At 43.8% G+C, this 50884-nt stretch overlaps 2 protein-coding genes across 2 annotated transcripts in view; one reads left to right on the plus strand and one right to left on the minus strand.

Moving 5' to 3' along the window:
- The first annotated feature begins 6984 nt into the window (after nt 1-6984).
- Nucleotides 6985-36043, plus strand: RAB4A (RAB4A, member RAS oncogene family). The gene is made up of 8 exons (XM_024765605.1): nt 6985-7283; nt 9779-9859; nt 11967-12081; nt 17677-17739; nt 18908-19024; nt 21156-21251; nt 24926-25060; nt 29675-36043. Exons 4-7 carry the CDS (start codon nt 17727-17729, stop codon nt 25039-25041), a joined length of 342 nt encoding a protein of 113 aa, XP_024621373.1. The 5' UTR covers nt 6985-7283; nt 9779-9859; nt 11967-12081; nt 17677-17726; the 3' UTR covers nt 25042-25060; nt 29675-36043.
- Nucleotides 36044-44535: 8492 nt separating this feature from the next.
- The window catches only part of CCSAP (centriole, cilia and spindle associated protein), a gene marked incomplete at its 5' end in the record, with an annotated part of 17012 nt that continues 10663 nt past the window's right edge, over nt 44536-50884 (minus strand). Inside the window, 2 exons of the mRNA XM_024765617.1 lie at nt 44536-48464; nt 50067-50335. Of these exons, the coding sequence (XP_024621385.1) occupies nt 48288-48464; nt 50067-50335 (446 nt within the window). The remainder of the gene's footprint in view (nt 48465-50066; nt 50336-50884) is intronic.

Below are 50884 nucleotides of genomic sequence, written 5' to 3' on the forward strand. Positions count from 1 at the left end.
TTTTTGCGGTATGTGGGCCTCTTACTGTTGTGGCCTCTCCCGTTACGGAGCACAGGCTCCAGACGCACAGGCTCAGCGGCCACGGCTCACAGGCCCAGCCACTCCGCAGCATGCGGGATCTTCCTGGGGGGCATGAACCCGTGTCCCCTGCATCAGCAGGCGGACTCTCAACCACTGCGCCACCAGGGAAGCCCCCTAGATATTTTTTTGATGAAATTTTAAATGGGATTTTTTTTTTTTTACTTTCTCTTTCGGATATTTCATCGTTAGTGTAAAGAAATGCAACAGATTTATGTATTTAATCTTGTATCCTGCTACCTTACTGAATTCATTTATTAATTCTAATGGTGAGTTGTTTGAATTTTTTTACTGTGGAGTTTTGAGAGGGTTTTTTTTTAATTGATGAATATATTCTAGATGCTAGTCCTTTGTTGGATATTTTGCAGATCTTTTCATCCAGTCTGTAGCTTGTCTTTTTTTTCTCTTAGCAAGGTTTTCTACAAAGCAAAATTTTTCAATTTTGGTGAAGTCAGGTTTATCAGTTTTTCCTTTTCTGGATTTTATTTTATTTTTATTATTATTTATTTTATTTTATTTATTTATTTATTTTTGGTGTCCAGTCTAAGAGCTCTTTGCTTAGCCATAGATCCTGAAGCTCTTCTCCTATTTTTTCCTAAAAGTTTCATAGTAATGTTTTACCTTTTAAGTCCGTGATCTATTTTCAGTTAATTTTGCATAAGATATGAAGCTTAGGTCAGAGTTCTTTTTTCTCCCCCGTGGATGTCCAGTTGCTTCAGCACCATTTGTTGAAAAGTCTCACTTTCTTCTGTGAAATGATTTTTGCACTTTCAAAAGCAGTTGGACGTATTAATGTAGGTCTACTTCTTGGTTCTGGTCTGTTCCATTGATCTATGTGTCTCCCCCATCGGTCCCTCACAGTGTGATTGCTGTAGTTACATAATAACTCAGGTAAGGTGATTGCTTCCACTTTGTTTTTCTTTTTCAAAATTGTTTTTGCTATGCTAGCTCCTTTGTCTTTCCATATAAATTTTAGAATAATCTTGTCTCTATGTACCAAAAAGTCTTGCTAGAAATAGGAATGAATTGGCATATTTACTTTGTCTAGTCTTTAATCCGTGAACACAGTATGTCTGTTTATTTAGATTTCCTTTTTTTTCTTTCATCAGCATCGTGCAGTATTTTTTATCATAGAAACCCTTTACATGTTTTTGTTAGACTTATGCCAGAGTTTTTTTTTCCAGTGATTGCAAGTGGTGTTATATTTTAAATTTTGACACTCATGTGTTTGTCATTAGTATGGAGAGATACGATTGATTTTTGTATCCTACAATCTGGACCTTGCTGAACTCACTTATCAGTTATAGGAGGGTTTTGGGGTTTTTGGGGTTTTTTTTGATTCCTTGGATTTTCTATGTAGACAATCATATTGTCTGCCAATAGGAACAATTTTATTTTTTCCTTTTTGATCTGTGTGCCTTTGTTTCCTTATGCCTCGCTGCACTGGCTAGAACTTACTGTATGATATTGAATAGAGTGGTGAGAGCGGACATTATTACTTTGTTCCTGATCTTAGCGGGAAAGCAGTCTTTCACCGCTCAGTGTAAGGTTAGCGGTAGAATTTTTAAAATGCTCTTTATCCGTTGAGGGAGTTCCTCTCTGGGTTGCTGTCTTTTTTTGTTTTTTTGAGTGTTTTTATCATGAATGAGTGTTGACTTTGACGAAATGCTTCTGCTGCATCAATTGATATAATCGTGTGATTTTTCCTTTTAGCCTGTTAGTAGAGAAATTACACTGATTGATTTTCAAATATTGAACAGCCTGTCGTCCCTGAAACAAAGCCCACTTGTTCTTAGTGTATACTTTTTATATATGTAAAACTGAATTCTTTTTGCTGATATTTTGTTAATGTGCATAAGAGATACTGCTCTGTCATCTGTGTTGTGTTAAGGCTGTCTTTTTCTGGCTTTGGTATCGGGAAATACTAGCTTCATAAAATAATTAGCGAAGGGTTCCCTCCTCTTCAGTTTTCTCAAAGATGTTATATAGAGTTGGTGTTGATTCTTTTTTTAAATGTTCATAGAATTCTCTAGTAAAACCATCCAGCCTAAATGTTTCTTTTTTGTTAGTTTTAAAATTACAGATTCAGTTTCCTTAAGTTATGTGGCTATTTAAGTTATCTATTTTATTGGCTGAGTTGTACTTCTTTGTGTTTTTGAAGAATGGGTCCATCTCATCTAAGAAGTCAAATTAAAGTATGTGGAGCTGCTCTGTTACTCCTTCGTTGCCCTGCTGGGTCTGTAGTGCTGCGACCTGAGATTGGCTCTGCGCGTCCTCCCTTTGTTGTTCTTGTTGTGAGTCTTTGTTACATAAATGAGTTAAAGATGGTCCTTCATGTTGGCATCTCTGTGGCGTTCTTCACAGCAAGCTGAGACGTTAGTTCAAAGCCTTGCCAGCACCAAACTCCATTCTTACACACTCAGGTGCTTTAAATATAGCCCCAATACGCATATTTTTAGCCATTCAGAGGCTGCCTGCTTTGAATACCCTGTGAAGCCGCGCTGTCATCTGCAAACTCTTGCTTAGACACACTGGGGCTGTGACAGGCCTCTAGCAGGTGCTGTCTGGCTTCCCTCCCATGCAGCCGGTCAAAGTGCTACCCAAATGAAGGCGGTGAGTGCTGTGACCATCTCAAGGTCCTGTCTTTTCCCTTGATCTGCCCCAGACCTTGAACTCACCAGTTTTGCTAGAGGTTTATCAATTTTAATGATCTTTTCAAGGAACCAGTTCTTTGTTTTATGGATTTTCTTTGTCTTTCTGTTTTCAGTTTCACTGATGTCTGCTCTTTATTTTCTTCCTTCTACTTGCTTTATTTACTTTGCTCTTCTTTTTCTGTGTTCTTGAGGGTAGGAGCTTAGATAACTGATTTAGACTTTTCCTCTTTTCTAATATATGCATTTAGTGCTCTGAATTTTCCTTTCAGCATTGCTTTAGTTGTAACCCACAAGTCTTGATAAGCTATATTTTCATTTCAGTTCAGCTCAGTGTATTTTTCTATTTCCCAGGAGACTTCTTCTTTAAATCATGGGTTATTTAGACGTGGATTGGTTAGTATCCAAGTATTTGGAGATTTTCTTATTGTCTTTATATTATGAATTTCTAGTTTGATTCCCTTGTGGTCGGAAAACACATTTTATATGATTTCAATTCCTTTAAATTTGTTGAGGTTTGTTTTATGGCCAAGGGTATATAGTCCATCTTGATTTACGTTCCATCGTCCCTTGGAAAGAATATGTGTCCCACTCTTGTTGGGCAGAGTGTTCTGTAAATGTTGACTCCATCCTCTTGGTTGACTAAGCTGAGTTCTTCTGTGTCTTTGCTGATTTTCTGTCTAGTTGTTCTGTCAGTGTTGAGAGAGGGGTGTTGAAGTCTCAGCCATAATCGTGGGTTTGTTTCTCCTTTCAGTTCTATCAAGCTTTAGTTTGATGTATTTTGTAGCTCTGTTTTTTGGTGCACACATTGAGGCTTCCTATGTCTTATTGGTGGAATACCCTTTTTTCATTATATAGCGACACTTTCTTTCTCTGGTCATTTCCTTTGCCCTGAAGACTGTTGTAGCTGATAATGATAATGATTTACTTTGATTAATATTTGTGTGATATACCTTTTTCCATCCTTTCACTTTCACCCTGCCTGAACATCATAATTGAAGGGAGTTTCTTGTAGGCAGCTTATAGTTGGGTCATGTTTTTTCAACTAGTCTGCCAATCTTTGTCTTTTACTTGATATATTTATATAGTTTACATTTAATATAATTGATCTGTTAGAATTTATTTTTGCCATTTTATATTTTTGCTTTCTGTTCTGTTTTTCATTTTCTCTTTTCTTTTTCTAGTCTTTCTGTGGTTTATGTGAACGTTTTTTAGAATTCCATTTGATTTACCTATAATGTTTTTGAGTATATCTCTTTGCATTGCTTTTTTAGTGGTTGCTCTAGGTATCACATTATATATACATATCACAGTCTACTGGTGTCATCATTTTACGTTCGAGTGAAACATAAAAACCTTGCCTTCTCTTATAGGCATACCTTGTTTTATTGTGCTTCACAGAGACTGTGTTTTTTACAAATTGAAGTTTGTGGCAACTCTACATTGAGAAAGTCTGTTGGCATCATTTTTCCAACAGCATTTGCTCACTTTGTGTCTCTGGGTCACGTTTTGGTAATACTCAAAATATTTTAGACTTTTTATTATTATTATATTTGTCATGGTGATCAGTGATCTTTGATGTTCCTGTGGCAAAAAGATTATGACTTGCTGAAGGTTCAGATGATGGTTAGCATTTTTTACCAATAAAGTATTTTTTTAATTAAAGTATGTACATTGTGTTTTTAGACAGAATGCTACTGCACACTTAATAGACTACAAGATAGTGTAAACATAACTTTATATGCACTGGGAAAGCAAAACATTTGTGTCACTCACTTTATTGTGATTTTTGCTTTATTGCAGTGGTCTGGAACTGAACCCGCAGTATCTCTGGGGTAGACCTGTGCATCCGTTCACCCTCCCCCACTTGTAATATAGTCATCTTAAATATTTCCTCCTCTTATATTTAGTCACATCAAACAGTGTTACCATTTTTGCTTAAACACCCAAACATACTTTAGAATACTCAAGAAGAGAAGAAGAAAAGCCTATTGTAATTACCCATATTTTTATTTACCATGTCTTCCTTCCTTCAGTGATGTTCCATGATTCCTTTTATCACTTCCTTTCAGGTTTGTTTGTTTGTTTTTTGCCATGCTGCGCAGCTTGCGGGATCTTAGTTCCCCGACTAGGGGTTGAACCCGGGCACCAGCTGTGAAAGGCCGGAATCCTAACCACTGGACCACCAGGGAACTCCTTTCCTTTTGGTTTAGAGAGCTTCCTTTTTAGCCATCTTTTAGGGTAGATCTGTTGGTGACAAATTCTGTTAGTTCTTTTTTTCCTCTAAGAATGTCTGGATCGCTCCTTCATTCTGGGATATTTTTAGGATATAAGGATATAAGATTCTGGATTGAGAGTTCTTTTCTTTCAGCCCTTGAAAAATATTGGTGCTGCTTCTGGCCTCAGTGGTTTCTGATGAGAAATCTGTTGTCATTTGGATTGTTTTTTTCCTGTAGGTAAGGTATCATTTCTCTCTGGCTGCTTTCAAGATTTTTTTCTATCATTTTGAAGCCCAGTTCACTGGTTGTTTCCTGTGTCCCATTTTGTTTTGAGCCCATCCACTGAGGTACATATATCAGTTATTGTATTTTTCAATTCCAGAACGTCCATTTTGTTCTTCTTTATATCTTCTTTTTCTTTATTAAGCCTTTCTTTTTGCTGAAGATTTCTCCTTTTCATTTGTTTCAGTCATGTTGTTATTGCTTGTTGAAGCATTCATGATGGCTGCTTTACAATCTTTGTCAGATTTTTCAGACGTCTCTATCATCTTGGCACTGGAATCTGTTGATAATATTTTTTCTTTCTGTTTGAGATCTTCCTGGTTCTTGATATAATGAAGGATTTCCGTTTGAATTCTGGGCATTGTTTCATTGTGTTATGAGACCTTAGATTTTTATTTAAATCTCTTGTTTAACTCGTCTCTGCTTTTGGGCGCTGCTCCGTGACTGCTGGGTGAGATGGAAGCCCAGGCTGCCCGCCGAGCTCCCATGGACACCCAGGGCCAGGGCTAGGGCTGTTCCTTGTACTGCTGGGCCGGGATGAGAGTCCCGGTGTCCGGCCTCCCATACCCCATGACCACATGTCCGCACGGGCACTGTGGCTCCGTACCTGGCCTTGGGACACCACCCTGCTGGGGGCGTCAGGGAACCTCACTGCAGCCTCGGAAGGGTGGTGGTCCGGCTCCCCACTCAGCCTTTGCTGGCATTGGTGGCGTGAGGCCACAGTTTTTCCTGTAGCGTTTGTCTGGAGTAGAGCAGTTTTGTGTAAAACGTTTCTCTCTTGCTGGGTTGCCCTTTCCTGGTTCGATGACTTGAGAGAGCAGGCTCTTGTTGGGGCTTCTTAAAATCTGCCTCCATTGGCATTTCCAGGCTGCCAGCTTGTTCAGCTCCAAGTCTGGGAAATACGAGGGAAAAGGAAAAACCCAAGGGACTCATCACTGTGTCATTCCTCAGGCCCCAAGATCCCTGGGCAGTTTGCCACCTTCTCTACACTTTTCCAAGTCTTCTTATGTTTCTTTTCTATGTGGTGTCTAGGGTTCTAAGTTGTCCTGAGCAGGCGGAATGGGGAAAAGCACTTCTACTCCATCTTCTTGGAAGCAGAGGTCCACCTTGGTGTTAAGCATCATTTTTTGCACATCGAATTCTACATTAGACAGTTCCTTGTTTTTGTGCTCCTGCCCCAACACTGTGAAGATGGTGACCTTTGGGGTTAAGGAACCTCGTTTCTTAATAGGGAGTTTTTCCTTTCTTGCTGATTGCTTTTACAGTTTAATATTGACTCTACCTCATTCTCTGGTTTTTGTTTTTTTTTTCCATTCCAGAATATGTACTAGACCTATATGTTGGACCTTTCCCTTCAATTCTGCATTTTTCTTAAACTCTCATATTTTCTCTCTCTTCATTTCTTTGTTCTGCCTCCTAGTAATTTTCTCCAGTCTGGATTGCAGTTCACTAATTTTCTCCTTAGTTTTGTTGATCCTACTCTTTAACTCACCCACTGACTATTTATTTTTAATGACTGCAGTTTTTATTTCTAGACAGACACATTCTAGAAATCTACCTTTTCTTTTATACCATTTTTTATGGATTCATCTTTTCGTATGGATTCAGTTCCTTTTTTATGGTATTAGTCATCCTGAGTATACTTTGTCAGGTTCTTTTTTTTATCAGATTCTTGAAATTGTAATGTCTTTGGGTTGCTGACTCACTCATGATGGATTGTTTGAATGTTTTGTAATTTTAGATCGTGAGGATTGCTCGTCTTCAGAGGAGCTGTAAGCATGGGTCTCCTATGTATCCCGTTTGAGGATGTGTCCTTCCAGAGTGACCTGCATTTGCATCTTCCAGGCATCCTGTTGATACCACTTTCTAAGGCCATTTTTATTGTTTTAACTTTCTTGACTCGGAGGTTCCTTGTCGACATGTTTTTTAAGTTTGAATTTCACACTCACCTGTGGAGCCAGCCCATGATAAATCTTCAGAACGTAATGTTTTTCTGCTGATCCTGCTGAGAGGTCGGGCAGAGTCAGAGAAGGTTCCTTGTCCTCCTGAGCTGGTGAGAGGATTTTTCCAGCCTGTCCTTCACTTGTTCAGATTCAGCTCTCTACTCCTTCCTTCACATGGGCACAAGCACTTGAATCCTGTCCCACAGATGTTAAAACTCAATACTGACAACCCTCCATCTGGGGCCCCTACTGCTTTTTCCAGTTCCAAGCATCTAGAGATTTCCTTTTCTTTCCTAAAAGGTCAGCTGTGTGTCTTTTTTAAATATGATATATTTTTTCCAGCATTTCTAGTTGTTTAACCCAAGAGGGTTTTCAAAAATAGGGTTTTCTATTTAAGTATGAAAACTTACCTCTTGGAGCTACAAGATTCAGAGTGTGAAGAGTTTTTTGGAGGAATTAAATATTTTTACATATGGAAATTACACATCTTACTTGTCTTTTGTCCAGCAAGGTGCAAGTCAGTTGATATGTTACCCTTTTACCTGTTGAGGTTGTGGTATAATCTGGAAAGCGATTACCATAATAGAGTCCATTTAAGCAAAACTTCCAAAGCAGAAAATAATAATGGAACAAGCATTAAGCCAAAGACTGTGCTTAGATCTATGAGTTTTTGTTTCAGGATTAGATGGATTTGTGAAACTCCTTTTACTACGTGCATATAAAACATGAGAAACATTCGCATTTGTATATATAAATTATTTTTGCTCTCAAGACTTACTTTTGCCTATATTATTGGCAGCATCTTTACCTGGTTCTCATCTTCCAGTGTTTACAACCTATGTAATGTATTAGGCTTTATTTCTTAAATAGAAGAGGATATTGAACAAGATTGAGAAATTTCAGTATTTTCATTTTAACCTGGCAATCTTAATTTCTTGGGCTGTAAAAGCTGTTCAGTGACAATGATGAGACTTGTGTATTTTATTTTGTATGTGTGGTAAAATATACATAGCATGAGATTTGTCATTTTAAAATGAACAGTTCAGTGGCTTTAAGTACCTTCACATTGTTGTACAACTATCGCCGCCATCCATCTCCAGAACTTTTTCATCTTCTCAAACCGATACGCATATCCATTGAACCCTGACTCCCCATTTCCCCTCTCCCAGCCTCCTCGCAGCCAGCCTTCTACGTTCTGTCTCTGTGAGTTCAACCACCCTGGGTACCTCATATAAATGGACTCTTCTGGTATTTCTCCTTTAGTGACTGGCTTAGTTCACTTAGCACAATCAAAGGTCATCCATGTTGTAGCCTGTATCAGAATTTCCTTCCTTTTTAAGGCTGAATAATATTCCAATGCATGTATGTACCACATTTTGTTTATCGTTGGGTGGCTTCCATCTTCTGGCGACTGTGACTAGTGCTGTTATGAACACTGGTGTGGCATGCTTTCAAAACAGGCAGTGAGATGCATAAAACTGTAGGTATTTTTAAATGCTAACAATTGTGAATAGCACTGTCCTGCAAGTTTAATTGCCTGTAACTATTTGAAAAGCACGAGAGGTTGAGTAGGCTTGACCTTTGGGTGATAAGTACTGTAGTTCTTAGGAACAGGGCTGGACCAAGCACCAGCAAACAAATTGACCGTTTGTGCTCCGCTGGGTGGGTGGTGGGGGGGAAGGAACCAGGGCTGGGAGCGCGTGGTCGGGTCTGAAACAGGAGTGTGGAGGTGACACCTTCAGAGGTGCCCCCGACAGAACCAGGAATGTGGAGCAGGCCCTTCAGGGCCACGGGCTGAGCCTGGCAGCCGGGGCTCAGCAGATGTGGGTCGGGGTCTAAGTGTGAGGGTGGAGAGGGGCTTGGTGCCTGCAGCGCTAGGCTGAACAGAACTAGAGCTCTTCGCCAACAGAAAAAGCAAAAGGAATCACCAAGCCAGGGTCAGGCTACCGATGCCCCATCATTCCGATTCACAGATTCCATTCTAGAAGCCTCTATTTCCAGTTTATGGAAAGTAGGATCCCAAATTAAATCTATTCCCCTGTGTAAAGAAGAAGTGAAGAGCTCTCTCTATATTGCATGGGACGAATATCACACGCGGAGTGCTGACCCAAACCCCTGGGCTTAGGCCGGCCTTCCCAAAGGTCACAGACACAGGAATGAAGGCAAGGCCACAGAAGTCTGCAAGTGCAGGGAGAACTTATACCTGTTTGTGAAAGAAGAAAGGAGTGGACTTCTCGAAGCCTATAAGTCTACCAGGTTTTTTCTTTTGTACAGAAGAATTGCAATTTCTAGGCGATTTTTGCTTGTCACTGTGTGTGTATTTATTTGAATAGCAAAGAGATTTCAGTCATTACAAGAGGAGTTTTCAAACTTCCAGTATCAAAAGAAATTGTCCCCAGAGCGGTTTGAAAAGGCACTCGGTTAGCACATAAGCCATGTATCGAAAAGTTGGAAAGGTAAGTCAGTGTGTTTATTGCCATTTTCACAAAATATTCAGTTACCTCTCTTTTATATTAACTGAGATTTCATTAAATTTTATGATTGTAGTCTAAGTTCGCGGCACCTGCTCTAAAGTTCTGTTTCACGGTCTCTTTCTGTTTTTCAGATTTTTTGTTTAAATTCTTGGTTATTGGGAACGCGGGGACCGGCAAGTCTTGCTTGCTTCATCAGTTTATTGAAAACAAATGTAAGTGACGTCACATGGTCAGCGTTTCTTGCGTGTCTTCTCCCGAGAGCGCACTCTTGTGCAGATTTGTTTAGGACAGAACTTCCGAATACGTTTCCAGGGAAAATGTCATAGTTTAAAAGTATTTTTAAATGACATAAAAAGTTTATGTTATTAAACGTTTAGTAATCTGATTTTTCATTTAGCATTTCAGTTGCGTAGTGGGTCATTGTTCGTTATGTAGTGCATTGTCCTGTACATTTTCCAGACACTAAAATACAGTATGATGCTGTGGAATTCTGTTTCGTGGCAGGAGTGGCCTGAGAACCCTAGTTGTACATTTTGGATAAGATAGCATTTGCTCCCCAGCGGCCTTGTATTGTCCTTAAGGCAGCTATCGTCATCAGTCCTGTTTTACAGGTAAATAAACAGAGGTTTACAGGACTTGGTGTGTGCACTTGGGATGGTCACCTAGGAACGGTGCATGTTAGACTCAAACCCAGGCCTTTCGACCACAGAAAATATCTTGTACCGTTGACTTGCCCTGTGTTGGTGAGAGAGGTTGAATTTTGTATTCTAAGCTACTGTAAAAGACGGTAGGTTTAAAAGGCCCTTAAAATAAGCCGTGCTTATATAGTAATGGAAAGAATTGTGGAGAATGACCTGTCTGTCTAGAGGCAGTCAGGTGAAGGCCCGAGCACAGAAAATTAATCTCACTTAATGAAGCACCTCTTAAGTAAGAATGTGTGAGATGCATTAGGTGGCGGGCGGTGGAGACAGAGGCAGCAAAGGGTGTCCTGGGAAAGAGCTCTGAAGAATAAGATTCTAGAAGTGTTTTCTGCTGCTTCCATTTCCATCGACCAGGAGCTTGTTGGAACCTTCATGTAGTGGCACGGACCCAGCGTGGCTCAGCCCCTCTTGAATTTGACGGGCGTTCACCCGCTGGGCGGCCTGGGGTTCTGTACGAGTTACCCAGACTTTGCATTGCTCCATCCCAGAAGAGGGGACGCTGGGCCAGGTGCCCGGCCTCGGCGGACACTCTCCCTTCACATCCTCCCCTCACCCCTCACGCCCACAGTAATGACATAAGGAGGCTTCACCGTATTGCTCTCGTAGCTGTGTCTTAATCAGGATGCCCTTGGCCTTTCGTTACTGCCTTCGAAGGCTTCTCCCGCCAGGCTGGCCCAGTAGCTGGACACCAGCGGATGTCCACGCCGGTCTGCACTGTCTGGGCCTGAGACAAGCTGCTGGAATCAGACCCTTTCCCCCCCCAGGCCCCCAGGGAGCAATGAACAAACACAGCTGTCAGATGGCGCCCTGGTTTCTGGTACAATTAAATTTTATCCTATAGTTATAAAATATAAACCAGTCCATGGACTGTGTAGCCAGGATATTTGTTTTTTCTTTTCCTTTCACATCACAGAAATTTTCTTTTATAAGACAGCTTATTCCAGTTGGGTTTAGCAAACTACTTATTTTGCCAACCTCCCTGCCCATTCAGACAGTATTGATTTCTCCAGCAAATTCATTCCAAATGATTGCCACACACAATACTCGAGTCCATGAAACTCAGCAGCTGTAACGTGCATAGAGGTCTTGGTTTGGGGTGTGTTTGTTCTGAGTTTTTTGCTCTATCTTTTCTTCTTTTTCCCTTAATCTTGGGTGAGCATCAAGTTTCTTTCTTGGGCCACGGTGCCTTTCCTTCCCTTTACTTCTATTTCTTTAGAATGTTCGTCCGAATAGTTGAAACGATCATTGGCCAAGGTGCAGTCTGTCACCGGGCAGTAAGCCCTCCAAGATGGTACCCAGTATTTTGTGCAGTTGCCATTCACGAGAACCTCAGCGGCGGTCAGGTAGATGTGGTCTTACATGGCGTGGCCACCAAGCCTCAGCTACATGGCTTGTTTAGGTGTTTTGAGAAGAAGCTTTATTGTCTCTCTGAGAACAGGAACTGTGTGTATTCTGTTTAAAACAGTGAGTGCTTATTAGCATCTGACTGTTGGAGAAATGAATGGCGACAGTAAATTACATTTTCCATTGACAGCACTCTTGATTTCACTGTTACTTGTGTAAATCTATAAGCCTGTTTCCCTAATGTCCTAAAATAAAATTTCTTTTTCTTTTTCAGTCAAAGATGACTCAAATCACACAATAGGAGTGGAATTTGGCTCAAAGATAATAAATGTTGGTGGTAAATATGTAAAGTTACAGATATGGGACACAGCAGGCCAAGAGCGATTCAGGTAGCTTTTTCTCTAACTTAATAAAAATAGTTGAAAAGTGGGTTTGAAATAATCAATTATATTCTCATAATGTATGTGGTCCCCTCCTCCCTCCCCGCACCCTCACAGATTTTAGAAAGTTCACCTCTGGAAGCTTTAAGACAAGCTAAAAGTCAGTTTTTCTCCACACAGCATTGATTTACGAAAGAATACGTTAGAATCTCTTCCGAGTGCATGCGTCCTAATTTGGAGGCGAATTTATTCTTTGGGACCTAGTGGTACATTAGGAGGTCGTGGCATTGCATATTCCACACATTACTTTTGGATTAAAATCAAGGCAAAGTAATAGCACAAACAATTTTTCTCTGTATTTCACTTTAAAAGGAGAATTTTTTAAAACCTCTTTGGGGGTTGGTTTTGCTTTACATTAAAACATTCCACAGAATATTCTCTCCTCAGCACTTGTATTATGCTGAAGTCATGATTGACGTTTGGAATGATGACCACAGTCCACAGCAGATAGGTTCCATGTTTGATATTCTGTAACTACTAAAGCAGGAAAGTAGATTAATATTTTAGTTGTGTTTTTTTGAATAGATACAGAAAGTCAAACAGAACAGATATTCACAGTTACAAAATGCAGTTAAATAAAACTCAATCCCAGTGCAAGCATTTCACTTAAAGTCAGGTATAATATTTTAAATGCTCAATAATTATTTGCTTCAAAAGTATCGTAACTAGAGCTTCCCTGGTGGCGCAGTGGTTGAGAGGGCCGCCTGCCGATGCAGGAGACCTGGGTTCGTGCCCCGGTCCGGGAGGTCTCACATGCCGTGGAGCAGCTGGGCCCGTGAGCCGTGGCCGCTGAGCCTGCGCGTCCGGAGCCTGTGCTCCGCAACGGGAGAGGCCACAACAGTGAGAGGCCCGCGTACCGCAAAAAAAAAAAAAAAAAAGTATCATAACTAGACTTCAGACAGTATTACTATAAAGCTATTGTAATCAGAACAGCGTGGTAGGACTTCCCTGGTGGCGCAGTGGTTAAGAATCTGCCTGCCAATGCAGAGGACTATGGGTTCGAGCCCTGGTCTGGGAAGGTCCCACATGCCGCGGAGCATCTGGGCCCATGAGCCACAACTGCTGAGCCTGCACATCTGGAGCCTGTGCTCTGCAACAAGAGAGGCCACGATAGTGAGAGGCCTGCGCACCGCGATGAAGAGTGCCCCCTGCTCGTCACAACTAGAGAAAGCCCTTGCACAGAAACGAAGACCCAACACAGCCAAAAAAATAAACAAATAAATAAATAAAAATAAAATTTTAAAAAAAGAATCTGCCTGCCAATGCGGAGGACATGGGTTCGAGCCCTAGTCTGGGAAGATCCCACAAGCCATGGAGCCAGTAAGCCCGTGTGCCACCAACTACCGAGCCTGCGCTCTAGAGCCTGCAAGCCACAACTACTGAGCCCACGTGCCACAACTACTGAAGCCTGCACACCTAGAGCCTGTGTTCTGCCACAAGAGAAACCACCGAAATGAGAAGCCCACACACCACACCGAAGAGTAGCCCCCGCTCGCTGCAACTAGAGAAGGCCCACGCTCAGCAATGAAGACCCAACGCAGCCATAAATAAATAAATATATAAATTTATTTTTTTAAAAAGAGAAAGTACCTTGGACAGACTTAGAAGGACTTTCTTATTTAAAAAAAAAAAAAAACAGTGTGGTACTGGCAGAAAAATGGTCATATGGGTGAGTGGAACAGAATAGAGAGCCCAGAAATAAACCCACACACCGATGATCAATTAATCTTCCACAGAGGAGGCAAGAATATACAATGGAGAAAAGACAGTCTCTTCGATAAGTGGTGCTGGGAAAACTGGACACCTACATGTAAAAGAATGAAATTAGAACACTCCCTAACACCATATGCAAAAATAAACTCAAAATGGATTGAAGACCTAAATGTAAGACCAGGTACTGTAAAACTCCTGCAGGAAAAGCAGAGGCAGGACGCTCATTGGCATGAATCGCAGCAGTATCTATTTTGATCCGTCTCCTTAAATAATGAAAATAAAAGCAAAAATACACAAATGGGACCTAGTTAAACTTAAAAGCTTTTGCACAGCAAAGGAAACCATAAACAAGGCAAAAAGACCACCCTCAGAATGGGAGAAGATATTTGCAAACGAACCAGCTGACAAAGGATTAATCTCCAAAATATACAAACAGCATGCAGCTCAATATCAAAAAAACCCAAACAACCCAATCAAATAATGGGCAGGAGACCTAAATAGACATTTCTCCAAAGAAGACATACAGATGGCCAACAGGCACATGAAAAGATTCTCAGTGTCACTAATTATTAGAGAAATGCAAATCAGAACTACAGTGAGGTATCACCTCACACTGGTCAGAATGGCCAACATCAAAAAGTCTACAAACAATAAATGCCGTAGAGGGTGTGGAGAAAAAGCGAACCCCTCCTGTGCTGTTGGTGAGAATGTAAGTTGATGCAGCCACTATAGAGAACAGCATGGAGGTTCCTCTAAAAACTAAAAGTAGAGGCCCAGCCGAGGGCAGGGATGAGTGAGGCAAGGACTGGAAAGACAGAAATTAAGTGACAGTCTGCTGACCCTCACCTTCTTCCCCCACCTCTTCCTTAGCTGCTGGCAGCCAAGTGTGTATGTCTCAGGCAGGAGAAACGATTCTTATCTGCAGAAAAATAGCCCCAAAGAAAAGGCTTAAAGATACTAACATTTTGTTTCCCCAATGAAATAGCCCAATTTCGGTCCAGCCATCTCACAGTGAATAGCCCACACATAAAGAGCGTCTTTTAGAGTTTGGCATCCTTGTTCTTGAATATAAATGATCAACCAAGGATCAGCAGACACTTGACGGAAGTTTTTAGGATAAGAGAAAGAGCCCAAAATAAAGAAAATAGAAACTTTCAGGGAATAGACAGAAACTAAAACTACAGTATCCTCACCAATAAGAGTAGATATTGTGTTCAGGGAATGAGAACAAACTTATAATTTAAAAAGAGCAAAATTAAAATAATATATTAAATAAAGTAGTGCCCTTCCAGAAAGTGAAACGGTAAACTTGAGATGAGAAAGGGAAGAGACAACATAAGGGCTTCCCTGGTGGCTCAGTGGTTGAGAGTCCACCTGCCGATGCAGGGGACACGGGTTCATGCCCCGGTCCGGGAAGATCCCACATGCCGCGGAGCAGCTGGGCCCCTGAGCCATGGCTGCTGAGCCTGTGCGTCCGGAGCCTGTGCTCCGCAACGGGAGAGGCCACAACAGTGAGAGGCCCACGTACTGCAAAAAAAAAAAAAAAAAAAAAAAAAAGAGACAACATAAGAAATCATACAGAGTCAGTCCAGGAAGCTCAAGGCCTTACCAGTTAAGCCTTCCCGAAGACAGAAGAGCAGAAGAAACAGTAAAAGAAACAATTGAAGAACATTTTCCACTAGAGGAATGAGACTCTGTAAGATTCCACCTTACACGAAACACAGATGAGGGGGGAAAAATCCAGACCAGGTCTGCCACGTAAAATTTCACAACACCAGGGATGAAGTGAAGATGCCAAAAGATTCCAAGAGGGAAGAGCAAATCACATATCAAGAATCGAAAATGAGAATTGCACCGGACTCTTCAGCAGCAACGCTTGGAAGCTAGAAGATAACTAAAGCCTTGCCTTCAAAACTCAACGTGAAAAATTTTTTTTCCAACCTAAAATTCTGAACTCAGCCAAACTCTCCATTAAGTGTGAGAATAAAATCAGAAATACCTTCAGTTATACAAGAATGGAGGGAAACAAAGGTGGTCTTTCATATGTTCTCCCTTAGAAACTTCGGGAGGATATGCTTCACCAACACAAGGGAGGAACCAAGAGAGGAAGATGGAGCCACCGGGACCCCAGCCTGGGGAACAGGGAGGTGGCGGGAGCTGTCTGAGCCTCATTTCTTAGGGGTCCTTAGGGAGGTTCCAGTCCGTAGGCACGATCGATTCGATCACTGACCATTGGGGGTTGAACTTGAGCCCCAGTCCCTGAGCACCAGGGCCTTGCAGGCCTCGAGGAAGACCTGGAAGAGGGGCTGAGGGCCACAGGTGACTGAGGGGACGCACGTGGCAGGGCTCCAGGCAGAGCTGGTGGTTCGGATCAGGACGGTGCTGGTGAAGGTGTAGAGACGTGCACGGTGTAGGAGCTGACCAGTTGGTGAGACGGGTCCTGACGGATGTGTCCACTGTGGGACACATCACTTTGTGATGGGCACAGAGTGGGTGGAGAGATTCCTGGCTGTGTAAGCAGAGTGGGTGGCGGGGCCGCCTCCTGGAGGGGCCTGTAGGCCGGGAGCCAGAGTTCTGCCTGAGATGTTGACTGTGACGCGTGCATTGTGGTCACAGAGTTGCCGGGCTGGCGGATGGCTCTTACGGAAGTAGGCTGAGCTGAGGATTAAACCGGAGTTGAGAGCGTTGGGAGAAAAGAGAGCGGTATGGACATATATCCACTACCAAACGCAAAACAGATAGCTAGGTGGGACGCAGCCTCATAGCACAGGGAGATCAGCTCCGCGCTTTGTGACCACCTAGAGGGGTGGGATAGGGAGGGTGGGAGGGAGGCTCAAGAGGGAGGGGATATGGGGATACGTGTATGCATATGGCTGATTCACTTTGTTGTACAGCAGAAACTAACACACCGTTGTAAAGCAATTATACTCCAATAAAGATGTTAAAAAAAGGGAGAGCCCAGGACCCAGCCTGGGGGAAGGAGCTCCAGGACCAGCGGGGCAGATTCAGAGGAATGGTCCAGAGTAGCTGGTGTGAGAGGAGACCGGGAGGGAGTGGGGCTGCGGCCTGGGGGCGGGGGGAGGGTCCAGGCAGCGGGGGAGGGCAGGTGCCACGGGGTCGGTGGAGCTGCTGTGTCCACGGGGCAGGAGGAGGCGGTGCTGGCGAAGCAGCTCCTGAGACGTGTGGGTGCGCGAGGGGCCCACGATGGGACGGCAGCGCCGCCTGCCTGGCTCTCGTCCAAGATGGGAGGTGCCGGAGCCCACTGTATTCTGCGAGTGGGGAAGTCTTCACACGCAGGGAGAGCGTCGAGATACAGGGTAGAAGGTGTGTTACTGCAGGAGAAATCCTGGAGCTTGTGGGAACAGGCGAGATGCGCTCGGGTGGGGGCTTGCTGAAGACAGGTGAGGCCACGCGGCCGGGCGTCAGGGGCACAGCCATGCACGGCCCCTCGTCCGCAGGAAGGCACGGACCCCGGGCAAGCAGAGGGGCTGCCAAGGGCTTCGTGCCCTGGGACTCTGTGATGCCCCCTTTCTGCCCCTCCTCCGACGTTCTCAAAGGCACCCTCAGTTGTGCGGGTCAGCCTCACGCCCTCCAGGGAGGATGACACTCATCCCAGCCTCACGTCCCCACCTCCCTGTCACTCCTGTGACACGATTTCAGGCAGGACAGCCCTTCATGCCCATGTTCAGATAACTGAATCATTTCTCTTTAAAGCCACCTCCGTCCCTATGTTGTGGTTTCCAAGGCAAAAATGGGTGTTTCATGTGGGAAGATGGTGCTCAGGGGTACGGGCTCTGCGTGGTGGAAAGTGAAAGCCTGTAACTCTTCCAGGTCTGTGACGAGAAGCTACTACAGGGGTGCGGCAGGGGCGCTGCTCGTCTATGACATCACCAGGTAATGACACCGCTCGCCGGCCTGTGCTCCCCGAGGTCCGAGTCTCCCCGCGGGTGTGCTGGGCACGTCGGTGGCAGGGCTGTGGGGCGGGAAGCCCCTCAGCCCTTTTCCTGGGGGTCTTGGGCGTTTTCGAAGCAGCCCCTTCCACCACTTTACCATGTAAAGCAGCATGTTCCCAAGCTTCAGATAGATAAGCACCCCCAGTGTCATTATGTTTCTTTTAACATGATGTTTTGATACTTTCCTTAAGGTTTGCAAAGTGAAGCTTTGCGTGTGGTAAATCATTAGAAGTAACGGACCTCCATCAAGCACAGGCTCTAGGCTGGGACGGCCTGGGTTCAAAGCCCACTTGCTGTCACCAGCGGTGTGAGTCCTCCGGCGAGGTGCTCCGCTGTCTGGACTTTAGTTTCCTTGTCTGTTCCATGGAGTAATGAGCACGTAATACTCGTGAGGTTGCTGGGCGGTTGATTTGGTTCACATAGAGCTCTTGGCCCATCGTAAGGATCTGAATGCACTGTCCTGCGTGTAGCTATCACAATTAAATGTAAAGTTCAGTTCCTCCTCGGTCAGTCCTTAGAATATACGAGAGTTTTATCCTTAGATAGATGAGGGCTGAAAACAGTCCTGAAGGTGGATGCACCTGATCCAGTCCTGGCTCTGCCACTGGCTGCTTGTGTGACTTTGGGCAACTTAGTCTCTCTGGGCCTCAGGTTTCTTGTGGAAACAGGAGATAATAAGAGTCTGTGTCACAGAGTCCTTACAGAGAATCAGCGTGTTAAATTCGTGTGAAGCGAAGTACCAGCGCGTCACACGGATCCGTTGAGTGGCAGCAGTTAGCCTTAGGTCCTGCTCGCATGTTGCATGAACCGAGAGCCCAGTAAATACTGACCCTGCTTGGGCAGACGACAGACAGCAAGCTTCTGGCTTGTTGCCTCATGTTCATGGAAACAAGATGAAATGCACCCTGTGGGTGTGGTGTACGCCAGGGGCTTCCAGATCGTCTGAGTCACCTGAAAGGCTGTGGGCATTGCCCTGCGTGTGTAGAAGCGCTGGGAGTGGCGTGAGTGACTGGAAAGAGTTGCTAGCTTTATAAAATACATGTGCTGTTTTCACAATCTTATATTACGCAGCCGAGAAACCTACAATGCGCTTACTAATTGGTTAACAGATGCCCGAATGCTCGCCAGCCAGAGCATCGTCATCATCCTCTGTGGGAACAAGAAGGACCTGGACCCCGATCGGGAAGTCACGTTCCTAGAAGCCTCCCGATTCGCTCAGGAAAATGGCAAGTGGCTTGCACCTGTCACACCTGCTGGAGGTTTAAGATGCAGCTGTAGTTAGGAAGTGTGGGACCTCCTATTGTTTTTACTGTACAGTAGACTCACTTAACATAGTCTCACCCTATTGCATTCTGCCCACGAAGGTTACTATGATGAGGGACTTCCCTGGTGGTCCAGCGGTTCAGACTCTGTGCTTCCACTGTAGGCAGCGCAGGTTCCATCCCCGGTCAGGGAACTAAGATCCCGCATGCCGCGTGGTGTGGCAAAAAAAAAAAAAAAAAAGAGGTTACTATGATGATAAAAGCTAATCTCTTAGCATTCTGTGGTGACTTTTCAGTCTAGGATCTTTGATATCACAGGTCTTGGTTTAAAGTGAAATTTATAACAATCTTTAAAGGCCCTAATCAGATGATGTCATCTTTTATAAAATGTAATTTGAAGCTAAGTTAGTGAAATATTAGATGTAAATAGAAAGGGAAGCAGTAGAAGACATACTGGACTAATTGGCTGTATTTTACTTACATTAAATTTAAGTCATTTGGCTAAAGATGCCTTTTAAACTTCTCTGAATTTCCATATAGAATACATAAGGATGACACGTAAAATTAATGGTTGCTTATAGACAGCTGAATGAGAAGAATTCACTACTGGGCATATACCCTGAGAAAACCATAATTCAAAAAGAGTCATGTACCAAAATGTTCATTGCAGCTCTATTTACAATAGCCAGGAGATGGAAACAACCTAAGTGTCCATCATCAGATGAATGGATAAAGAAGATGTGGCACATATATACAATGGAATATTACTCAGCCATAAAAAGAAACGAAATTGAGCTATTTGTAATGAGGTGGATGGACCTAGAGTCTGTCATACAGAGTGAAGTAAGTCAGAAAGAGAAAGACAAATACCGTATGCTAACATATATATATGGAATTTAAGGAAAAAAATGTCAGGAAGAACCTAGGGGTAAGACGGGAATAAAGATGCAGACCTACTAGAGAATGGACTTGCGGATATGGAGAGGGGGAAGGGTAAGCTGGGACAAAGTGAGAGAGTGGCATGGACATATATACACTACCAAACGTAAAATAGATCGCTAGTGGGAAGCAGCCGCATAGCACAGGGAGATCAGCTCAGTGCTTTGTGACCTAGAGGGGTGGGATAGGGAGGGTGGGAGGGAGGGAGACGCAAGAGGGAGGGGATATGGGAACATATGTATATGTATAACTGATTCACTTTGTTATAAAGCAGAAACTAACACACCATTGTAAAGCAATTATACTCCAATAAAGATGTAAAAAAAAAACAAAAAAAAAACACTTATCTCACAAAAAAAGATACTTAGAAAAACATAGCTTAGGTTTAAAAAAAAAGAATTCAGACATTTTAAAATAACTTTAATTTTTGGAAGCAATCAACAACTAAAATATCCTACTATCACCTTTCAGTTGGACTCCAGGACCACCCACTTACACTCTCACAAACGAGCAGGGTTTCTGCTAGGAAAATAAACAGAAGCCTTCATGAGTTTGTAAAGAAGCTGTTTAGAAACATGCACGCTTAGAATGTTAAAGGTCGAAAGGAATTTATCTGTCATTTAAATGAAACTCATTTTTACAAGGAAGGAGAGAAGGATCTGGAGAGGTTGTGGTTTGCTCCCAAAAGCAAGAGAGCAGCCTTCTGCTGCGTGAGTCACCAGCTGGTGCATAAGAAGAGGGCTCATTCGTGTAAGGTCCCCTCACTGTCGGGGCGGCACACCAGATGTCAGCACTTGTAGGTTGTATCTGTGGTGACGTGGAGACTATTGGAAAGGCAATTGCTACTTTGTCTTATATCAACAGCCGGGTGCCTTCAGCCAGCCTGCTTCCTTACCAGCGTCCTGCTTGCTTAGTTTCTTCAACACATTTAAGTGCTAGCACAAAATACTAGTTACTTTTCGGAAAAAGTTAGATTTCTTCTAATATTTAAAAAAATATTTTGACATTGATTTCATATTTGCAGAAATACCTGGTTTTAAGTACTAAATTTATTTTGTCTATTATTCTGAGCGTGTACTAAGCTGGCAGTTATGAATCGAATAATTGTGATTGTCTTCTTAATATGGCTTCGTGTTTCGTTTGATGTCAATTTCAGAGCTGATGTTTCTGGAAACGAGTGCACTAACCGGGGAGAACGTGGAAGAGGCCTTTGTACAGTGTGCGAGAAAAATACTTAACAAAATTGAATCAGGTAAAAGGCTTTCCATTAATAAACTTTACTTTAGCGTCGTTTCCTCTCTAGCTCAGTAGTGTCACTTTTCAGTACTTCCAGGAGTGCTCTGGTCAGAGTGGCCTCTCCCCCTGCCGACCTGCAGTCACCACTCACGGGCTTCAAGGTCTTGTCCGCGGCTGAGGTGGGAGCCCACGCCTCCTTCACGGCGGCCTCCTTGGCCCCAGTGACGGAAGGGGCAGAGTCAGGGTGTCAGGGCGTGTTTGCTTTTAGAACCACAGCCTTTGTTGGAGCCATCACTTCAGGAAGAACGGACCTTTGTCCGTGCTCTGTCGGCACCTCGGACTGTGCTGGGCCAGCAGTCGTGTGTGGTGGATTGGCGTGATCTATGGGCACCTCTCGGGGTGCCGCTGGTTTAGATCAGGCATTGGGGAGAATTTACTCCCGAAGCTCACTGAGTGTGCCTCAGTAGTAACCTGTCTCATCATTGTTCTGTTTGTTGCTTCAGTAAAAATAAATTTACAATACCCCTAATTTAGGCAGCTGACAAAATAATATGTAGTTGTCATTTATTAGAGTTACTTTTTATTTAAGTATCACCGCAATTATATGTGGACATTCAGTTTTTAATTGATTCATTAAAATATCTGAATGCCTGTTCTTTGTCAGGTGCTGGGATACAGAAATAAATTAATCACAACCCTTGCCCTCAAGAAACTGTCTTTCATGGGAAGCAGTCAAAAGATACTTACAATACGGTGTGGTCGATACAGTAACTGAGAAGCGCACAGGATCTTGGGGCACACGAAGAAGGAGAACCTACCTGCTTAGGAGGTGATATCAGGAAGGGCTTCCAGGAGGAGGTGGTGACCAAGCTCAGGCTGTCAAGTGTGGGGAGGGGAGGCCAGCAGGGACAGCGCTAGTGGACACTGGGGGAGAAGTTGAAGTTTCTAGAACAGAAGGACCACAGCGGGGAATGGCAGGAGAGAAGGCTGAGGAGAGGCAGCAGCCAGGCGAGGGATCGTGATCCGGGACCTAGAACTTTACCCTGTAAAGCGTGACCGAGTCTCCGCCCTGCCTGTATGCTAGAGCCTCCTGGGATGCATAAAAGTTTGAATTCCAAGACCCGCCCCTAGAGATGCTGAATTAGGCCTTCAGCATCAGATTTTAAAACGCTCTCTCGTGTGATTAATTCTGATGTTCGTCCACGACTGAGCACTGCGGTAGGGGTGAGTGGCCATTCAGGGGCGGGGGCCGTGAATGACGTGGTCAGATTGTGGCTGGAGGCAGATCGTGTGTGTGGGTGGTCACATCAGGGACATACTGGAGGGAGCCCAGGGCCGATGGCCAGGATAGCAACAAAGGCATGTTTGAGTAATCCGAAAAAAGATGCCTGATTAAAGCTTTATCGAGGATGTGGAAGCGGAGACGAAGAGGCATAGATGAATCCAAGAAACGTTTTGGCAGTGGCGTCGTGACTCAGATGCTAACTAGCGGGGCGGGGCCGTTGCCTCTGGGGAGGGGCCTGAGAGGTGGGGTCAGGGAGGGAGGAGGGGCCGAGGGCAACTAGGTGTCACACCTGGGTAACTCGGGGACCCAGAGGGTCATGGCAGAGCCAGAGGGCAAGCCGGTTCAAGGGAATCAAGATGCTTCTGTTTTGGAGTGTTCCCTGGGCAGCGTCGCTGGGACAAACGCGAGGAGGCATGCAGGAGGCTGTGGGGAGAATTCCTGGCTGGGGTGTCTGCTTGGGAGCCATCAGCCTGTAGGAGTAGTGGCAACTCTGGAAGGAGCGAGACCACGCAGCGATCAGTAGAGAGTGGGGAGGGCAGTGGCCCAGAGCGAAGCCCTGGAGATCGGAGGATGAGAGAGAGGAGGGGGAAGTCAGAGGTATATGAAGAGACCCGGGAACGTGGGTATCACTTTAGCCGAGCTTCAGCCAAAGGGTTGTTCGTTATCAAATGCATCAGAGGAAAGTCTCATGAGCCAAGACGTGAGCTGAAAAGTGTCCGGTGGGGCGGGCAGTAGGAAGCCACCAGTCATCTTTACCAGCGGAATGACAAGGAGAAGACAGGGGGTGGCGGAGCATCAAGAGGGGGTGAGGGAGCGGAGCCTGGCCCCTCCCCGGAGGACGGTTAATTCAACGAGAGGTTTCAGTAAATGACGCGAGAGGAGAGAGAGGGACGGAAAGGAGAGAAGGCGGGAGGGGAGCGGACGGAGAAGGTAGGGGCCGGCGAGGTAGTGGGAGAGCGCCAGGGTCCCAGACGGCGGGCTGGGCTCAGCAGGAACAGGGCCGCTTCATCCTCCTGTGGTCTTTTGACCTGAAAACAGCAAAAATTTCCTCAAGCTGGTACAGAACTGTTATTTTTAAAGACTAGAGCCTCAGTAGTTGTCATGAAAATCGGTGTGATGTTGAGTGTTAGCAAGCTCAACACGGGCTTTTCTTTAGCTTACCTCCCCCTTTGGTGTCCACCCTTGAACACAGCGTGTGTGAGCTCATTCATATAAAGCTTTCAGGATCTTTTTCTTCTGAGGTCATCCAAATCATAGTTACATCAGATAAAAAACTATAAGGACACGTTAGAACTCTTCAGCAGTACTTTTTTTTTTTTTTAGATTTTATTGACGTATAGTTGATTTACAGTGTTGTGTTCATTTCTGTTGTACGGCAAAGTGATTCAGTTAGTTATACATATATATTCTTTTTCCTATTCTTTTCCATTATGATTTGTCACAGGATATTGAATATAGTTCCCTGTGCTCTACAGTAGGACCTTGTTGTTTATCCATTTCAGCAGTACTTTTTAATTTTAGTTTTCTAAAGAGGCAGTACATTCATCTGGTTCAAAAACCATTATTTTCTCCCCTCCTTTTTATACAAAAGTTAGCACACTATGAACTCTGCACTTACTCTACCTACCAGTGATGACACATCAGTATTTAGAGACTTCCATATACATATATATATGCTAATGTACATGTGTGTGTGTATGTAGTGTTCAGTTTTGTGTATTGCCATAATTTATTTAACCAGTCTACTTTGGACATTTGAGTTGTTGCCAGTATTTTGCTGTAACAAAAAATGTTGCAGTAAATAACCTTTTGTATATCATTTCACATGTGTGTGAGTGTATGTATAGGATAAGTTCCCAGAAGTGGGTTTGCTGCGTTAAAGAACACAAGCATTTGGAAGTTAGGTAGAAGCTGTCGAATTCCTCCATCGGGGTTGTAGCAGTTTATCATCCCACTAGTAGCGAATGAAGGTGTTTATTTCACTAAAGCCACACCCACAGGGTGTATTATCATACGTGGGTTTTTACCAGTCTCATAAGTGAAAAATGGTATCTTTTTTAATTTGTGGTTTAATTTTAAATTAAATCTTTGTATACATAATATATTCACATAATTCCAAATCCAGAAAGTGCAGGAGAGGATAGAGTGAGCTACCCTCTGTTACCCCGTCTCCTGTCCCCTTGCTATCTAGAGCTCTTTTTTGAAGTCAGCCATTATTACCAGTTCTTTATGTATCCGTCCAAAGAGGTTTTTATGCCCATACAAGCAAACGTGTGTATTTTTTCCTCTGTATTCAAAATTGTGTTGTATATACACAGTGTTCTACGCTTTGCTTTTTTCACTTAATATATTGTGGGGATCACAGAAACATGAAAACGTTTTCTAAAGACTTGCTTGGTCCTCAGGTGAGCTGGACCCAGAAAGAATGGGCTCAGGTATTCAGTATGGAGATGCTGCCTTGAGACAGCTGCGGTCTCCACGCCGCGCACAGGCCCCGAGCGCACAGGAGTGCGGCTGCTGAAGCAGCGCAGGGAGCACAGGTAGGTGCCTGCGTCACGGCGCCCTGCCGCCTTCGGCCTCGCCCTCTGTTCGCCACCCATAGCCCCGCACAGGCTTAGAGGTGGAGGCTGTCACTGCTTTTTGCAGCCGCGTTACGAAAAGGAGAGGTGATTGCATAATTAAAAGTTAGAGATTCTCAGCAGTGAGAATCTCTGCTCACACGTTCTTCTCAAGCTCACACGGAACACTCACCAAAACAGACCACATCCTGGGCCATAAAACACACCTGAACACATTTAAAAGAATAGAAATCATCCAGTGTCTGCTCTCAGACCACAGTGGAATTAAACTAGAAATCAGTAACAGAAAGCTAACTGGAAAATCCAAAATGCGTGGGGATTAAACAACATACTTCTAAATAACACATGAGTGAAAGAAGCAATCTCAAGGGAAATGTAAGAATATTTTGAACTAAATGAAAAAACACAACTTATCAAAATTTGGGAAGATTCAACACAAACAGTACTTAGAGTGAAACTTACAGCATTGAGTGCATGTACTAGAAAAGAAGAAAGGTCTAAGTACCATCATATAAGTGTCCACCATAGAAAACGAGAAAAAGAAGAGCAAATTAAAGCCAGAGTAGGCAGAAGAAAAGGAATAATAAAATTAGAGCAGGAGATCAATAGAGAAAAATCAACGAAGCCAAAGCCGGCTCCTTGAAAAAGACCAGTAAAATCAGTGACTCTAGCCGGGCTAAGGGAAATTATATATATATATAATTACTAATATCAGAAATGAAAGAGGGGGCATCACTGCAGATTCTATGGACATTAAAAGGATAATAAGGGAATGCTATGAACAACTCTGTGCCCACAAATTTGCTGACCTGCATGAAATAAACCAATTCTATCAAAGACACAATTTGCCAAAACTTATACAAGAACAAATACACAATCTGAATAGGCCTGTATCTATTAAAGAAATTGAACCAATAATTAATAATCTTCCAAAACAGAAAGCACCAGGCCCACACGGGTTCACGGGTGAATTCCACCAAACATTTAAGGAAGAAACTGTACCAGTTCTCTTCAGTCTCTTTCACAGAACAAAAGCAGACAGAACACTTCCTAACTCATTCTATGAGGCCGGCATTACCCTAATTCCAAAACCGGACAAAGACATTACAAGAAAAGAAAACTACACACTAGTATCTCCTGTGAACACAGATGCAAAAATTCTCAACAAAATGTTAGATTGAATCCAACAATGTATACAAAGAATTACATCCTTCCAAGTGGGATTTATCCCAGGTATGCAGGGCTGGTTCAACATTCCAAAATCAATTAATGTAATCGTCACATCAACAGGGAACAAAAATCACATGATTTCATCAAGAGATGCAGAGAAATCATTTGACAAAATCCAATATCCATTCACAATGAAAGCTCTCAGTAAAGTAGGAATAGAGGGGAATCTCCTCAACTTAATAAAGAAAATCTACCCAAAACCTACTGCTAACATCCTGCTTAATGGTGAGAAAGTTGAAGCTTTCCTATTAATATCAAGGCAAGGAGGTCCCCTCTCACCATCATACTGGAGGTCCTAGCTAATGCAATAAGAAAAGGAAATAAAAGGTACACAGACTGGGAAGAGAGAAATTAACTAACTTTGTTGGCTGATGATAATCTGTGTAGAAAATCCAAAAAATCCACAAACTATATAAATGATTATGTAGCACAGTTGCAAGATACAAGGTTAATATACAAAAGTCCATCACTTTTCTCTATGCCAGCAATGAACAAGTGCAATTCGAAATGAAAAACACAATACCCCTCACATTAGCATCCCCCCAAAAAGGAAATAGGTAGAACTCTAACAACATCTATATGAGGAAAACCAAACTGATTCCGAAGTCTATGTGGAGAGGAGACAAAAGACCCATAATAGCCAACACAGTATTGAGGGAGAAGAACAAAGTTGAAGGACTGTTACTACCCAACTCCAAAACACTATAAAGCCACAGTAGTCAAGACAGTATGGTATTGGTGAAATAATAGACAAGTAGATCAATGGAACAGAATAGAGAGCCCAGAAATACACCCACATACTGATGTTTGATAAAGGAGCAAAGGCAATACAATGGAGCAGAAATAGTCTTTTCAACAAATGGTGCTAGAACAACTGGACATCCATGCAAAAAAATGAATCTACATACCAGACCTTGTACCCTTCACAAAAATTAACTCCAAATGGATCGTAGACCTAAATGTAAAATGCAAAACTATAAAACTCCTAGAAGATAAAAGAAAATGTAGATGACCTAGGGTGTGGTGATGACTTTTTAGACACAGCACTAAAGACACAATCCATGAAAGAAATAATTGGTAAGCTGGACTTCATGAAAAATAAAAACTTCTGCTCTGCAAAAGACAACGTCAAGAGAATTAGTAGCCAAGCTATAGACCAGGAGAAAATATTTGTGAAACACATACCTGATAAAGGACTGTTAAACGTAAATACACAAAGACCTCTTAAAACACAACAGTAAGAAAACAACCCAATTTAAAAACGGGCCAAAGACCTTAACAGACACCTCACCAAAGAAGATATCCAGATGGCAATAAGTATACAAAAACATACTCCGTATCATATGCCATCAAGGAGAAAGCAAAGTAAAACAATGAGATCTCACTACAAGCCTACTAGAATGGCCACAGTCCAAGACCCTGACAGCGCCAAATGCTGGTGAGGATGTAGAACAATAGGAATTCTTGTTCATTGTTGGTGGGAATGCAAAATGGTGCAGCCACTTTAGAAGACAGCTTGGCATTTTCTTATAAAACTAACCTTAGGACTTCCCTGGTGGTGTAGTGCTTAAGAATCCACCTGCCAATGCAGGGGACACGGGTTCGATCCCTGGTCTAGGAAGATCCCACATGCCGCGGAGCAGCTAAGCCCATGTGCCACAACTACTGAGCCCGAATGCTACACTACTGAAGCCCGTTCTCCTAGAGCCCGTGCTCCGCAACAAGAGAAGCCACCACCGCAATGAGAAGCCCGCATACTGCAACAAAGACCCAGCGCAGCCAAAAATAAAAATTAAATTAAAAAAAAAAGAGTAATGCTTAAAAATAAATAAATAAATTAGCAAGACATGTTTATAATCAATGTTTAAACTGTCAATCGTATAACATGGGTAAAACCATTAGGTAGGTAGGTAGATAGATAGGTAGGTAGATAGATGAATGAAACTAAACATACTCTTACTGTATGATCCAGGAGTCTCACTCCTTGCTATTAACCCAAAGGAGTTGAAAACTTATGTCCACACAAAAACCTGCACATGGATGTTTATAGCAGCGTTATTCATAATTGCCAAAGCTTGCAAGCAAACAGGATGTCCTTCGGAAGGCAAATGGGTAAACTGCGGTCTATCCAGACAATGGAATATTATTCAGCACTAAAAAGAAATGAGCTGTCAAGCCTTCGAGGCATATAACTAAGTGGAAGAAGCCAATCTGGGGATTTTCCCGGAGGTGCAGTGGTTAAGACTCTGCGCTTCCAATGCAGGAGGCACAGGTTCAAGCCTTGGTCGGGGAACTAAGATCCCACATGCCATGCGGTGCGGCCAAAAAAAAAAAAGAAGCCAATCTGAAAAGGCTACATACTGCATGATTCCAACTATGTGACATCCTGGAAAAGGCACAACTCTGGAGACAGGGGAAAGATCAGGGGCTGGGGATGGGAGGGATGAATAGGCAGAGCACAGAGGATTTGGGGAGAGTGAAAAGACTCTGTATGATACCATGTGATGGATCCGCGTCATCATGTATCTGTCCAAACCCCTAGAACGTAGAACACCAAGAGTGAGCTGTAATTTAACTATGGATTTGGGGTGGTTATGAATTGTCAGTGTAGGCTCATCAGCTGTAACAAAGGTACCGTCTGGTGGGGACGTTGATAACGGGGGAGGCTGTGTATGTGTGAAGGCAGGGGGTTTTTGGGAACTCTACATACTTCTCCCGCCTCAATTTTGCTTCGAAGCTAAAACTGCTCTAAAAAAATAAAATCTTAAGAAAAAAATCCTAAAGCACTGAAACAACACAATGAAGAGTTTTGGCTAATAAGCCAACATGGGAATTAAAATGGAATAAATACATAATTAAATAAATCCAAAAGAAGGCAGGAAAAGAGGAAAAAAGGAAGTAAAGAACAGATGGGGAAAATATAAAACAAATAGCAAAATGCTAGATTAAACCCAGCCTTACCAATTTAAAAAAAAAATTAGATTCTCTGCTTGAAAGAATTTATAGGAAATCCTTAATGCACTTGCTCAGAAAGGAAAGTTGATGGGAGTGATTGAGTTAGAGGTTCTTCTCCCTATATGTCAGTGACGAGTCTTTTCCTGGGTTCACTGAAGTCTAAATGAATGTGCCTGTAGCTAAGGCTCATTTATAAAATTTGCAAGTAGAGATTTTAACTTTCTAAAGCTTCCTCTTTTTTATGTGTAGTCAACATTATCTAATATGCCTAGGTAAGTTTAAATAAAAATTGGAGGTATTCATTCACTAGTTCCCTTTGTGACTTTAATCGATGTTTGTTTGTACATTTTTAGTCATGCATATTTCTAAATTGTTCTTAATATTTTTTAGGTGTTCATACAGTGGTATTTGGGACACAATTGTTGGCGCTTGAAGAAGTTTTTTTTTTTTTAGCCACCATCTTTTTCTACTTTAAATGGAAGTAGATCTTTGTGCAAAAAAAATAATTTGGATTGTTATGCAAGCTAGTAGATGTGGCACAGCAAACGTACAATAAATCCAGTTCAGTGGACAAGACCATTAAATGTACACATGTATGTAAAAATGTTCCATTCCGAATCCTGGCCGCGTACTGCATATATGCTACTCCAGTACGTCTCCACAGCATGGTATCTGATGTATGGTATGATGGATAGAGCGTTGCACCAAATGCAGTCTAATACTTTATTTTTTTTTAATCGTCTGAACTAAAACCTGTTCATTGTGAGGTGTGCTTTGATCATCGTGTCGGTTATATGGCACAGTTGGTTATGTTTATGACCTGATATTCAGAGACTCTGGCATTGATCGCCAGTGCAGCGCTTAGTTAATTCCATTTACCACAGTCCACAAGGTGTTATGTGAGCCACACTCGAAATACTAGATCAGTAGTTACTCACGTACCAAAGCAAAATGAAAAATGGAGTTTTTCCATGAACTTTACACTGTCCAGCACCCTGTTGATTTTAAAGTATCTTCATCAGACCAGTTCAGGAAGTAGAGCTGAGCACCGGCTCTACAGGCACTGTGATTAGTACTAAAGATGCTGGTACCTTTAACCAAACTTCCTAGGCAAGCGATCTACTCTCAGCATCTGGTCAGTGCAATAGATGAACCATGTACCAGGGGCTGCTCAACCTGGTCCCAGTTTGCTGAACCACCTGGTCTCCCTGTTAGAAAACACATCGTTTGCTACTGTGCTTTTTCTGGGATTCAGTATTAGAGCATCACTGCCTCTTTTTTAGTCTTTTGTTGTTTTGTGTTCATTTTAAGGCAACCCACTAAATCAAGTTAATTTTAAAGGGACACCACTAAGAAGTTTCTGTACAACTTTTGCCTTATGACAGTTATCAAGTTAACATGTTTTTAATTCTCATGAGTTATATTGAAGTCTAATATATATTGTATTACAAAGACTTGTTCTAATATTTTAAAATGTTTATGCAAAAACTATATAATAGAACTTCTCTTTAAAGTTAAAATACAGCACTACTTAAAGCTGAAAGGTTTAAAAGCATTCTTCACCTTACATGTGTTCTTCCACTGTGACATTTAGCTGCAGACTGGTAAATTTCATTACCTTTAGGTTGGAAGCTGCCTACTGCTTTTGTTGTTTTAACCAACAGAGCACAGCAGCACTACGAACTCTGGGAAGTGACTTGGATAAAAATATCAGGATATAGCTGTTTTACGTACCTTAATTTTGCTTCTTTTATGTCTCGAATATTTGATTTTGAAAAGTCAGGATATGAAGCAAATTCTCAGACTGAGCTGCTTCTTGGACCTCGCTAGAAGAATGTTTCATTCAGTATCTCATTTACAGTGGGTTTGCAAGCTGCTCGTTTTGGGACAGCTTTTTGCATGGGGTAGGAGCATGTCTGTTTGACCACATCAGTTTATTCAAAAGCAAAAAAATTTTTTAAATAAGATAAATGTTAAGTTGATTTATAAGTGAGCCTGTTAATTAAACCCCAGGTACTGCATATAATTCCACATCCCTTGACCAATAAAAGTTGCTGGAGAACCAAACCATGGTGGTTCTTAATAAAGGCCTTTAGGAAAAATGAAGAGGGGAGAAGATGTGATATTTGGTCCGTGGAGTGTTTTCCAACACCACCAACCAATCCTCTGATTCTTCACACACCAGATGGGTTCTGTTCTGACCCTGTCTACCCGGAGATGGCATCAGATTCCATAGGTTAAGGGCTGAGTCGGCATCACCACCACTACCACCACCCGCCCCCAGACACACACTGCAGATGTCAGTCACCCGTCCAGGTTGTTACCTGTGCTTCTCACCTACGAGCACAGGTTAAGTGCTAAGGTTAAGTCAGCACTAAGTCTGAGGTTCCCACGACCCCCTCCTCGGGTTTGATTAACTTCTAGAGCAGCTCACAGGACTGAGAGAAACGGTTTCCTTACGAGATTACTGGCTTATTGCAAAGGACATTAAAGGATACAAATGAACAGCAGACGGGGAGATACATAGGGCCAGGTCTGGAAGGGTACCGGGCACAGGAGCTTCTGTCCCCGTGGAGTTTCGGGTGCACCACCCTCGCGGCACATGGATGTCTTCCTGTTCACCAACCCGGAAGCTCAGAAGCTCCTCAAATCCTGCTGTTCAAGAATTTTTCTAGAGCTTAATCTCCAACATCCCCCTTCCCTGAGGCCAGTGGGTGGAACTAAAAGTTCCTTCGATCTTTCTAGTGACCAGCCCCACACTGAGGCTCTCTAGGGGACACACCTGAAGTCAGTTCATTAGCATAAACTCTGCTCACAAGGGACCCCTAAAACTCAGGAAATTCTAAGGGTTTTAGGAGCTTTGTGTCGGGAACCAGAGATAAAGACCAAATATATCTAGTTACAAATGTTATGTATGTATTTCCCACAACTTACTAAGTTTTCAGGATGCTCTTAATTTACATATCTAGAAAAGCATTTTCTCAGTCTTCCTAGAAAAAGATTCTACACTCCATCTGGACTTGAGATTATAATATATTCTTTCACAGTCCAGCATTTAAGTGAAAATGAAAACATCACAATTTGGGAAACTATAACGGTTTTTTGAAAACATATTACTTGTGACTTATGTAAGAGTTTTTGAAATCTTTAAGAACATTGATTCCTAGCAGATCAGTATCATTCAGGGTGAAGAAAGTGCGAAAATTAGTAATTTAAATGATTTATAATTCATACCATGACACAGTAGATGGTTCTTTATTTTCTGTCAAATTTGTCTTTTTTTTTTTGCTTTTTTTGGAGGGGAAAATTAGAGGGACTTTAAAACACCTGTAAAGTTTAAAATAACTTTTTGTGCTAGCTGTAAAGTGATTTCTCTTTACTAATCAGTCTACCTGTGCACCTACAGACAATCTGAGTTTATCCCAGTTGTTGCTTGGTCGCTTCCTGATTGTATTTACTTCTTTAAGGAGTTGCTTTTAGAATTGTAGAGGGATTTATCTGAGAACGCTCAACGTGCCAGCTTCAGAAAGAGGAGTCATTTGCCGGCCATCACCCTCTAAGGTCAGCAACGGACTTATGGGAGTGTTTGAACTTAAACAAACAAGTGTGGAGGAAATAGCACATAGAACCACTGTAGCAGCTAGCTTCCACAACTGTCCGCATTATGCCAATCTTGTTTTATCTACTGTACCTTTGCCCCACTTTTTTTATGCTGTAATATTTGGAAACACCCAAGACATCTGTCATTTCACCCAAAAATAGTTCAGTATGCATCTCTGACAAGAATATATTTTTTTAATTTTATATAATCAACATACCATTGGGAACTTCATAAAAGATACTGTTACAAGCCAAGAATGGCTATGCTTTTTTTTCTTGCAATTATATAAAGTTGTCTTTCTGGCATGTATCGAAGACGCACATCTTTAATCCAGCATTACGGGCGGTCATTTCCCAACATGTGGCTAATTGTACTGGAAGTCCTGTCCCCGAGCCCAGGGGACAGTTGTACCTTCAGCAGGGACACGGGGCAGCCAGCCTGCCACCCACAGCCAGCGCAGCTTCAGAGTGGTGGGACCCCTCGCCGAACTGGTTGTTAGACCTTCTCAGTATCACACTTGCTGCTGTAGTAATGTGAGGCCCACCTAATTTAATCACCTCAGCATGTCTACATGAAGGACGTATTGAACTTGACCCATGCATCTCCGGAAGTTACGCTACCAAGTGTGAAGCGGGTCGAGCTCGCAATAATGTCAGCATATGCTCCTTCATCCTAGAGCACGCTGCCCTTCACCTGCGGGAACTGGATGAAAAACAGATAAGCCTGTGCTCTGACAGCTCCTTTCTCTAACTTCTTGATGTCATGTGTAAATTTCATTTTAAAGAAAAGCTAGCATTTTCAGAAAAACACTAAATTTCTGAGTATGTCACATTCCAAAATGCCATAGAAATAATTATGTTCACTAAATATTTAAGGTCAACTAACTCTGTGTGAGAGTAAAGTGCTAAGTTCTGTACGTTGGGTGGGGAGCCGTCAAACCATTTTACATTGACTAGGAAAATTTGTGATGTGATTCATTTGGGCTAAGTCCACCACACCATCCTCCTTTCCAGAAAAGTCACCATGTTGGTTTCTGTGGCTATAAACATCTGTCACATGCCCTCATGCTATGCCTATTTCCTGGGGAAAATGGTGCTTTTATAGGACACTCTTGTGTTTCTCCAAATGCCCCTTGCTTTCTCATCGCCTCTCTGCCTTTGCATGGACTGTGTTTCACTGCCCTCACCCGTAACGCTCCCTGCAGGTGGTCCAGGTCTGTCAGGCTGCAGCCCCCTTGTCCTGACGGGTGCAGCTGGGAGCCCTCAGTAACCCTCTCCCACTCCTGACACGTGCAGACACACCGCTCCAGTCCTGCGCTGTCCTGACCTTGCTTTTGGTATCGGTCACGTTGGTCCGTAGATTGTCTTTATTTGTCTTCTCTACTGGGCTGAGACTTCCCTAGGAGAGGGCTGCCTTCTGTGTGCCTAGGGCCTGGCAAATAGAAAGGACTCCAGTGCTTGTGGAAAGGACAAATGATCAGAGTCAGTTGTGTCCCCAAGTCCTTCTAAAGTACCTGGATATCAAGCCTATCCACTGCAAGATGCCTGTTTTGCAGAATCTCCCAAAAGGTGGTTATCTGATCCTACTCAGTCCCTTCCTGTCTGGGAGGGAGTTTCGTAACTCCTAGAGCTCACTTTCAAATGGTATCACCAAGATGGCGAAGTAGGGAGACCCCGGTCTCCATCCCCCGACTCCCAACAAAGATCAACATATTAGCTATCCACAGAGAAAAACAGCTCTGGGAGAACTCGGGAGTCCACTTCAGAAACTTCAGCTGCTCAGTGGAACAAAAACCTGAAAATAATCACACAGAAAGGGAAGAACAGCTTCCTTTTGTCTGCATGACCCCATCCCGCAGGCCAGCACTGCTCAGCACCAAGAGGGAGCTCCCCAGCTAGAAGGAGTTCTCCTCCCCAGGAAAGGGGGGGTGGTGTGAGCGACTAGCTTCCCCAGCCTTTTGGGGCACCACACAAGGGACCTGTTCAGTTTCACCCCACCTAGAGACCAGCAAAGCAAAGTGTCAGCCGTGCAGCTGGAACAACCATGGTTCCTAGTGCCCTGCTCCGCAGAGGAGCCCGCCAGCTCTCAGTAGTTATCACCCCGTGGGTACTCCCATTCCTGGGCACCTGCTGCCTGAGTCCCTCCCCATTCTCCCCGGCCCCGCCAGCGCCCAGGATCTGCACTGGCAGCCTGCCCAGGCCTCTGCAGCTACATAGGTGCAAGATGCCCGCCTAGGCCCCTGCGGCTGACCCCCGTTGCCGGGCGCACGATGTGGCCAGCCCCTCCCAGCTGATCCCTGTCACCAACCTCCGCTGTTGTGTACACACCTGTGGGGAGATTCTGCAGCCCTAGGAGAGTACACCACCTGCCAGGGCCCCCGCAGCTGCCGTGGGCCCACGCTTGGCCCAAGCCCTCGCGACTGGCCCTGTTCCCCACCACTACGTGTGAGTCTGTGACCAGCCCCTGCCACTACACAGGCACCTGCAGCTGGTCTCCACAGCCAGGTGTGTGCACGCCTCCAACTCTGGCCATCACTGCTCCTGCCCTGTGCCCAAGCAGCTGAACCTGGAGGTACCACTGAGGAACCCACCGGCCCTTGCAGCCGCTGCAGAGCCCGCACAGTGCTTGCCGGGACCCAAACAGTTGCCTGAGCCAATGGCACAGTATCCCTCCCACCCAGACTACCCCCGACCCTGCACTTGGAACCCTGCACCACTAGGCCTGGGATCACAGGACACTCCAGCAGGCCCCCGCCTGCAGGTGAAGGTCTTTCCTTATACCAAAGTCAGCCCATAAAGTCCGGAAGAGATAGCTGCTTCTCCAAGTGCACAGATACCTATTAACAGCAAGACTGCAGGGATCACAAAGCATCGGGGAATCGTGAGACCACCAGAGGAACACGGCAAACTTCCGGTAACTCTCCGCAAAGAAATGGGGACACGTGAGTTGGCCAACAAAGAATTCAAAATAATTGTTCCAAAAATGAATGCTCAGAGAGCTACAAGAGAACACAGATAAAATCAGGAGAACAAAACGAGAAGTTCAACAAAGAGATAGAAAACATAAAAAAGAACCAAAAGAATTGAATACAGAGCTTCAACAGCAACAGAAGAAAGAAACAGTGAGCTTGAAGACATAGCATTGGAAATTATTCAAACAGAGAAGCAAAGTGGGGGGAACTTACAGGACACCGTTAAGAGACAGTCTGCACATCACTAGAGCCCTGGGAGGAGGAGAGAGGGAGGGAGAGCGGGAAGCTCGTTTAAAGAAATGATGGCTGAGAACTTCGCAATCCTTGGGAGGCGTTTGGAGTCCAAGATTCAGTCCACAACTCTCTTTCCAAGACACATGGTAATGAAACTGTCTGAAATCGTAACTCTCAGAGCAGCTTCTTCGTTTGCGACTGTTGACATCGGTGCCTAGTTACCCAGTTGTCTTGTTTTACATTCTAGGGTTAAGAGCTTTGCTGTTTAGGTTGCAGGTTTTGTTGTTTGGACCAGTATTTCTTGGGAACTCTGTCTGTGCACTCTTAGTTGGCCTCTTGGTACCTGACGGTACAGCCGGTGGGCAAGCAGGCGTCCAGACTGCTGTGCTGTCCGTGTGCACTGACCGGTCACTTGAGGCTGTGAGAAGCAGTAGAACAGACGATTTGTCGATAAACGTCTGCTTTCAGGGCTAGGCCTGCTCAGCTGTCCAAGACTTGTAGGATGGGCCATAAATGCCTGGGGTGAAATGTGTCGAATCTCTCAATTCTGTGAATTACACACACTCTGTTACAGTTGACAGGTCCTCACATTGAAGCAGAAGCCAGAGCTATGAAAACTTGTACCTTTTCGAAGCAGTAGGAGAGGAGTGGCAAATAATAGATTTCCTCCTCTAATTTTAAGATGAAATGATTTCACCTGAAGCTTCTAAATTTGGTTTTCTATTTAGGTTGTTTATACGTGTTTTTACCTGATTCTTCAAACTTCAGCCCTATCTGAGCCGTGAGAAATATACTTCTGTGCTTGGAGAAATCCAGGACCCAAGTGCTGCGTTGCTTGTTCAATGTGTCTCCGATCAAAGTATAGGATTTCATGCCCACTTTTCTTTTCTTCTTTTAAAAGAAAACATAGTTTATTGAGAAATTACTGGAGAATTTTTGTTTAACAGATTCCTCATTTTTAATACTGTCATTTGAAATGTCTATCGTAAAGCCTCGAAGGGGCATAGCACTTTTTTACAACTTAAAAGTGTTCTCACATTTAACATCTGATTTAACCTTCAAAATAGCCCTTCGCAGTGGCTCAGAGTACAGGGGCCCGAGAAGCAGAGGCCAGGGCTGCCACTCCCAGGAAGTAGACGGCAGGCCCCGGGGAACAGCCCTGTGGTCTCCACAGCAAGGCACAGTAGGACAAGGCACCGGGATTTCTGTTGAGTGGCACCTTTTTTTCTTCAAACTTCATGGAAATTTCAAACACACGTGTTTACTGGAATTTCAAGGACTATAAAGCGTTCTCATTTTAACTGGTAAGAGTGTTTTCCATGTTTAACATACCTTTAGTGCCAAGTGGTTGGAGGTGGGAAATAAGTTGATTTCATCACTGTGAAACCATGCTTTGATTTCAAAAGAAAAGAAAAAGAAACGTGCGAGCTTGATAACTTGCCTTTTTGTCCCTGCGTTCAGTACACTGAAAAGATCATCAATTAAAATGCATGACTGAAAATGCGTGCCAGCTGGTTTCCGAATGCTTGTCGCAGTCGTTTTGTATTTGGTGTCTAAGGCTGTGCCGAAGTCGCTTGTGAGTCGGGTATTTCTCTGTGAAGGTGAGGCGTGCCTGGGGGCCTGAGCCGAGGCTGCCGCCCTTCACCCGCAGGAGGGTGGTCTCTGCCTGCCGCCCCTCGCCCAGCAGCATCTCATGTCTGCAGTTACCGTGGCAACACTCCTGTGCTCTCTGCCCATAAACTCCTGAGCCGGCTGGCCCTCGTCTGTGCTGCTGCTTTTCTCTGTTTATTTGACTGAGTCCTTGAACAAGAATAGAAGAAAAATGTCCTTAGGTACTCGGCGTTTTTTTACTTGATCTGCAACTATCCGATTACTGTGCTCTGGCCTTCCTGTCTTCCTCTTTTTGTTTCCAGCAGTAACGTTGGCTTTAAGCACTAGCCCGTGACTTCAGACTTTTAGCCAATGTAGTTACGTTTGGGGATCCGTGTAGCGGCCTCGGCTTTAGGCCGGGTCTGGTGTTTGTCTCTGGGGATGTCGCGGTGAGATGGCGTCTCACCCGTTGTCAGAGCCATTCTCACAGGGTGACGCCACACAGCAGAGCACTCGGCTGGGCGTGGGTATGAGTCGAGTCCACGGAAAACGTCGTAGAAAGCACAGCGGGCAGCGTCGGGATCCATCCACAAGGGAGGGGTGTGTGGTGCCAGGCCGGGGCCCCCAGCAAGGCGGGCTGTTGGAGGGGGCTCTTGGCAGGAAGCAGGCATTTGCTCCTGACCCCCAGGATTCCTCTCAAGGAGCAGAAGGCAGCACAGAGAAGAACCTCCAGTTCCCTTGAAATCCTCAAGTGAAACAGGCTGTCTGTCTCGGGCCCTAGTCAACACCTAGGTCATAAAACCAGTAAAAGATGGATTAATGGCGATGTTAGCTGTCACAAGCAGTCACTCTTAACTGGTTCACACTACCGGTCACAGTCAACACGGCCAGTGTTTTGGGTTTAAGTTGAAGCGACACTCACAGCAAGATCCCGGGCAGCAGGCGTGGTGTCCCCTGCCCGTGGGCCACCGGGCTTCCTGAACCTGTGCAGGCGTGAGCAGAGAGCGTTGGCCGGGTCTTCCAGATGCTCAGGGCTGCCCGCACTTCCCTCTCCTCATTCCCCACCACCGTAGGAGCGCCGATGGGGGCAGCGTGTGGATGTGCCCCGTCTGCCCGGGATGCTGCGCTATGGTCACCTCCCTGGGCCCACGTGGGTACGTGGGGAAACGCTTAGGAGTGGAATTGCCAAGTCAAAGATGTGCTCCTTTTTAAGAGCCGTAAAGCCAAACTGCCCTCCAGAGAACTTGTGCCAATCTACCCTCCCACTAACAGTGCAGGAGGCCCAAACTTCAATCCATGCTGTACGTAAGAAGAAGCCGTTTTTTTAAAAATTAAGGTTTATATTTTGTATTATTAAATTTTAACCTTTGCCATACATACTGTGGCAGTCATGAAGAAGGTGTCCTTTAATCTATAAACAGCAGTCACAGGCTACAGGAGCACTGTTGTTACGGAGGGCACACCGTGGGCATCCCTGGGAAATCAGTCCTGCTGTGGAGGAAAGTGGAACAGAGTCTATGTGTCCCGATCAGAACACATGGAAAAGCCAGCAGCCTGGCTCACCTAAGGAAGCCCTGGTCCTTCTGAAAAACTCAGTAAGCTTCTATTGTTGGTGTAATCAAATTCAAATTTTATTCCTAGGAAAGGTTAGTTTTTATGGTGGAAATTCAGGATTTACACCTCACTATCCAAAAATCTACGTGTTTTGAATATGGTAAGGTTCAAAGCACCCTTCCAGCCAGGTTCAGGCCCAGGAGGCCCCTACAGGCCCCTAGCTGGCTCTGCCATCAGCCTAGCTTAACCACACACAGCTTGGAGTTTTCAGGGGGAGACATACCTTCCAAGAGTGGGTATTCAGTTTTGGGTTTGGTTTTTTTTTTCCTGTTTTCTCTAGGATTTTTTAGAATAGCTAATACATTCTTACATGTCAAAAATCAAAGCAGTATGGAAGGTCAGCCTGGGGCCTCCTTGCCTCTCCCTCACTCACTGCTCACCCCACACATACAGTAACCACTGGCTAGTGTGTGTATCCTTCCAGAGTTCCTTGATGTGGACACAGGTATTATTCCTCCTCTCTTCCTCAAACAAAAGGCAACATGTTACACACACTGTCTTTTTCCATCTATACTGCATCTTGGAGCTCTTGGCACGTCTGGGTACATTGAGAGCTTTCTCCTTCTTATCGAAGGCTGAATGATGTTCCATTGTGTGAATATGCCATGTTTTCTTTAACTACTTCCTTGCTGATGAACAGTTGGGTCATTTCCAATTCCCTGGTTCTTTTGAGGTAATTCCAAAATACATGATTAATGACAGCATCGTCAACTTCTGTCTTCACCCACATTTCTGTCTCCTTCCTTCATTCATTAGAAAAAGTAACAGCATTCCTCCCAGTTCAGCCCCTTTCCTATGCAGAGGCAAGAAGCATTTACAAAATTTGATGGAAACGGGAAAAAAAATCCTGCAAGAAATGTGAAAGACCTTTTGATGAAAACTTTATTGAAATAAATATAAGGAGACCAACTTAATGGAGACATACTCTATTTGGGGATAGAAAGAGTCAATATTATAAAGATGTCAGTCCTCCAAAATTAGTAAATTCAATGCAGTTTAATACAATTCCCAAATGGAATGTTAAAATAGAAACCGACAAGCTCATTCTAAAGTTCACATAAAAAAGGAAATTGCCAAGGAAAGCAAAGAACAAGGGCGGGTAGGGAGACTTGCCATACCAAATACTAAAATGCACTGCAAAATTAAGTTAAAACAGTGCTGTGAGCTCAGGTGTAGACCAGTTGATCCACAGAAGAGCAGAGTCTAGAAACTTTCCCTTGTATCTGTGGCAATTTATGAAAAAGTATGATGTGACATTTTACATCACTAAGGGCTCTTCACTGGATGGTGTCAGTGCCTTTTTCTTCCCCTTTAATTGAATTTTTTTTAAAAAGGTTGGATCCCTAATTCATATTCACCAAAAAAGTTAATTCCAGTTGGATTAAAGATCTAAAAGCAAAAGGTAAGATTCTTTTTAAAGGCATTGGAAGAACATAAGAATTTTTTTATGACCAAAGGGTGAATCTTTCTGTAGGTGACTCAAAATACCCCATAAAGAAAGGGTTTGAGGTTTGACTCTGCAAATTGGCATTTTCTATACAAAAGAAAGCATACAGTCAGCAACAGGCTATGACAAAGCATTTGCAACACGTTTGACACAAGATTGGGGTCAGATAGATAATACAGAGATCCTAGCTAGTTAGACAGATACCCGCTGGGGGGTGGGGGTGGGGGAAAGGCAGTGTGCTTTTCTAGTTTTCCCCAAATAATTTTAAGCTTGGGAAAGCACATAAATAGGCCATTCATCAGAGAAATAGATGATTGATCAACATGAAAAAGAAGGTAACCCTCACTAATAGTCAGTGAAATGCAAATTCAGATAATCACGTTTTATTCCTGATATTGCTAACAGTATGGCTTGTTCTTTTTTGTCAAGCTTGCTAGAGGCTTATCAATTTTACTAATCTTTTCAAAGAACCAGCTTTTGGCTTCATTGGCTTTTGTTATCAATTTTATTGATTTCTGCTCTTTCCTTCATTCTGGAAGATGTGGGCTTACTTTTGTCTCTTAAGATGGAAGCTTATTGATCTGAGGCCCGCTTTCCTAATATAAGCTCTCAATGCTATAAATTCCTTCTAAGTACTACTTCCTTTAACTGTGCCCACAAATTTTAATATATTGTAATTGCATTTTTCTTCCATTTAAAATATCTTCTAATTCCTCTTGAGACCATCTTTTTGGTGGATTATTTATGAGCAGGTTGTTTAATTTCCGACTGATTTGAGATGTTCCTATCTTTACTGATTTCTAGTTTAATTCCATTATAGTCAGAAACATACTTTGTATGATTTTAAATTTTAGGTTATTTTAATAACCAGGATCTGAACTGTCTTGATGAATGTTCCATGTGAACATGAAAATTTTGTGTTCTGCTTTTGCTGGGGAGTGTTCTATAAATGTCAGTGATTTGGTTAATGGTGTTGTTTAGCTCTTCTGTGTCTTCACCAATCTTTTGTCTACTAGTTCTGTTACCGACAGGCATGTCCATGTCTCTAACTATAATTGTAAATTTGTCTAGTTCTCCTTTCGGGGTCAGATGTTCCTTCATGTATTGCATTTTGCCTCAGGACAGTCTTCTTTGTAGTTTTAGCCTTTTTCCCAGAAGATCAGCTTAATCTGCCCTCCACAGCCACTCTGTTTACTTTCGTAGTGCGGCTTTCCCCGTGCATGCAGAGAACCCTTTGTGGGTCTTGCATTCTGTCATTTTGTAGGGATGATATCTGCCGTGCTTCCCACAGGAGCCTGCCAGGTTTTAGGAACGTTCACGTGCTCACACTCATTCACTGTGGGCTCAGACGCTTGTGTTTGGAAGCTCTTGTTAGGTTCTCAGGAAAAATCCACTGCTGTGTCTCCTCCATGACAGCACTCTTCCACCTCTGACCCCAGGTGAGTGGGAGCTTCCCACACATCAAGCAGTCCTTTGACACCAGCTGGGTGTCCTACAGTTCAGCTCAGTGCTGCTACCTGGAGACAGTGGCAGGTCCCATGGGTTAAGGGCTCAGCCCCACAAGACTGCCCCCCACCCCAACTTCAGACGCCAATCACAGGTCCAGGTTGTTACCTGTGCTTCTGACCAACCAGCTGTAAATTAGAAGGTCCCGGGACCCCCTCCCTTGGGTTCAATTAATTTGCTAGAGCAGCTCACAGAAATGAGGAAAACAGTTTACTTACTGGATTACTGCTTTATCATAGAGGATATAACTCAAGAGCAGCCAGATGGAAGAGATGCATGGGGCACGGTACAGGGAAAGAGTGCAGTTTACATGCTCTGTGGGTACCACTTTCCTCACATCTCCATCTGTTTGCCACCCTGGAACCTCTATGAACCCCGTCCTTCTGGGCTTTACAGAGGCTTCATCACATAGGCGTGAGTGATTAAGTCATTGGCCATTGGTGATTGACTCAATCTCCAGCCCCTCTGTCCTCCCCAGAGGTCAGGGATGGGACTGAAAGTTCCAACCCTCTCCTCCCAGTTGGTTTCCCTGGCAACCAGCCCCCATTCTTAGGGGCTGGCCAAAAGTCATCTCAAAAGGTGTGTTGGGAAGGGGCTTGTTATGAATGAAATGACAAGGCACTCCTTTCACCTTTCTGGCTCTGGAGCTGTTTCAGGAACCGAGAACAAAAGACCAAATTCTAGAACTACTGTTCTATTCCCCATGTTCCCAGTTTCCTTCTGGCATCACTTCTCTTTTGTCTGAAGCACATCCTTTGACTATTCCTTTAAAGCAGGTCTCCTGGCTATCAATTCTTAGTTTTCCTGCACATGAGTATATCCTTATTTCTCCCTCATTCCTGAGGGATATTTCACTGGATACAGAATTCTGAGTTGACAGTTCTTTTCTTTCAGCACTTTAAGAAACGTGCCACTTCCTCCTGGCCTCCATAGCTTCTGATGAAAAAACGCATGGGCCTTTGAATTGTTGTTCCCTTGTAGGTCATCTTTCATTTTTCTCTGGCTGCTTTCAAGATGTCTGTTAGTTTTCAACAGTTTTCAATGTATCTAGGCTTGGATTTCCTGGTTTATCCTGTTTCAGCTTCACTCAGCTTACTTGGGAGGTTTTTAGCCATCCTTTCTGCACGTTTTTAAAGCACTACACTCTTCCTCTTATCCTTCTAGGACTCTTATAACACAACCCGGAAACTTTTTCTTCAGCCCTTTTTTCTCTCTGTTGTTCAGACTGGATGATTTGTATTGATTATCTTTATTTTGTCATCTTCAATCTTCTATTGAGTCTATCCAGTAAGGTTTTTTTAATTTCAGTTGGAGTATTTCTCAGTTCTAATATTTTCATTTAGTTCTCCTATCATCCGTTTCTCTACTGATAATTTCTATTTCAATGCTTATTTCAAGAGGGTGATTTCTCGTTTGAACTTTTCAATAATAGCTTCCGTCAAGCCTGTGAGGGCAGCTACTGATTTTCTTTTTCCATGAGAGCCATTTTCATGGTTTTCATGTGCTGAGTAACTTGGGATTGAACCTTAGGCATCTGAATATTACATGATGAGACATGACCAAGTCCTGTGGAGAATGCTGGTATTTTTGTTTTAGCAAGTAATCAACCTATTTAGGCTCAGCCCCCAAGTCCTGTGGGTGTTGGTTCCAACGTCAGTTCAGTCTTCAAAGCTCTGGCAGTGCTATTTGGACCTGCCCCATGTGTACACCATCTTGTGGTCAGTCTGAGACCCGAGGAGGGGTCTGCCCATCAGGCCAGTCTCAAGGGTGCTTGGTAGGCTAATCAGGGTCAGCTCCACGGGGGGACGTGTGGACAAGGGAGCAGGTGGGGGAAAGCCGGGGAGTTACAGAATGTGTATAACATTATTCCATGTTTGCGCAAAAAAAAAAAAAGAAAAAGTGTGTATGTACCTCCAAGTGCCTGGAAAAAAGGTCTGGAAGTTTACACACCAAACTTAACACTCGTTTCCTCTAAGGAGGGGTGTAGAATTTTGGTGAGGGGGTGGTACTGAAAGGAACCTGCACTTTTTACTCTGTAACTTCTCTCTGAGTTACTTTACCCATGCCCTATCGCTTTTGTAATTTTCAAAACAATAAGAAGGTGTGAGGGAAAATGTGGCATTTAACGCAAAGTATATACACAGAACGTGTCTTTTCCTGGAAGTATCTAACGTATCTTGTTAAACATTTATCTAATGAAAAATCCATTTAGGGGTCAATGTGATCACCCACTTTCTTCATCCATTTATGTGCTAATCAGAGTTATTTTCCACAAAACAGACGTTTCAGCCTGTAACATTAATGAACTTTATTCACATTTCTCCAAGTAACTGCAATATTCAATACAAGCGCAAAGCAATACATAGTTCTTAGAAAACACAGCCCCAAATTCCCACTGCCTGAGCCTGGCGATGGTAAGTGCCCAGCCTCTGTTCTTCAGAAAGTTAAAGTGAGTGGTGCGGTGCTCAAAATAAATATGCAGTAACAACACAGGGAGACTGTTCTTAAATACAGGTTTGCTAATTATAAAAGGAATCCAAAAAGAGGCCGCTACTGTCTTCACTCAGGTGTCCTGACTTCCAAAATGGAAATAAGTAATAAGACGAGCCGCTTTTCCCCCTCTCACACGAGCAGGCTGGAAGGGAGCAAATCTGGACCCAAAACCTAGACGTCACTCCTCGCACAGAATTTGGTATTAAGCACACACCTTACATTGAAGAGCTCCCTATTCATCCTGTTGTACAGAATCCATTTCAAATACAAGGTCACACTTTTAGGATCACTTTTTAAATATAATTTAGCTGATCACAAGACTACAGTAAGAACCTTATAAGTCAGGCATTGACAGTTTGATCCCAAACCAACTACAGAATCAGACTGTGTAAATATTAGCACCATTTTTTATCTAGTCCAGTGAAATGTAAAACTGTCCACTAAACTATTTGCTACTGAAGCAGTCAACAAGGAAAGTTTTTACTTCTAACATATGCTTGGCCTCTTTGCCAATAATACGTTTGAACACTTTATCAAGTACTAACCTTCCGTTGATAAAGTTTACGCCCAGCACAGCCTTAGAACTCAAAAGCCACCTTTCTTTTGTGCAGTTCAGATGGTTGAGTTTATGTGACCCAGTATACACACCTTTCAGGTTACTAGCGATTTACATTTGATGAATCAGTGACAAAGCTATTTCATAAGAAGCACCACAAACGTGTGCTCACAACAAGTTAATTCAGGTAACCTATGCCCTATTTTACTTTCAGTAAACTTGAAAAAATGTATATAAGTGCTTGGAAATTTTCTGACGGTAGGGGAGTGCAAGCATTTTGACACCTCCTAAGTAAGAGCGATCTTTTAGGTTTTAAAAACAAGGAAACGGACAGAGTCCTGTTTAGTTCTCACTCACCCGGGTCCAGTAGTGGCATTCAGGTGTTACTCAATATTCTATTATTGCTTTTAATCAAAGTAACACAGAAAACATGTTTTAATTGTTTTAATTAAGAAAATTGTTTTAATTAAGAACTTAAAACCAAAATTTTAAAGAGTCTTATGTAGCAATTATTTTATTCTATATTTTAAATATCACTGGATTCTCAGTTTCAAACTTTGCAACATGATAGGTCATTTTAAACTACCTTGACGTCTTATAAGTTGTCCAAAGAAATGGGAACATGATCACAACATCAGTTTCTAGAATGAGAAGGAAAAAGTAGGACATCAAATTGTTAAAAAATTTTGGGGGCTTTCCTGGTGGCACAGTGGTTGAGAGTCCGCCTGCCGACGCAGGGGACACGGGTTCGTGCCCCGGTCCGGGAGGATCCCACATGCCGCGGAGCGGCTGGGCCCGTGAGCCATGGCCGCTGAGCCTGCGCGTCCGGAGCCTGTGCTCTGCAACGGGAGAGGCCAATTTTGTAGGCTTAAAAGATAATCTTTACCCCTAAAGAGAGAGAAAAGTAAAGAAACCCTAACCAATGACTTGGACGTAGGAAGGGAAATCACAAGTACTTCATATTGACTCATTCATTGTTTATGCACATTAAAAGTACTTTAAAAATTTTGTTCATTTGTCCTCTACTTAAAAATGGGGAAAAATTGGCCAGCATTGCCCTCTAGGTTCTTCCAGATCTGCATCTGGAGTTTGCGGTAATAAGTAAGCACATTGAATATGAGTCTGTTTTCTAAAGGAGAGAGTCTGGCTTGCTCAGAGCCTCGAAGGGTCGGGTTTCTAAGACAGTCCATCAGTGTGGACCCGAGCTACTCCCCTCGGCCTCTTCCTAAGATTGTCAGCTGCAACGGGAATGGAACGCCAGAGCCGGTGGTTGAAACGGAACATGCAGGAAGTGATTTTAAAGAAACAGTTTCCACCATCGCAACGCCACAGGAATTTCATCTTCAGGTACCTGCAGTGTTTAAGGGCTATAATAACAGCAAGATTCACCAGAATCACTAGCGCGGTTGTTTTGGACAACACACAGACCTTCTTCATACTAAATATACATCGCAGTGACCGGAGAGCTCACGATGTATTCACCTAAAAACAATGCAAATATTTTAAAAGTTTTTTTTTTTTTTTTTTAAAAAAAGCTCATGACTCTTCAGTATGAGTTTGCAAACCTTAATACAGTGGTGTAAGATGATACTGTGTGAAGACTTTACATGGAATAAAACACTTGTGTTCTAAAAACTGACCATAATACTTCAAAGACCCAGAGTAAAACTGTCAAGGAGATGCTCAGACTCACATCAAACACCAGATTTTCATTCACATCTGCACGTGCTAAGCTGGCCAAGTACTTCCTTCTCTCCTAGGAGGAGTTCACCATTCATCCTTCCTGCAGGTTCCTGTCTCTCCTGGATGGAAAGCAGTGTTTCTCAAAACCACTTTCTACCACGAAAGCAAATGTACTAGAGAGAAGGAGCACTTCGTTTACACACATCTCTGCCCACGCACACGCCAGCGTCCGCTCGCGTTAGGTCCTACACAAGACCTACCGGCTAGGAACCTCGGAGGAAGGCATTTCAACCAAAAGTCTGAACGGTGTACATCACCAAGGCTTTGCTACTGGGGAGTTCTATGGAGGAGAAAGTAGGGGTGGTCCACATCTCTAATGGGTATCTTAAAGTCTGGCCCCATCCCCAACAAGCAGGACAGTTACCTTCTAAATGTCACTGCCAAGCTATCAGAAAGGAGGCAGAGGTCCACAAGCGCGTGTGTGTCAGAAGGCCAGACTGCAAGCAAGTGAACGGTACCCATTATGCGTTCTTAAAAAATCTCACAGTATAAAGGGACAGTCTTTGACTCAAAAGAAACCAGTACTACTTCTAAACACACTGCACTGGTACTTTGCATACTGGAATGCACCTGAACTATTAATAAGTGCCTAGATGACAATTTAAAGAGAAAAGATGACCCTCACCCAGCCCAATAATTCTTAAATATCATGGTCCACGTGAAGTGGTGCTGAACTGAAATGCAAAAGAAAGTGAACTGTTAGGAACTACCAAAGCTCTACTTTCACTATACGTGCAATCAGTACTAGCGCTGAAACTCACTTTTAACGTGATATTCTTTCACAAAGAAATCTACACAGAAGGAAAATGAGTCTTCGGCCGCAAGCTGGCGTGATCTCACCAGCTACGGAATCTCAGAAGTCGTTCACAAGAGGAGCAACACGGGCTCCACCGAAACTGAGGGAAGATACTGAAGTTAAGAACCTGTAAGCCATTTAAAGGCATTTGGTGTCAGTATCTTAAAAGATTAAGATGCTTTAAAACAAAACCCTTGTAAGAGTATCAAAGATTTAGGGAATTCTCATAAATAACCAAATGTCTATGGCTTTCAAGTGTCACCCTACTGCTGAGGAAGGTGACCAGGATTCATCGAAAGAGACAATCCTTTGGAAATTCCCTAAGAAAAATCTTGCATAATCAGCTGGTTTCTTAAAGCTGTGTCCAGTTTCTTTTGACGGCTTTCGTTTTGTTTTCTCCTTCTTCCATTTACACTTTTTAGAAGAGGTTGTCTGAGCAACTGTCCCTCCCCTCAGGCTCTGGCGGAGTAGCATCTCATATACTCCGTCATCCACGGGTTCTCCGACGAGGCAGGCTTGGCCCGCCTGCTTCTGTCCACGTCGGCGGAGTGAGCCCGCTGCCTCTGAGCCGCCAGCCGCCTCTTCTCCACCTGCCTTCTGCTCTTGGCTCGCAACGCCGATTCATGAATCTAAGGGAGTCAGAATAGACGGACACTCACTCAGGTGGCTTTGGCGCTAATTTTCCAGAACATTTACAATGAAGCTTCCCCCACGTCACCTGGAGCAGGGCAGAGGCAAGCCAGACTCACCATGTTCAGGACTTCTGTGTATAAAGGCTTCTCCAGAAGAGCCACTGCCCTGGATTCTGTCTTACCCACCGTCAGCAATAAAGAAACTAGGCAACAGAAAATGACCACCGGACTAAATTTCAGGTATAAATGGTAAGCAACTAATCTGCAGGTGCCTCGAGAAACTGGCTCTGGAATGTTACTGGAACTCCTTAGCATTAAGCATGGATCAGTATTCCATTGAAGGAATTTAAATGTTTTACAGGGACTTCCCTGGTGGTGCAGTGGTTAGGAATCCACCTGCCAACGCAGGGGACACGGGTTCGAGCCCCGGTCCGGGAAGATCCCACATGCCGCGGAGCAACGAAGCCCATGAACCACAACTACTGAGCCTGCGCTCTAGAGCCCGCGAGCCACAAATACTGAGCCCATGCACCGCAACTACTGACGCCCGCGTGCCTAGAGCCCGTGCTCCACAAGAGAAGCCACCGCAACGAGAAGCCCGCACACCGCAACGAAGAGTAGCCCCCGCTCGCCGCAACTGGAGAAAGCCCATACGCAGCAGCGAAGACCCAACACAGCCAAAAATAAATTAAAAAATAAATAATGTCTTACAGCAAAATACTAACAAATCTCAAAGGATTTTACCAGCTAAGACGTTTAATGAACCCTGTTCAACTTAATCCCACCGGGTTGCCAGAGGACAGCTCTGTTGTCTCAAATATCACTCTAAACAGCACCATCTGCTAGGGCTCAGAGGTCTGTCCGGCGAACACTGGATCCTGGTATTTAACCAGAATTCAAACAGCCTGAACTTTCTGCTGCTTTCCATTCCCTCTTTGCTTTGGGCTGGAGTGACAGTGTTAGTGCTAACACAGTCATTGCTTCGTGCCTCCACGTGTGAGGCCCCCTCATCTGCCGTGTCCTCAGGCCTTCACACGGGGACACTCCAGGGCTGAGTCCGAGGAGAACCAGACCTCCGGGGGATGGATGAGCAGGGGAAACGCAATCACTCTAATTTAATCCAAAGAGAAAACGAGAGTCTAGAGAGATGTCGAGAATGCAGGAGATGTGATCTAACAGACAGACAGTAACAAAGGGGTCAAGGGGATGGATACCAGTTATCAAGGCTGATGGAGCAGGGGCCTCTCAGGAGGCCAGAGGCAAATCTAGACGGGCAGCCGCCAGCCCTGCCCATGCCCCTCGGCTGCACCTCCTGGCCCCCCAAGAACTTGAGAACCCCGAGTCCTGGCACTTCTCTGCCTGGCTCGGTGTCAGTAAACCCTTCCAGGTACCAGCAAAACCCCCTGACCTCCAGGCAGCTAACATCCTGCATCCTGTTTGCAAATCAGATGCCCAGTTCTAGGCTTTCCTTGGGCCACCTAAGACCTACCATGTCCCAAAGCATCACAGCGACCACAGGGTATGACAGCCAATGACAGAACCGAGGCCATCCCCCATCCTGCAGGGGGAAAGCAGAGAAGCCCGTTCGCTGGCACCCACCTCACGCACGGGGGCAGAAGCACAGACGTTGTGAGTTTTCTGGCTCCCTGTATCCGTCTGCTTTTCTCCCCACCCATAAAGGGCAAACGGGTGCTTAGGTTCTTTTATTTTAGTTGATGACCTTTGAGGACTCTTGACCACTCTCCTACTTCCTCTGGCAGGTAAGGCACTTGGTGGTGGCTGAGGTTCGGTACTGCTGGGTAATTTGTCAGGCTCTCTGGTCCTGATCTGTCGTTCAGGTTTTTCTTTTATGTCTTTCACTGGCAGTGCTTTTTGGAAAAGGAGATAAAACAAGATGAATGCTTTAAATTCCGGTTTACATATAATTACATATGATATAAATATTTGGGATGAAAAATTCATAATGCTTAATAAAGTCAGTAACTTTTTCACTTATAGCTCAATTCACAAGTTTCACTTAAAACGGAAGGACAGAAACACGTTAGTATAATAATTTTCAGTCTATCCCATTTTAACATCAACAATAAATACACCAAGATTGAACCAAGCCTATTCAAAAGTAACAACTATCACTCGCATTCTGAGATTAAGCATCTTAAATACTAAAAGCTAGAAAGCAACTCAGCCTGATGGCTTTCCCCAGGATAAGTCCAATCATCTTATCGTCTTGCTTCAGGGGCAGATCTGGACCTGTGACAATCATTCAACAGCTGCAAAAGGTTCATCTTCAAATTACTCAACTGGAGCTCCAGGACTGCATTTCTTTGTGAAGCTCCATGATTATGGAAAACGCTCCTTAGTTTCAAAAGCCCTCCATCACAATAGGGAGGGTTTCCATAGCTACACACACACACACA

Source organism: Neophocaena asiaeorientalis, unplaced genomic scaffold (genome assembly GCF_003031525.2).
Source record: "Neophocaena asiaeorientalis asiaeorientalis breed wild unplaced genomic scaffold, Neophocaena_asiaeorientalis_V1.1 scaffold369, whole genome shotgun sequence".
Taxonomy (NCBI): domain Eukaryota; kingdom Metazoa; phylum Chordata; class Mammalia; order Artiodactyla; family Phocoenidae; genus Neophocaena; species Neophocaena asiaeorientalis.

Bases quoted from the DNA above. Each gene is read 5' to 3' on its own strand.
- RAB4A (XM_024765605.1), top strand. The intron at 19,025-21,155 runs GCAAGTGGCTTG...TGTCAATTTCAG, and splicing joins CCGATTCGCTCAGGAAAATG to AGCTGATGTTTCTGGAAACG. The intron at 21,252-24,925 runs GTAAAAGGCTTT...CTTGGTCCTCAG, and splicing joins ACTTAACAAAATTGAATCAG to GTGAGCTGGACCCAGAAAGA.